This window comes from Humulus lupulus, chromosome 4, assembly GCF_963169125.1.
Source record: "Humulus lupulus chromosome 4, drHumLupu1.1, whole genome shotgun sequence".
NCBI classification, from domain to species: Eukaryota; Viridiplantae; Streptophyta; class Magnoliopsida; order Rosales; family Cannabaceae; genus Humulus; species Humulus lupulus.
The window spans coordinates 214,155,095-214,227,183 of record NC_084796.1 but is presented as its reverse complement, the minus strand read 5'-3'; the positions used below and the strand labels follow the sequence as shown (position 1 = coordinate 214,227,183).

Genomic DNA, 72,089 nt, shown 5'->3' with positions numbered 1-72,089 from the left:
AATTGTATGTAAACCTGATTGTATTAGAATTATCTAATTTTGATGTAATTCTGGGAGTGGATTTTCTTTCCAAATATGGAGCTTCTATTGACTGCAAATGCAAGAAAGTGGTCTTTGCACCGGAAGGCAGAGATCCATTTGTGTTCGAAGGCATAAGCAAGAAACCCAGAACTCCTATCATCTTAGCAATGAAAGCCATATAAATGTTGCAACACAGATGTTTGGGGTATCTCGTGAATATGGTCAATGAGGCTGAAGAGACAGAAAGGAGACTTGAAGAGACAAAAGTTGTAGCTGAGTTCCTCAATGTCTTTCTGAAGAACTGCCAGGTTTACCTTCGCACAGGGAGATAGAATTTGTAATCGATCTGATGCCCATAACAATGCCAATATCTCTTGAGAACCATACAGAATGGCACCAGTGGAACTCAAAGAGCTCAAAACTTAATTGGAGGAATTACTTAAGTTGGAGTTCATCAGACCGAGCTATTCTCTTTGTGGCGCACCAATTCTTTTTGTTAAGAAGAAAGACGGGTCTATGAGGATGTGTATTGATTATTGGGAGTTGCATAAGGTCATAATAATGAACAAATATCCTTTGCCAAGAATCGATGATTTGCTCGACCAGCTTTAGGGGACCAAGGTGTTTTCAAAAATTGATCTTCGGCAGGGATACCATCAGCTGAGGATCAAGAATGATGATATACCGAAGACACACTTCAAAACCAGGTACGGGCATTATGAATTTCTGGTGATGTCATTTGGACTCACAAATGCCCCAACAACTTTTATGGACCTCATGAAGAGGGTTTTCAAGAAGTACTTGGATCAGTTTGTCATCGTGTTCATAGATGATATATTGGTTTCCTCCAAGATAGAAGAAGAACATGAGGAGCATTTACATCTAACCTTGCAATGATTAAGAGAGCATCAACTGTATGCCAAATACAAGAAGTATGAGTTATGGTTATCTGAGGTTGGTTTTCTGGGTCATATTGTCACCAATGGAGGAGTGAAAGTAAATCATGCAAATATTGTTGCTGTGAAAGAATGGTCAAGACCAAAGAATGCCTCGGAAGTTAGAAGTTTACTGGGTTTGGCAGGCTATTAACGGAGGTTTTCTGAAGATAACCGCACCGATGACAGAATTGACAAGAAAGAATCTGAAGTTCACCCAGTCAGATAAATGCGAGCAGAGCTTCCAAGAATTGAATTGTCGACTTATATTAGCACCTGTACTCAGCTTACGCTCAGAGGATGGGCAGTTCGTGGTTTACTGTGATGTGTCAAAACAGGGGTTGGGATGTGTACTGATGCAGTCTAGTAAGGTCATAGCCTATGCTTCTAGGCAACTGAAAGATTATGAACAGAGATATCCGACGCACAACTTGGAATTGGCAGCGGTTGTCTTTGCACTGAAGATTTGGCATCACTATCTCTACGGGGTGAAATGTGAGATTTACACCGATCACAAGAGCCCCAAATACTTCTTCACCAAGAAGGAGTTAAATATGAGACAGAGGAGGTGGTTGGAGTTAGTATAGGATTATGACTACAACATACTATACCACTGCGATAAAGTCAATGTTGTGGCAGATTCACTTAGCCGCAGAGGGCCGAGAATGGTTTCTTCTTTACAAGGAGTATCAAGGAAGATCTTGGAAGACATGGAACGAGCTAGTATAGAACTAATCACAGGATAGCTTGCAAAGTTTACACTTCAGTCCACGTTGTTAGAAAGGATCAGGGAAAGGCAGAATGCAGACAAGAAGTTGAGTGACCTAAAGCAAGAGATGCAGAATGGGAATGCCAAGGATTTCACAATGTCAGATACCAGATTGATTAAATTCAAGGGGCGTATTTGTGTGCCAGACAGTATTGAGCTAAGGAAAGAGATTCTGGCAGAAGCTCATACTACCCCATATTCAGTCCACCCCAGGACCACTAAAATGTACCATGAGCTTAAGGTATTGTATTGGTCTTCGAGAATGAAGAAGGATGTAGTGGAATATGTGGAAAAATGCTTAACCTGTCAGCAGGTTAAGGCAAAACATCAAAGACTGGCGGGGCTACTACAACCGTTGAATATTCCTGAGTGGAAGTCAGAGGAGATATCTATGGATTTTGTGATGGGGTTACCTAGGACCACAAAACAGCACAATGCAATTCGGGTAATCATGGATAGGTATACCAAGTCGGCTTACTTCCTACTGGTACGCATGACTTATTCTATGGATCAGTTCCCTGAGTTGTACATGAATGAGATAGTGCGTCTACATGGGAAGTTACAATCAACATTTTGTGTGTGACCGGGATGCTCAGTTAACATCAACATTTTGAGAGAGTTTACAGAGAGCAATGGGAACTCGGTTGAAGTTCAGTATATCTTATCACCCAAAAATGAATGGTCAGACCGAGAGGACAAATCAGATATTAGAAGATATACTCAGAGCGTGTGTCATTGACTTTTAGGGATCCTGTAGTAGATACTTGCCATTGACTGAGTTTTCGTACAACAAAAGCTACCAATATACCATCAGGGTAGCACCATATGAAATGTTGTATGGAAGAAAGTGTAGGTCCCCACTTCATTGGGATGAACTGGTAGAGAGAAAACTACTTGGGCCAGATGCAATACAACACACCAATGAGGCTATTTAGAAAATCAAGGCTAGAATGGTCACAGCTCAGAGCAAGCAGAAGTCTTATGCATACCTAAAGCGTAGGCATGTTGAGTTTAAAGTTGGCGATCATGTATTTCTGTGTGTGACTCCAAGGAAAGGAATCTCGGTGAAGAGGTTTCGCAAGAAGGAAAAGCTAAGTCTCAGATATGTCAGACCTTTGAGATTTTGGATAGAGTGGGCAATGTGGCTTACATGGTAGCTTTATCGCCATCATTTTCCGGGGTGCATAACGTATTTCATGTGTCACAACTTCGAAAATATGTGTCTGATCTATCGCATGTGCTGAGCTACGAGACCTTAGGTTTGCAGGAGGATTTGTCGTTCGATGAGTGTCCAGTGAAAATACTTGATCGAAAAGGCAAGGTGCTAAGGAATAAGACCAATTCCTTGGTAAATGTATTGTGGAGGAACAGTGTTGTTAAGGAGGGAAGCTGGGAATTAGAGTATGATATGAAACAACAGCATCCCGAGTTGTTTGAGTAGAATTTTGGGACAAAATTTCTTTTTAGGGGGGATAATAGTAAAATCTGTTTTCCTGAAAGGGTAATTTTGTAATTTTGCCACTGAGGGCATTTTTGTTTTTTTTCATATCTTTTTAAATTTGAGATGCTTGAACTTTTGATGTTAATAAAATTTACAAGTTCTTCATTGAAACATTTTTTTACGGTAATTAAATCCCGACATGTGTTTATGCCAAATAAATAGTTAATCATTTGAATTAAATTAATTATTCATTTAAAAGAATATTATTATTAATATTAGCATATTAATGGGAAATTTTTGGGATTTATTTTATCATATAGTTTTATTTAATTTTTTTTTTTACATAGTTGGAATATTATTATTTAAATGATTAAACAATAATAATTCTACATTTTACGTGAAATGACCATTTTACCCCCTTGTTTTGGGTTTGATAAAATAGCACATTGGTAAAAATTATCTTTATGAATATTTGTATTAAAGTGCTATTTTTCTGATCATTTTTTAATTATTAAACAAAAATAAAATGATAATATTTGGTCATTATTGTTTTTTATTAAATTTGAAATAAAATTCCTATTTTTGAGGGGAGGGATCAGGTAAGTGATATTTCCAGCCATATTGTTTCTTTTGTTTTGATTTCTCTCATTCAAGAAACGATTTTGGGATCCCTTAAAGAGTGGAGGAACCTCTAAACCGAGCACACACATCCATTATCATTTTTTTTTCGAAAAAAAGAGAGAGCATTAGATTGGAGTGTATACGGGTTCTGGGCAGTTTTGGGTGTTTGGGATTGATTTTTAAGGGCCTAGGGATCGTCTTGGATGTGGGGAAATGAAGAGAAGACATTCAGAAACGAAAATCATAGTCCAAGCACCATTAAAATTGGTGTACCGGACTTGAGAGACAACTTTGAACGGAGAGCTTCCAACCATTTTCTTGGGTTGGGGATTGTTGCTTTGAGGTGCTGGACACGAGGGGATCACTTTGCAAGCGAAAGAAGGAGATGAAACGTAGCCAAAACGAAGCCCTAGGCTCGCCGACGCCGGAGAAGAAGGAACACCGACGTGAACTCTGACGAACTTGATCTGGGTGTTTCCGGAAGTGTTTTCTTTGATTTTTCAATCTTAAAAATTAGTACATTAATTTTAGAGCATTTTTCAACTAGTTTGGTCTTTTTCTTATTTTTCCTTGAATTACTATGATTTATTGAAGATTAAATAGAGATTAATTATGAAAAATATTTTTATTGTTCAGAAAAATATGAGTTTATGTTTGAATGATCTCTGGATGAAAGACCTGCGGAAGGGCCTTAGTCGCTGAGGTGGATTTGTATGTTTAGATTTAAGTTTTGATCATGTTTGATAATTTTCTTCAATTATTTGCTTTTAAAGATGTGATTTAAGGAAATAAATGTGGAAAAACTATTTAAAGTATTCTAAAAATTCTGGGAATTTTTTTATAAGTTTAAAATGAGATTCTAAGGCTCTCTATAATTTTTATTTTGAATTTGTATCATTTATGTAATTTCCATGATTTATTTGGCTTATTTTAGATTTTAATTATGAAAAATATTAATGCTATTGTCCAGAACCCTAGGTAATTTTTGTGTGTTACTGTAGAGTGCAGAAACTGAACTGTACAGTTGTTAGTCGTACCAAATTTAATTATATTTAATTTCTTAATTTTCCAACAACTTCAGTATTGTGGCAAATAAAATTTGAACCCACGAGGACTATTATTCAACTTATTATTCAAAATTAGAAACAATAATGAAAAGGGAGATTTCAAAGTTAAGAATGAAAAATAACATAAAACAATGAATAAAACAATTGGACTAATAACAACGATTTTAAGAAATAGTTAAGAGTTAATTCTCCACCTTCAACAATCATTTAAGAATAACAACGATTACAATTATTTCCTATTCCAAATTAAATTATTAACCCCACAGATAACACATAAGCAGTTATTATTCCAAATCTCCCTGATGTACTTTATTAAAGTGAAACGCTCTTAAACAATTCTTTTTACTAAACAACCTAATGGAAAAGCACCCTAGATTTAATCTAGCAAAAGCATTGATTTCTATGGAGATGAGTTAATCTAAACAACAAATCCAATAAGTGTGCGATTTATTTAACCTAGGTTATATTCTTCATCATAATAAAATGCACCTTTGACATTACCCTTAATTGCAAATTATCACAAAAACCTAGAGTTCTAAACGATTAGGTGAATAGAAACCCTAAGATGATAATAGAACAATGCAAAATCCTAATTAGTGGCCATCTAAGCAAGATTTCACATTAATCATAAAAGTAAGCATAGAATAATATAAGCAATTCAATATCAAGGAATAAGAAAAATAATAATCATCATTGAAATCAAGAATTCATGTCTAGGATTTTGAAATAGCCTTTAACCTAGAAAGAAACTACTCCATAATCAACATCATAATTCAAAATAATAGAGTTTAAGAAGAAAGAAAAACTAGAATATTGATGTAGATGTTGACCACTTCTCCTTCTCTCTCAAGTTTTCTCTGAGATTTAGTCTTTCTAAAACGCAATTAAAAGTTATTTTAGAAATTCCCTTCAAACGCTTTTTATATCCCTCTTTAATTACATTTAAATTCAAAAATCAAAATCTCGAAATTTTGTCGCAGGCCACGACTTGGGATGTTCACCGTCGCGCCCTCAGCATCCGAATGGCATAACCAGGGGCTCAGGTCGTGGCATGCAATATCCATCGTTGCGACCTCAGAGTCTGGAAACTTCCTAGGCTGCAGCCTAGAATGTGTCTGTCGTAGCCTCACACATCTTTTTATTTTTCTTTAATTTCTAGACTGCTGCCTCAATTTCTTCCACTCTAGCATCGAGTCTCAGGTTGAGGGACGTCCAAAACACTTGAAACTTCTTCTATACTTCATTTTCTTGAGTCTTCTTTTCTCCCATCATTTATCTACCACTAATTGCACAAATTTCCTCTCATAAAATGTAATGTGGCCTAAAAATAAAAGACTCGAAAAAAAAATTAAAAACACATGAAACACTAAAAATCAACATTATCTAAGCGAGAAAGAGCCAAAAATATATAGTCCAAAATATCCTTATCAATACCATTGATATTTTGTATTTGAAAGTGAAAATCCATGATGTTTGTATTTGGTTCCTCATTTGCTAATGAAAGTTTTGTATTTGATATTGAATATGTGAACTTTGTCTAAGATAGATCTAATTTTTTTTTGGCTATTTAGGATTTTTACCCCCCGAACTATTACCACTACCGTATCGTGCCCCCTAATTTTTTCAGACCGTTAAAAATTCCCCCCGAAATATTCACAGTAATGTAAATAAGGACTTCCGTTAACTTTCAACATATGTGGCTAACAGAAGGCTGACATGACTCTTTATATGCTGATGTGTATTGGCCATGTCAGCGTCATGTGTGTAATTTTAAAATTAAAAAATCTATAATCATATTAAAAATTAATGAATTAAACACTAAAATATAGAATTAATAAATTAAACCATTTTTTATACATTAAAAAAATAAAATCCATATTTAAAAACAATAAAATTACACACATGGCGCTGACATGGCCAAGACACATCAGCATGTAAAGAGCCATGTCAGCATTCTGTGTTGAAAGTTAACAGAAGTCCTTCTTTACATTACTGTGAATATTTCGGGGGGAATTTTTAACGGCCTGAAAAAATTAGGGGGCACGATATGGTAGTGGTAATAGTTCGGGGGTAAAAATCCTAAATAGCCTTTTTTTTTTCTCTTATGCATTCTAAGTTTTTTGGTTGGATTTGGTATGCTTTGATTAACATTAAGCTGAGTTTGAGATTTTGATGAACATGAAGATGATGAATATTAAGAACAATATTGCTATGTGATTTAATATGGGTTTTTTGTTCTAGATTTTTATTAAAAAAAAAATATTCTAGGATTTAATCTTCCTTTATTCTTGCTTTAATCGTATTTGTGCTTTTGCCTTCTTTTTTTTTATGTCAATTGTTGTTAATTTAATTAATTAAAAATGAGTTTTCATAAATTTAATTATTTGATTTTTTTTATTAATTTTTATTTTTAAATTGAATTTAACTCATTCTTTTTTTAAGTTTTATATGAATTTTTAAAATAAATGATATGGAACAATCATAGGCAGTCACGTAAGTAATTATTTGGCAATCATAGGCAGCTGCGTAGACAATTACTTGCTAAAAAATATTGACGGAAGGTATTTAATATGCAAAAAAATTGGTATTAAAATGTAATTTTGTGTGAAACTCAGGTATTTTCAGTGCAAATTACTCTTATAATATATATAATGCAATATTATATATTTAATAATTATATTAATATAAATTCAAATGTTATAAAATATTGTTATTATTATGATAATATATAATACATAATCTTAATTTTTATAAAATTTTGGTAGAATAAATATTTAGTAATTATATTAATATAAATTTAAATATTATAAAATATCATTATTATAATAATATATAATACATAATTTGAATTTGAATTTTTATTAAAAAAATTTATCATTTATATTTAAAAAGGAAAAATATTGATTTTTTTATTACTTAATTCAACTTATATAAATATATATTCATATTAAATAAAAACAAACATTATAAATACATTATATATAAATATTGTCTGTACAAATAGTATAACTGTGTAACTATATAAATAATTAGAATAACATTATCTTCTATCAAGAATAAACAAACTTTTTCTCCAATAATTTGAGGTGTGATTTGAATAATATCATGAATGTTTTATAAATTAAATAAGGTATTTATGATCTAAAAGGTTATCACATTAATTTTTTTTTTAAGAAAACCTTAGAAAATGTTTTCATTTAATTTTTCTTTTAATATGTTTATGTTCTTCTTTTATATATAACATTGTTTATTTATTTAAAAATTTATATGACAATCATATAAACATAATAAAAATAATTAATAGATTTTCTAAATAAAACTAAACAAACCTGTGCTTGCACCTAATATATAATTAGAAGACTTTTCAACGATTACTATGTATAAATGTATAAGTATCAATTGAGAAATTGGTGAGAATAGACCACTTTTATAGTGCATTCTGCACAATAACCTACTTTCAAAATATTTTAGCTAAATGGGCTCTTTTTTAAATGAGTGGGTATAATTTTACCCATTTACCCTTTCATTTACTTTGACAGAAAAAAATAAAAAAGAAATTAATAACATCAAAAATCACTAAAAACCATAAATCCCTAAATCGCAAAAGTCTCTTCTGGTCTTCTCCTTCACGCACGGCTCATGGCGCTGTCGCTCACGGTGACGCACATCCTGGTCTTCTCCTTCACGCACGGCTCAAGGCATCATCACTCACGGAGACGCAGGTATGCGACCCATCCCTCCACCTTGTCTCTTTGTTCTCTCATTGACCGGAGCAACCCATCCCTCCCTCTCGTCACTCACGGCAAGCCACCCTTCCTCTTCTCCTTCAGTCACTCTTCTCCCTCCCTCCCTCCCGTCTCTTTGTTACTCTCTCTCTCTATATATATATGTGTGTTTATGTATTTATTTTTTAATTTGTGTTTTGTTATACTGATTTTTAAGAATGTTATTGTTTACTGTGTTGTAGTAATTTTATTTATGTTATTGTTTTGGTGTTGTAGATTGTTATTTTTAATTTATGTTTTATTTATGACAGATTCTTTTAACTTAGCTAATATAATTATAGGGTTTCAAAATGAATAGAGTATTACCAAGTACTTTTCGTTTATCATTTATTTGTATTCTTGTGATGCAGATTCTTACTCTTTTGCAATTTGGAAGATATACACTTGTGAGGAACTCAAGTGACCTATCCCGGAGTTTCAGGTTTGATACACAGCCAGTACTTATTGGACTTATAATATTTTAGGTACTTGCGTATAAAAGAGTAGCTACTGTAGTCTGTGAATGAAGCAAGGAAAAAAAAAATTCCTACCTTGAAGGATTATGACTTATATGCATAACTCATTGATTTTTAGATTTCTTGTCCTTTACTGTTAATTTATGGTATGCATATATACTGTACTAGTTTGGTGTAGTTTTTATGTACTTGTGTGAGAATAGATCTTACTATGCAATTTGTAATGCCTTAACAGAGAAGATGTTTTATTTATCTACCTTTTGTTGATATGCCATTGCCATTCCATATTAAATTTATGCCATCGCTGAACTCAGAAGTATTAACAATTGCTCACTCCAGTAAAGATTAAATGGCTTGTAACACAGGTGGGGATTATATTTATATTTCTGGCCTTGATGCTTCAGAGTGTTACAACCAGCTATTCTGTTGCAGAAGTTTCAGGTGTCTTACCGCAAGCTGACCCTCCTTACAATTTTGATTGGTTTCCTGCATTGAATTGTGATTTCTGAACAAATCAATTGGGTTATTTGCTAAAATAGGCACAATGCATGACTGAATTTATTAGGATAGATTATATGTTTGTATGTTTTTCATTAGGAATATATGGTAGTGACAATAAGCTTTTGAGCATGGTTTGTGAACGGGTTAAATTGGTTGACTCAGTTTTTGTAATAGGTACTTCATTTTGGACAGGTTAGTTGTAAATTGTTTGTCTCATTCTTTGTAATAGGTATTTAGTTTTGGATTGTCAAATTGTAAATTACTTGTCTCAGGTCTTGCTGAATATTTTTACAGGTAGTATTATTACAAGAAAAATGGTGTCTGGATGTTCAAGCACTTCATTAGTGGCATCTCCTAAAAAAAAATCAATAAAAGAAGTAACAGAAAAGTCTCCAATGACATCGGCCTCTCCTCCAACTCAAGCAATAGAAGAAGCAATTAGAAAGTCTCCACAAAAATCATCTTCTCTTCCAATACATGCAAGAGAAGAGACAAATGAAAAATATTCATTGAAACCATCACCGCTATTGTCTAAGGTATATAAATAAATAATAGAATGATATCATTGTTGGATAAGTAAGAATAAGAATATAATTGATTCATAATGTTATAATTTTATAGGTGAAATCTTTAGACATACCATCACTAAGACCGATATTGATGGAGAATGAACATTTTACAAGTCGTGTATCTGTAGCCTATAGGATACAAGTGTTGAGGAATATACGATCACTACTTAGTTATGAAGATTTGGAAGCATTCACAGCTTCTTGCTTTGGTCATCTTCTTAAACTAATCGATCTAGCGAAGAGTAGTGGGCAGTTGATACATTTTCTTTTACAGAGGCGGGTACAAACTAATAAAGAAAATGAGTTATGGTTTGATATTGATAGTCAGCCTGTTAGGTTTTCAATGCACGAGTTTGCATTGATTAGTGGCTTTAATTGCAGAAAATCCAATGACCCAAACTTGAGTAGTCTAAGAAAGGGTAATAGGCTTAAAAAAGAGTATTTTAGGGACATAGAAGGACACATTACTCTTAAAGATTTGGAAACTATGTTTGTGGTTATGAGTGAAGAAAATCTAGTAGGGGAGTTGAAAAAAAAGAAGAAATATATAAAGAAAAATCAGGATCATTTGAGACTTGCTTTGCTTTATTGTTTGGAAGAAGTAGTGCTTGCACATGAGCTTGCACAACCTATAGGGGAGGAAAACATGGGTATTGTTGAGGACTTTGATGTCTTTAACAAATACCCATGGGGTAGGTTATGTTATAATCTCACATTAGATGTTTTGAAGACGAATTTGAAGAAAAAGTCTGTTAAGTACAAAAATAAGGTTGGTAGGAAAAAAAGCAAAGAATCATACAAATTATATGGTTTTCCTTATATTTTTCAGGTTAGTTGTTTAATATATTTGAATGAATTTAAACATCAGTATCTTGTCTTTAGTTTGTCTAATTTATCTCTTTTGATTTTTGGTTTTTTAGGTTTGGATTTATGAAGAAATATTTTTACTTGGAAATTTATTTGCAAACCAAAAAGAAGGAAATGCGACTCCTCGTTGCTTACATTGGGAAGAAAAAGAGTTCGAATACAAAGAGATTAGTCAGGCATTGAAACTCACCCATGGAAAAGTAAGTCAAAATTACCATTTTGGTGATGCGTGAATTTAATTTTAATATGGGTAAGGTAAATTTAAGTCGTTATATGTTTGTTTGACAGATTGACGTACATAATATCCTCCATGCTTCTAAGTTAGAGAAGTGCCAACCATACATGAAGGATTTTGAGTTATTGAATGATAAAGTCGATGACTTGATTGATACCTTTGTTAAAAAACTTAAGGTTTGCAGTCCTGTTTTGAGTGAATACAATAAGGAAGAAGATAAGGTTGATGTTTCAGATGATAAAAAAATGTGCCCTTCAGCTTCAAATGTCAATCCAAATCAGAATTCGGGCAATGTGATAAAGTTATGGGTTAATTTGGAGAAGAAAATGAACACTCGTTTTGATGAGTTGATGAAGCGACAAGATGAAATGGACTCCAAATTGGACTTGGTGTTATCAATGATGGTTCGTAGTTCTGGTTGTAAATCTAATCAACCTGAGTTTGAGTTGGAGGCTAAACATAATGGCATAAAAGTTGGTGGTGAGTGCGGAGATGCATATAGCTATGTCACTCCACCTACTTTTAATGGTGATGATGTTGTTTGCAATAACGAAAATGAAGTTGAGGTCACATCTCCTCATCCTAGGCCAATGAGAAAAAGGAAACATGCTCCTACCCTGATGACACCATATACAGACCCAACGAAAAGGAGAAAATTTAGAAAAGGTGAAGGGTTCAAAGTTGATCCATTTCGCAAGATTGACAAGCACAAGGAAGAGGCTTTTAAGAACTGGTTCAATGAGAACAACACAAGGTACTTTAATTTAATATTTTTCCTTGCATTATGATTGTCTTTACAGGCCTAACACAATTTAAAAATTGATGTGTGTAGCATGTTAATTAACTGTGGAACCGACAGCTACCAAAGGAAATACTTCAAACAGTTATTTACCCCAGCAACATGGCTGTCTACTGATGTTAGTATAATTGTCTTTTAATTTTACTTGTTCAAATATTATAAATGAAAGTTTGCTTACGCTACCCTTTAAAATGATATTACTAATGCAGCATATAGATGAGGCTTTATGGGGCATGAGAAAAAGGTCACAAAAGTATCATGACCTCTTTTATTAGAATGTCGCCATTCTTGATGAATTCTTTTCTCAGTGGCTTTGCGGACATTGGGAGAAGTTCAATTTAGGTAACAATTACAAGGACTTTGTATTTGATGATGCTTTTATTAAGTATGTTAATGGTGAGAAACCACTTAGAGGAAAGGCTTGGGAGAATATTCACACACTTTACACACCACTAAATATCAAAGGCAAACATTGGGTATCTTTGGCAGTCAAGTTGAAGAAGTGGGAGATTATAGTGTTCGATAGTAATATAAACCTCACACCTGATCGAAAATTGGCCAAACACTTGGAGCCTTTCTGGTGCATACTACCGTACTTGCTTCGTCAAAGTGGTAAGTTTATGGGTCGTCTTCACAAAATTCCTGAGCCATTTACATGTCGAAGGTTGTGTGACATTCCTCAAGACCAATCAAGGTACTTCATCCGAACATCTGTATGTGATTTGATTAATTTTGAACGAGTTATATAATTGTAATTGCTTTATGCAGCGGAGATTGTGGAATATTTGCCATAAAGCATATCGTGTTTGACATGTGCGGGCTAAACGTGAATTATGTTCACGATGACAATATTGTCTTCTTTCGAAAAAAAAATGTCATGTGAAATCTACAATAAAGATTGGGATCCATAGTGTAAATGTGGAAATTTCTCCTTGTGAATTCTATTCACGGGTGAAGCTCTATACTACGAGACATCCTAAAAGGGCGTCGCATGATGGTGAGGAAGTTGGGATAAGAGAGACACCCTCACTAGGCGAGGGCCCTCGGCCACTTGCCCATCTGAACTTCACCCTCGCTATGCGAGGGTCCCCAACTGGTCTTCCGCGTGCGCCCCGTTCCATCAGGCATCAAGCCTCGCCTACACTCGGAGGAAGGATGTCAGCCTCGCTATGCGAGGGACCCTCGCTATGCGAGGGTGAGGGCTTTGTTTTGGCATCCGTGCTCCTAGCCTCGCGACGTTGCACCGGGAAGGAGAAGAGGCAGCCTCGCTATGCGAGGGACCCTTGCCATGCGAGGGTGCTACCTTGTTGCGACGCCCGAGCCATGCCCATACCGGAGGGAAAAAGACTAGCCTCGCTATGCGAGGGTGTAGTCTTGCCACAGCGCTCTTGCTGCTAGCCTCGTGTCCATGCGATCCGCATAAGCCGGCCCTGACCCTTGGCACCTTGACTTCTCAGGACATGCATAGATTGAAGTCTCCTTGACATAAGGCACGGGGTCACTTGGGGGAACCTTGTTGATATGCCAAACGAACATGGAACATTGAACGGGAATGGATGAGGACGACCGGGTACGGAACACGTGCGCTGACACGAGGTGTACGGTTATGGAAAGAATAGAGGCACGACCCTATGATCTGCGTCTAAGGAGTAGTGGCGGTACGGACCTGTACGAAGAGTAGTGTTACCACTTGGACACCCCCGACCACACGCCAGAGCCGACAGTACTGTGTCCTAGGCCACGACTCTGACACCATCAGGGTAGACACCACTACGCCCTGAGCCACTACATTATCAGAGTACCTACGTACGTCCCTGTGGTCTGGGACTTGTTTGTATCTAGGGCCAATAGAGCCCCCCCCCCCCCCCCCCCCATATAAATAGACTCCAACCCCTCAGGCTAAGGGGTTGGAAAACTGAGTGTATGAGGGGACGTTTTAGAAATACATGATCTTTGTTCCATTGTTGCTCTGGTTTTTTCTATTGATTGAAGTTCTTTCCTCTTGATTCTAAGCTACCCTTGCTATAAAAATCTTAGTTTTCTAACCTTTAATCGTTGACGAGATTTCACCGTCAACACATAGTAAAGGAAAATCTGGAATTGTATTTTGTTTATGTATCAAACTCTTATAGTATGACTTGTATTGGATATTTATTAGCAAAGACAATTGAATGGTATTTTGTTTATGTATAAAACAGTTCTAGTATACCATAAACTGATATAGACTACTTGTGTTGGATGTTTCTGTTTCAAACCTCTTTATGTTATATTTCAACATCCTATCTAAAACTTTCGACAGCTAGTCTAAAATTTTGATGATCTGTCTAAAACTTTCGACAACTAGTCTAAAATTTTGACTGCCTGTCTAAAACTTTCGACAGCTAGTTTGAAATTTCGACTGCTTGTCTAAAAATTTCGACAGCTAGTCTAAAATTTTGACTACCTGTCTAAATCTTTCAATGACTAGTCTAAAATTTCGACTGCCTGTCTGTAGAGTCCAAGAATTTTACTTAGCTAATATTTAGTAGTATTATAGTATGTATAGTATTATCTTTGTTACTGTGGATTTTTGGTTCACACCGGGAATTATTTGGACACTCATAGTAGTACTTATAGATTTTCTAAGTTTAACCTATAGTTTAAGAATATTAAGTATAACCTAAGGTTTGATTATATGACTGATAATTAAGGATTATATTTATTATACTATAAGGTTTAGATATCAACCAATAGGATTTTAAGCACATGTTATGAATGGGTAATTAAGGATTAAGTATTTTTTAGGATTAAATTAAATAAGGGTAAAGTTTGAATGTTATAGGGTCAGTCAGCAGCTTTGAATACGTTGAAGGCTTAGTCAAGGCTGTTTACTCCATGCAAACTTAGCTAAAAATATGTAATTTCGTGTTTAAATATTCAGCGTGTGCCGATATATCGCAGCTATAGGGGGCGATATATCGCTGCACGTAGATACGGAAAACACGAGACGATGCACGGTCGCCTCGGGCATACTGGCCCAGGCGATATATCGCCTACAGGGGGCGATATATCGCCTCCTCCAGCATAAATTCAAACATTTTTGAATTCTTTTCCTTTCAGCCATTCAAACTTTTTCAAAAGTCCAGCATCTTTTGATCGAGTCTTCAGCCTCTGCTGAACGATTATTCAAATGATTTTCACCTAAAAAGCCATTATTTTTATTCAAGTAAAATCAAGATACTTTCATTCCCAAACTCTATAAATAGGACCTAGTACCCAGCCATTATTCACCTTTTGCTCTAAGTTCAGAAGCTGCTAGTGTTAAGTGAGTGTGAGAGTGTAAACACCTGGTTTGGGAAAATCATAAGCTTAAACATCATAAGCTTATCAAACACTTTGGGAAGTGAGGTTCTATAGTATTTTGGTTGTGGTGTAATTTGATCTTACAAGTCTTTGAGGTAACCAAAACTCTAGTTCATTTGTTTTAAGTTATTTTCCCTTCTCTTAATCTTCTACTCAGTCTCCTAACCCCATTTTATTTTGGTTAGGAAATCTAAGCTCTTGAGCACATAAGTTTTGGTAAGTGTAACTTTCAATGGTTTAGTCTTTCCATCCCTTTCATTTCATCTCTTTTATTCTTTAGACTCACTCTTTTTAATGGTTATTAGGAGTGTTCCAAAAAGTCCCAACTCAGTCCACATATCCCGGTAACTTTGGTAAGGAAAATAGGCTAGAATCAATATGTTATATGCTTATGTTATCTTATGTTTTATGTTATTAAATGTGTTATGAATATGTATGTTTGTAGGCTTGGGCTTATGCCCTATTTGACTAACAAGACCCTAAAAAGATTATGGGCATATGCCTACTTAGCTAGTAGGACCCCACTAATCTCATGGGCATAAGCTTGTTTAGTCTATGGGACCCCAAGTAATGATGGCCATTATAATAAGTGTATGTATTAAATGTTATGATATGTCTTTACGTTTATCATGAAATTTATGTTTATGACTATGTGTTAGATTTTTCCTTGCTGGGCATTAGGCTCATTCCTTTTTGTTTTATGTGCAGAAAAATAGCTTTAGAGGCGGTAAGATTCGTGCCGCTTAGAGGATATGTATCGATGGTGAATGGAGTCAAGGGGCCGAGCGTTATTCGATTTCGAGGATATAGTCTCATTTTATCTTTTATGGTTTTACATGTATTTTCTATGTAACTCTTTTCACTTTAAGTTATTTTTGTTTTAAAGACAATGGGTACCCATATCCTACTTATTTTTATGAAAGTAACCTTTGTTTCTACAAATTTATAATAAATTATGGTATTTTCGCAAATGTATGTTTTAGTAAGAATTTGTATGTATAGTTTGATAATGGTCCAAGAGTCTAGATTAGTGGGTCACTATACTGTCTAAAGCTTTCGACAACTTATCTAAAATTTTGACTGCCTGTCTAAAGCTTTCGACAACTTGTCTAAAATTTTGATTGCCTGTCTAAAGCTTTCGACAGCTTGTCTAAAATTTTGACTGCCTGTCTAAAATGTTTGAAATGTCTAAAAAGGCTCCAATAACACAATAAAAGAACATATATCTCAATTAACATTTTTATAAAGTTAAACAAAACTTAATCTTTATGAGATTATGATGATTACAGATTGAGTGGTACATATTTCAATCAAACTACTATGATGATCAAGGATTGAGTGGTAGATAATTGTTCGAAAAACTTATACAGGATCTTTATTTATTTTCATGTATATCTAATATTAAACAAATTAATACGAGATAGCCTAAAACATGTTTCTAAAATTGAATTCAAAGAGAAACAAATAATATAATACTTACAGTATACGCAGCGGAATTAAGAGTCCTTCCTTCAGTTTCTCTAACTCTTGTATCCTCTCTGTCGCAGAGTATTATCAAGGAACTGAACCGATCTTCTATTTTCTTCACGATCTTCCAATGTATCCTTAGAACCACCTAGACTAGTGTGGGCAATTCTCAACACATGAGATAGATATAGAGAGAAGAAGAGAAAATAACAAAGTGGCTTAGAAAATGACTTGTGTTTAGAGAGAATATAAAACTATCAGAAAATCTGACTTGTGACTTATCTGTCGTCTCTAAAATCTTCTCTCTAAGCACTCCTTTTATAGACTCAATTAGGCCATTTAATTTAATTAAAAAATCAATAAAATAACAGCCATTTTGAAGCCCTAGGTCGAAATTATCATGGGCTATAGGCCCGTGAAATTTCCCATTTGATTATAAGCCCATTGGACTTAAAATCAAGGCCTGTATTATTTTCTATTGATTTAATTAATTAAATAATTATTTAAATCATTTGTCAAATTAATTATTTATAATTTGAACCTTTATTTAAATTTATTTATTAATTTAGATACCAATTTATCTTAATTAATAAATCTGCCATAATTTCTCTTTTCTTATCAAAATTACACAACTCTGTGAAACTATCCAAAATTGACCTAGTCAACTTTGATAATTCTAATTGATGATTAAATCAATTAATTGAGACTATCTAGATGATTTTATCCAAGGTACAATGGGGACCATGGGCCTATGAAATCAAGCTCCAATAAGTTATCATAAATCTAACAAATAAATTTACTAACTTATTAATTCCTCGTGACTCCACTATAGACTTGGAATTGCACTCTTGAATTCATAGAACGCTCTATAACAAATATAGATACGCTATTTATTATCCATTGTTACAACCATAATTGTCACTCAATCCTCTATAGACGGTCTACAATGAGAGAGGACTAAAATACCGTTTTACCCCTCATTGTATTTTATCCTTAAAACACTTAGTTCCTTGTAAATGATATTTCAGTAAACTAATTTAATTACTGAAATGAGATCTCTATCATTTATCACCTTAAACCAAACTAAAAGGAAACCATCGTTTCACTTCTTCATCAGAAGCTATAGATGTTCATATCTACGATTAACACTCCCACTCAATTATACTACCGAGTTCCCAAGATGTAAGTATGGGCTAGTCCGTAGGGTAAGCTGGTAATGAACAAGTCAAAGAACTCAAATAATACAATCAGTTAGAATACTAACCACTCAGAATTGAGATTGAATTGACCTATGGTCAACTATGTGATATGACTAGAATAGATAATAACGGTATGTTTACTTATCTTATCAACTGTCAATATCGATCCTGTCCGATGTAACAAATACATCCGATCTTATCTACTTTGCTAATGTTCTGGAAAGAACATAACACTGTAATGTGTAAGTAGATCATATCGTAGATTGGCAAGTCAGTGTAAATCCGGTGCACTAACTAATCTTAGGACTAACTTATTTTTGAACATATAATCATATTTATATTCCACTGTGATTACGTCACTATAAATAAGATTAGCTATATGCTCGGGATTTAATAGAAGTTTATATTAAACAAATAATCATGAAAATAAAACATGTGAGCAAAGTGATTGACCAAGTCAAAAAAGGATTTCTATTCTTTTATTGATAATAAAATGAGATTACAAAGAATTTGGGTTTTAATTAGGGCATAAAACCCCAACAATAATCTATTGAGGTACTATTATGATGATTGTGTTTATAGTATTAGAACAACACTTTATCATGCAGAATTGGATCTTAATTCATTATACCTTTTTGATAATTAGCCATGACTTTCGACAGCTAGTCTGAAATTTCGACTGCTTGTCTAAAAATTTAGACAGCTAGTCTAAAATTTCGACTGCCTGTCTAAAGCTTTCAACGGCTAGTCTAAAATTTCGACTGCCTGTCTAAAGCTTTCGACAGCTTGTCTAAAATTTCGACTGCCTATCTAAAATGTTTGAAATGTCTAAAAAGGCTCCAATAACACAATAAAATAACATATATCTCAATTAAAAGTTTATAAAGTTAAACAAAACTTAATCTTTATGAGATTATGATGATTACAGATTGAGTGGTACATATTTCAATCAAACTACTATGATGATCAAGGATTGAGTGGTAGATAATCTATTGAGGTACTATTATGATGATTGTGTCTATAGTATTAGAACAACACTTTATCATGTAGAATTGGATCTTAATTCATTATACCTTTTTGACAATTAGCTATGACTTTCGAAAACTTGTCTAACATTTTATAAAGTTAAACAAAAGTTAATCTTTATGAGATTATTATTATATTTTAATATAATGTTTTGATTGATTAAATAAGTGTTACAAAAAATGATTATTTAATCTAAGTGGGGGAATGTTATATTATTTTAAATAATATAATGTTAGATTAAATAATGTGACATAATGTGATTTGTCACACCTTGTAACATATTATTGAGAGTCACAAAATTGGACACATGTATGTGCCCAAATGTGATATATTTTGGAGTTACAAACTTGTAACTCCCAAATATTACCCAATAATGTGTAGATTTAATATTACACATTTTGATTTGAATTTCTTAAAGCCATATGTTAAATATGGTTGTTAGAGATGTGATTTTAACTCCCATAATGTGTATGGAAGTTACAAAATCAAGTGGGAATGAATTTGGAACGTTTTGGAAAAATTGGAAAATTGGTTGCTGAAAAAACGACTTTGGGCGCTGCCTATGTTTTTCAGGCAGCAGCCCAAGAGGCAAAAAACACACCGTGGGCCGCAGCCTGAGCGGTTGACAGCATTTTCCAACTTCTGTTTTATCCAATTTTGAATGTTTTCAACAACCAAGTAACTCCCAAATCTCTATTTTAATTCCATAAACATCCAATTAATCATTGGTAACAACCATGGGGGTTGGTGGAATTTGAAATTCAAAGGGTGTCTCAAAACTCTATAAATAGGAGCCTAATGCTCACTTGCAAGACACACCATTTTCCATCCACAAAGCACTTGGCTGGAAAATAAACCTTGAGGCTTGATTATTCCAGAAAGCATTTCCAAAATCTGTGAGATATCCCTTAGTGCTTGAGTTAGGGGGAAATAAGCTTTTGGACAAAGGTTTTAAACCTTGTTCAAGTTGGTGATCCTCACTACTCTACACTTTGGTAGTTTGAGAGTTTGTTTGTGTTTTTCATTCTTTTGTTCCTCTTGTTCTTCTTATTTACTTGTATTATTATAGTATTGAGTTTGTAATCTTCTTCTCCTAAATCTTTCTAGTTACTTGTATTTTGAGCAATTGAGTTGTAATATTTATTTAATCAATTACCTTGTCTATTGTACTTTTGCATAGAGTTGTATTTTGTGTTTTTCCACTTTTCCATTGAGCAATAAAATATATTTTCTAACAATCAAAAGCTTATATTTCCTTTTTAATGGAAGGAGAAACCATAGAGATGTTGTGAGGATCCAAAGATGGTAAGATAAGGTAATGTTCTTCTTTGGTTTTCTTAGAAGTTCTAATGGTTTTCTTATAGTGATAGAAATGAGAAGAAGAAAATTTTATAAAGGAGGTTCATTGTTTTCTAATCTCCTTTGTTTTTTCAAATATAGTGGTTAGATTAGAAGATAATTTAATATCTTGAGTTTTATGATATGTGATCAATATGTAAATAATCTAGTAGATTATTGGGTAATATGCTAGCATGTCATATAACTGTGTTAATGGGAAATTATTGCAATGTGATGAGTTACCATTTATTTGGTAAATAAAAGGAATTATTTGAGAAATGAAATTTCCCATTTAAGTGTTTATCATCTCACTTTATGAGATAAGAAAAGATGAACCTAAGGGGGTTACCTCTTTTAATGGTTGTGTCTTGCCATTGCAAGAAAATAGATCAAAGTGGATTAAAAAATTATGGGATGACATATTGACTCAATAGACTTATAGTCTAAAGAATGGTCAAAAGAGAAAATATTTGAGAATTATTTAGTGACAATAATTCTTAAATATTGAATATCTCAATGAGGAGACATTACAAAATTGGAGAAGCAATTTTGAATCTTTACACCAATGGTGAATAAAAGAGAACTTTATTCATTTTGGTTAAAGATGGTGATATGTTTAAATTAATCTCAATAAGGAGATGATTTTAAACAAAACATAAGAAATCAAAGTGTTTAAATAAATCAATGAGGGTTTATTTTCTTTGATTTAAAGTATTTAAAAAATTGACATCTTCATTTTGATTTTAATGAGAAAATCAATGGATGTCAAATTGATGTTTTCAAAAGAATCTCAAAGAGACTCTTAAGAAATACACAAAAGTTGTTTAAGTGATTTTGAGATTATTTAGACAACTAAAAATGAAAAATTTGTGATTATTTGTTTGAGAAATTCTCACATTACATTTGTGTTCACATTTAATTTTGTGAAATATATAAAAGAAAGCAACCAAGTGAAAGTTACTTTCAAATAAGTGTTTCTTGCTTTAGCAAGTAAATAAATCAAGATAAACATCGATGTTTTATCTTGAGAGTTTATCATGTGGCATAGAGGACTCATGATGAACTTTGAGAATCATAGGTCTAGATTTATCTTGAAGGATAAATGACTTAATAGAAATGAAGAGATTTCTATTTTAAAGTGATATTTTATTATCACTATGTGAGAAATGTGGGGGTGATGCTCCAAAGTTAATCAATTTATTTTGTTGTTAATCAACTATCAAATAGATGATTTGGAATTCCACATTCTAAATCACATTGGCTATATGTGTATAGAACGGACAAATATAGACATGCTTGGTGTCTAAAGTTACTGTTTGTAATATTTTGATTCAAGAAGGAATCAATTTAAAACATAAAGGAGAATTTTAGAAACAAAGAGATTTCTAGAATTAATATTCAAATGTTTATCTTGGATATTAAACTATAAAATAGTGGGAGTGTGGACTATGTTCAAAATCACTATTTTAAAGGTGTAACTATTTTAATCAAACTATGGCTAGCAACAAAGTTTGAATAAAATAATGAGTGTCTAAGTATGCATACATGAGAAAAGAAATGAGTCAAATGGAATCAATTTTACATCTCAAGAGATGGGACTTAGACTCCCTAAAGAGATTCACGGTTGATGGTAACCTATCTTAATACTAGTACCCAAACTAGTATTAGGTTCAATAGGTAATAACAAGTCAATCAAGTGAATAGATAGTAGTACTCAAATTTTTTCCCATCTGAGATATGAGTACTAGTGTGTTACCAAAATGAGGGTTAAAACCGAAAGGTTTTTTAGTAGAACGTAGTCTTGAGAAGACAAGTATTTTAGGGTAACAAAATACTATAAGAGTTCTACCTATATAGACCTAGGGGTGGTGCCGCCCCTCATGAGAATTGGGAGTCATTCTCAAGAAAAGTCAATGAATGGAATGTGCACATGGCCATTAACGGTGCAAAAGCGAGACATTGAGGTCTCAAGTGAACACAGCAAATGTGTGTGTGTTATCACCGGTTTGTTATCAAGGGATAGTGGTTCAATATTTCGGCAACCAAAATTTCAACAAACTTTGTGATAATTACACTAAGGTAAAATTCAAGTCAAAAGACATTTTACTTTATGCACCAATGCAAAGGTTTCTATAGAGATTCATTATTTAATCAAGTGGGGGAATATTATATTTTAATATAATGTTTTGATTGATTAAATAAGTGTTACAAAAAATGATTATTTAATCTAAGTGGGGGAATGTTATATTATTTTAAATAATATAATGTTAGATTAAATAATGTGACATAATGTGATTTGTCACACCTTGTAACATATTATTGAGAGTCACAAAATTGGACACATGTATGCGCCCAAATGTGACATATTTTGGAGTTACAAACTTGTAACTCCCAAATATTACTCAATAATGTGTAGATTTAATATTACACATTTTGATTTGAATTTCTTAAAGCTATATGTGAAATATGGCTGTTAGAGATGTGATTTTAACTCCCATAATGTGTATGGAAGTTACAAAATCAAGTGGGAATGAATTTGGAACGTTTTGGCAAAATTGGAAAATTGGTTGCTGAAAAAACGACTTTGGCCGCTACCTATGTTTTTCAGGCAGCGGCCCAAGAGGTAAAAATAGGCAAAAAACACACCGTGGGCCGCGGCTCGTATTTTTCAGGCCGCGGCCTGGCGGCTGACAACATTTTCCAACTTCGGTTTTATCCAATTTTGAACGTTTCCAACAACCAAGTAACTCCAAAATCTCTATTTTAATTCCATAAACATCCAATTAATCATTGGTAACAGCCATGGGGGTTGGTGGAATTTGAAATTCAAAGGGTGTCTCAAAACTCTATAAATAGGAGCCTAATGCTCACTTGCAAGACACACCATTTTCCATCCACAAAGCACTTGGCTGGAAAATACACCTTGAGGCTTGATTATTCCAGAAAGCATTTCCAAAATCTGTGAGAGATCCCTTAGTGCTTGAGTTAGGGGGAAATAAGCTTTTGGACAAAGGTTTTAAACCTTGTTCAAGTTGGTGATCCCCACTACTCTACACTTTGGTAGTGGGAGAATTTGTTTGTGTTTTTCATTCTTTTGTTCCTCTTGTTCTTCTTATTTACTTGTATTATTATAGTATTGATTTTGTAATCTTCTTCTCCTACATCTTTCTAGTTACTTGTATTTTGAGCAATTGAGTTGTAATATTTATTTAATCAATTATCTTGTCTATTGTACTTTTTCATAGAGTTGTATTTTTTATTTTTCCACTTTTCCATTGAGCAATAAAATATATTCTCTAACAATTATGATGATTATAGATTGAGTGGTACATATTTCAATCAAACTACTATTATGATCAAGGATTGAGTGGTAGATAATCTATTGAGGTACTATTATGATGATTGTGTTTATAGTATTAGAACAACACTTTATCATGTAGAATTGGATCTTAATTCATTATACCCTTTTGGCAATTAGCCATGACTTTGGACAACTTGTTTAACATTTTATAAAGTTAAACAAAACTTAATCTTTATGAGATTATGATGATTATAGATTGAGCGGTACATATTTCAATCAAACTACTATGATGATTAATGATTGAGTGGTAGATAATCTATTGAGGTACTATTATGATGATTGTGTTTATAGTATTAGAACAACACTTTATCATGTAGAATTGGATCTTAATTCATTGTACCTTTTTGACAATTAGCCATGACTTTCGACAACTAGTCTAAAATTTCGACTGCCTGTCTAAAAATTTCGACATCTAGTCTGAAATTTTGACTGCTTGTCTAAAACTTTCGACAGCTAGTCTAAAATTTCGACTGCCTGTCTAAAGCTTTCAACGGCTAGTCTAAAATTTCGACTTCCTGTCTAAATCTTTCGACAACTTGTCTAAAATTTTGACTGCTTGTCTAAAGCTTTCAATACTCGGACAACCTAGTTAAAACATTACATATCAAACCAAGTCCAAAATATGAAATCACACAACATTATCAAAACATTAAACATCAAACCAAGTCCAAAATAAATCGAAAAATAATCACTTCTTGCATGTGGTTTTGTTGTGCCCATAACATCCACAATTGGAACACTTCCGTTTCTTTTTCCCCCATCAACATCAGAAACCTTACCCTTTACTTTCTTTGATGACGATTCAGGTGCAGAATTACTCTTCTTCTTTGGAAACTCTCCTCTCGAAGGAATTCGTTTATTCTTTGGTCTCCTTGGGGGAATTAACTTAACTAGTTTGATAACGACTTGAGACTTAACCTCTTCTAGAAGAAGCCATTCTATTTCAGGTGGTAAAGGGTAAATAGATTCTGCATAAGCCATCCTTCAAAATTCAGTCGTGTAGAATTTTGAGCATAGACTATAAACATCTACTCCACGATGCATTGCTACAGCGACGCCATGAATACATGGAATCTTATCAATGTCAAACTCTCGACATGTACAAGAATGTTCCTCAATATTAACAAGACCATCTAGTGGCTCAATGTCAAAAGATGCATTCTTTAGGTATGTTTCCATGCTTGGTTTTTTTGTAGAAATCTCAGCAAATAACTTTGTGAATTCTGAAACTCTGTACGCTTTTGTCATCTTCTCAAACAACTTTTTCAAACCTTTACCACTAAATTTTGTCTTTATATTTTGTCCAAGATGCCACATACAAGCTCCATGGTAAGCATTTTTATATACATTTCGAACTCCCTTTATAATTCTTTTGTGTCTATCAGATATAAACACTAAATCAGTAGTATCATGCACTTGATCTCGTAAGCATGTCAAAAACCAATTCCAAGATGCATCATTCTTAGAATCAACAATACCAAAAGCAAGAAGATAAATTTGAAAATTTCCATCTTGTGCAGTTGCAATGAGTAAATTTCCTCCAAATTGGTTTTTCAAATGAGTTCCATCAATAGATATAACTTTTCTCATGTAACGAAAACCTCTAATGGATACTCCCAAAGAAAAAAATAAATATTTGAATTTCTATTCTTCATCAACAATTAATCTAGTGTATGTACCAGGATTAGACTTTTGGACCATGTACAAGTAAGAGGGGAGTTTTGGATAACTGTTTGCCGCTGAACCCCCTATAAGTTCACGTGCGCACTTTCTTGCCTTCCATGCCTTCCAATAACTACATTTTACACCAAGATTCTTGTTCATCTCATTAACTACTTGTGCTGGATTTGGACCTTTTTTCACACCTTCATATCTCGCTTTCAAGTGTTCTCCAATAATTGAACAAGTTGCTTGCCGATGATGATTTTGTCGCATTTCTAAAGAACAAGTGTGTTCATTACAATGCTTGCGAATAACTAACAAACCTGTTGCATATGCCTTTGTCGCACGAATTCTCCACTTACAATTGGGGTCAACGCAAACCAAAACCACTAATTTCTTATTTGATTTTTTCACTTTGAATTCAAAGTTTCGTCGTATAGCAAGCATGTGTACTTTCATCTTCAACTCTTTCTTATCCACAAAATATTGACCAATACAAAAAAACATCTTCATCAATACTTGTTGCATTTGAGCTTGGTGTACTACTAACATGACTTCTTTCATTACAATGATCACTAGGGGATACACGAGGAAGTGATAAATGGTTATCTTCAAGAGTGTGAGGTGCAGAACTAGCATCAGGAACATTACATATGTATGCATCGTCAAAGTAATCATCAAAAGTTCTATTTTCAGGACATGGGACATTCAAATTTACCTCAACAAAACCATCATCAATATTGTTTCTTTCCCCTTCATCATCATCATCATCTTCATTGTCATCGTCGTTGTCATCATTGTCATCATCTAAATCAACATTGTCATCATCGTTTAAACCAGCATCATCAAAATCATCATCAGTAGAAATGTTTGCAGTAGAATCAATATATGTAGTAGAATCAATATTAGTAACAAGTTTATCCTTAATGAGCATATTTTCCATCTTCTTGATCAAACCCACACATAAGGGAACCAAATCGCGCTCTTGCCATGTAAAGAAACTAACAATGTCTCTACTATTTTTTATTGCAATTGGTTCAATCTCCACCATTGTCGTTATCTTGTAAGTTAATTCTATATCGAAGAGGTTGCGATCGATTTCTGTAACTTCATAAATATGTTCAACTAACTCCTCATAAGTTAGGTTAGTTTGTACCAAACTTGATCTTGATTGTGAGCCATTTGAAATCCATTTCCACGAGTCCTCATTCTTTTTCCACATTCCATCACATAATATTACAATATTTTTGAAAGACAACTAAAAATAATAATACAATAAACAAATATAAATTATTGATATTACTTTGATTAAAAATTTATATAAAAAATGAAAATCAAGTTGAAAAATTTAGAAATTCGACGATTTGTCTGAAAATTAAATATCCTGTCTGATAATTCGACATCCCGTCTAAAAATTAGACTACCTGTCTAAATTTTAGACAGGTGGTCGAAAAAATACGACTCCTGGTCTAAAATTTAGACAATTGGTCTAAAATTTAGACTCCTTGTCGAAAAATTAGACAAGCTATCAAAAAATTCTGGATTTTTCTATCTCGAAAATAACCAAAACCACTATTAATTTTTCAGATTTTCAAGCTTTAACCTCCATAAAACTCCAGAAATAAACCTAAATCCTTACTTATACTTTCAACATACTAAAACAATCATTTTGCATTTTAAATCTACAAAAACAATATCAAAAATCTCATATTTTATAAAAATAAAAAAAGCTTTATAAACCAACCTTTTGAATGAGTGGTGGCCGGATTTGTGGAGAAATGGTGGCAGCCGGTGATGAGCAGTGTTCGCCGGTGGTAGGGGGCGGTGGTCGCCGGTGGTGGTGGTGGCGGCGGGAGATGATAGTGGGTGGTTGTGGATGGGTGTGGGTGGATGGGTGAGAGGAAGAAGATGATAGTTATTATTAGGGTTTTTGTTTTAATTTATTATTATTTTATTTTAAGGGTAAAATAGATAATATAAAAAGTTCATTAATAAAAGATGTCATTTAGCTAAAAACTATTGAAACTAAACCATAGTGCAAATTGCACTATAAAAAGAAGCCATTTTACCAAGAACCCCATATAAATTATATACTTTATAAATATGATATACAGAAAACCCCTCTCTTCACTTAATGATGATGGCCTTTTAGGTCCCTGATTCGCAATGCATGATGCATTGTGGCGTGGTTTATAAACAATGGTTAAATGTAATTCAGTCAAAATATTTCAAATAAATCACCCAACATCATCTCAAAAAAGGATGACTCCCTTATACCTTTTTGATGAGAAATTGTAGACATGAAGATTATATGGGAGTAGTCAAAAGAATAGTATATAATTCTTGCGACATATTTTCCCAAAAATCAAAGATTATTCTTTACGAAATTGACCATCAACATTGTCAAAGACAGTTTTTCGGTACTAGTAATCTTACACATTTTATTTGTTTTTTCTGTGAGATAAAGTCGTCTGGTCAGGATTTGTTAGTCATTCAACAAGTTCATCATGATGAAAGACAATCGGTTGCTCTTTCCGCCATTCCTATTCCCTTCAAAACATTAAAAATTTAACATGCATACTAGTTTTCGACCCCAAGTCAGATTATTATAGGGTGGTGTGATCAAACCATATAAACGAGTGTTCTCTATGACCATATTTCCTTCAACACTGGAAATGGACAATTACAAACATTAGTTTCCCAGCATCACATGAACTCGGATTTTATGCGGATCTTATGTTCGTTAGACCAGCTATTGATAAACTTGATCACTCTCTCAATACTCTCTATAACCTTTCTCTTTCTAGCTTTCAAGATCATAGGATTTCTCCAAGAAATTTATAGAAAAATGTGTTTGTCTTTGTGAATTTCAAGGCTTGTTCAATCCCAATTCTCTTTCCCACTAGTTTAAAGCCTCAAGCATCCATTAAATGTTAGGAAATAGATAATTTTCACAGTGATACATCTCGTGTATAAGCCTTGGTTTTGATTCTCATTGAAGAAGAAGAAGTTTCAAGTGGTGTTCTAATAAGGGTTTGAAGCTTGCATGAAGATCCAAAAGTTTTGTTCCAAAAACTAGGGTTTGCATCTTTGTATCTCATTCTTTATTGCACTCTGTCAATGATAATTGTGTGTAGATTCTTATTATTGTGGTGGTGTATTCTCACTCTCTCCCAACAAAATATTCACCGCCTCTATCACTTCTAAGAACTTTTATTTTCCTTTCCATTGATTTTCAACTTTTTTTTTATATGCTTTAAACACATTAAATGCTTCATCTTTGCTCTTGAGCAAATAAACATATGTGAATCCAAAGTAATAAAATATCTACTTTCTCCTATTGTCAACATACCATTTAGTTCACATAAATCACTATATATATTAAATCTAACAAGTTAGAATTTCTATCAACACTAGGAAATTGTTTCTTAATCATTTTAGATTTTACACATAGTTCACACTTATCATGCTCAACATTATCAAGATTAATAACTCCACATTTAATTGTTCTTTTAATTGTGCTAAAACCTATCTGTGCAAGTCTAACATGTCATAAAATAATAGAATTTGAGTCTAGCCTATAACAAGAAGAAGTAGAAACTTTGTTATTCACATCATCAATAGAGGTACAAATTTTAAACATCTCATCACAAGCAGATCTTTTACACCCAAATTTTGAGAATAAATAAGTAGTCTCAAAATTTAGGCTCGTAAAGAGTAAGCTTAGGATTTTCAAGTGTTAGCATTATGCTTGTATTGTCACGGGGTTCTAGATCTGCCATCAGTGTTCGAGCATGAATTGTAACCTCAAGGCATTAACCTTCTCTAATGGATGAGCTCGGCAGACTGATCAACTAAAGAGGAGGCGACGACTGGAATGGTGAGCTTAAAGCTACGAGTGATCTCGAAAGCATGTTGAAGCAATGTTCAAGCTCGATGATGCATTAAACACACACGAAAAAGATGTTGGGAAATTCCTATTTTTTTGGGATCAGTTAAGATCGTGTGTTAAATCCCTATTTTTATGGAATCTTCGTTTAAATAATGCATTTATGTTGTATTATTATTATAATAATTATTATCATTATTATTATTCAGAGATTCATTTGAATTTAAATACGTGATTGTAACTTCCCTAAATTGAGGGGAAGATATTCTTGTAACTGTAACGTCCCAAAATTACTAATAAGGCTTAAGGGCCTTTATTAGTGTGCCGGGAGGACATAATTGGTTTATGTGTGATTTAAATGGTTAAATGCATGATTATGAGATGAACATGCTTATATGATTATATGGATATATGAGATGCATGATTACGAGTATTAGTATGCATGTAGGCCTTGCATAGCTTATAGGGGCATATTTGTAATTTTAGCCCATTGAGGGCATAAGCATGATTATTTGTGATAAATTGTTGAGATCACATTATTATGTGGATATATTTTTAGCCGGTGACTCAAGGCGATCCTAGTGAGCGGTTTAGCGAAATTGTCACGGTGATGATTTATACCCGGCTTGGGGGAGCCTGGGGGTATTTATGGGAATTTGGGAAATATATTGGAGACTATTTGACATTGGGAAAAATAATTGGTCATTAGTTAGGTGACGGGATTTAAGAGGTAATTATTAGGGACACTTGAGGAATTATCTGGGAATTGGGAACAAATGACCAAAATGCCCTTAAAATGTTTAAAGGCATAAGGGTTTAATGGGAAGGCAAAATGGTCATTTGATAGTTAGAAAAAGGATAAGGGTTATACTGCTTTTTATACAGAGTACATGACCTCTCTCTTTCTCTCTCACGAATGGTTGTCTTCCTCACCATTTCTTGTGGAATTTGAAGCTGTAAACTCAGAGATAGTCTAAGTTAAGTCTTGGAACTTTGATCCTTGAATTAATTGAAGAGGGTTGGCTGGAATTAACTATCAAATTAAGGTAAGGCTTGAGGTTGTTTTTGAGATTTCTGAGTTTTGATGAGATTGATTTCTAAACTTGAGCTTTGGATGGAAGTTAAGGGATTTGAGCTTTGGGAACTGAGGAGCTAAAGGCTGGAAGGGAATAGAGGGCAACCTAGGGTCGAATTCTCCATTAAAGGTAACAATTCTGGACTTAATCATTTGAGTTTCTGGGTTGTTTCTGGTTTTTCTGATGAGTTCTTGGGTTTCAAACTCAATTCTTATTTTTTTGTGTTTAATGATGCATGTGGCCAAGTTTGATGTTGTTGGGCCATGTGGGATGAGATGTAGTGGATGGTAGGCTTAATTTGAAGTGTGGTTGAGGTTTGGAGGGGTTTAGGGAGTTTTGGCTTGGGGAAATTCGAAGGAAAAACTCAAGGGATTTTGGTGTTGTCTGTAGCGCTGTAGCGCTAGTAGTAGAGCACTACAACGCTATGCTTGGGTTTTCTGGGGGATTTTGCCTCTGATTGTAGCACTGTAGCGCTACCCTGCCTTCAGAAATGGATTTTTGGGTATTTTCTTAGGGTTTTCGCTCGGAGGCTCGGGGTTTGATTCCACCACCCCGTTTGGTGGAATTGGGGCTTCCCGAGGGCTCGGGATTGGTCCTAAGGTTAGGTTACAGAATTGAATGTTAATGAGGGTTCTATGTTACGTTTGTGACTAGGTGTACGCTAGGGCTCGGACGGGATCGTGCTCGAGGATCATTTCAATTAACCAAAGCGCTCAAAATCAAAGGTAAGAAACTGCACCCAGTTATGTGATTATGTTAGGACTAAGAGTTCCCTATATTTGTATGTGATGTCATGAGATGGTATTATTCCATGGGGACATGTGATAAACGGTCTAAGAGTGCCGGAATCAATATTTGCGCACAGGGCGCGACTCGGCCACTGGTAGCTGAGGTTAAGTACATAATCATTGAGCTCGGCCTAAGCGATCCGGAGACAATGGGATAATCAGAGGGTGCGACCTAAGGGCGTCGACCCTGGATTTTGGTGTGATATGTTTATTGTTGTTTAAACTGATGATTGTGACGAGTTTGTTATCTGAATAACTGATTATTGTCTTGTAGGTTGGTATCATTGTTTATGGGAGCAATATGACCTGTTGTATATCTGATTGATGATTTGTGAATTATCTGTCTGTTGGTTGTCGCTTATGCTATGCATTATAGTTTTCTTGCTGGGCCTTGGCTCATGGGTGCTACGTGGTGTAGGTAAAGGCAAGGGCAAGGTGGACCAGTCTTGAGTTGGAGAGCTCTGGGGCTGAATGTACATAGTCAGCTGATCGGCCACCACGGCCAAGGATTGGTGTAGGGACAAGAGAACCTAAAATGTCTATTTTGCCCTTAGAGTGGCCAGTAGTTGTATATTTCCTGGAATTTTGTAAACTGTCCTTAAACTCTATTTCTTTTGGGATCCCATGTATGAAATGTTTATTTAAATGAAATGTAAATTTTATGACCAAAATCTTTTAACCCTAGTTCAATTATAGCTTCAGTAACACATTTCTAACTAAATGACTTGATTAGCAAGTCTTGCACCTTTATAAACACACAGTGTAACGACCTTGGCTACCCAGAGCGTTACAGTAACCATATCTATAAATAGACTGGATATAGTCATTTGTACTCACGCACAATCATGTACTAAAAAAGACTCTACAAAATTGCTCTCGCTTGAAGCAGAGTTCATAATAAAAGTGACTCATGGACGTATGCAAATTTTAACTGCTGAACCACGTAAAAAATCTCTTTCTTTTCTTTTCTTCCCAATTAATTGTTTATTGTTCTACATAATTAAGTTGACGAAAAACAGTGTCAATAGTTTGGTGTTTTCATTGAGACCATTAAGCAATTCTTCCTACTGTTTAGTATAAAACCTCATGCATAGCGACAATGGCTGCCCTAAACATTCCTGGAACTAGTTGGTGACCTCTACCCCAAGTCCTCGAGGAGCGTACTCCACCGATGGAAGACCATCCTTGAAGGCTTGGTAAACAACCTATTGTGGACTAGAACCTCGATGAGGAGAGTGCCTCATCATCTCCTAGAGGACAACCTGGTCAAATTTCTAGACCTAATGAGGATTTCTACTATATTCCTGAAAGATACGTGCCAGTGGTTGAGCTAAAAAATTGTAGGTTGCGTGAACAGCTAGCCGAAGCTACACAGCTAAATGAAGAGATGGAAAGGCAAGCTATTGAAGTCCAGGCACCACCGTGGAGGACCAGGGGTGACCTCGTGGGAGTACGGCTGCCAGGATGGCTGAACAAAGGGCCCATCAGGCTCAACCAAGGCCTAGGGAAAATATTGGGAAAAACTGACATGGGGGGTCTTCTCGGAACCCAGCTTGAACAACCCAATAGGGAATGTTCCTGCAGAACTTGGGAATAACCGAGCTCCTTCGATAGCTGAGAGAAATAACCCAGAGCTTGCTAGGAATAACCCAGGGCCTACTAGGAACAATCCAGAGCCTGTCCGAAGTAACCCTAAGACTGTCAGGCCAAACAATGATAGGCTACCACCCTCGCCAATTAGGCACCCACCTTCACCGATTAGGCATCCCTCTCTAGCACGGGGGGTACCTCAGCAAGTTCCCAGTGGGAATCGAGCCAGAGATAGGGCACCACAAAGGCCTTCATGAAGTGCTAGAAGTGGAAGCCGAGATAGGAGCCTTCAGGCTCGGCCCAAGCATAGGGGTGAGCACGGGGCCCCACATGGAGCACGTCAGGAACATAGACAACCCCAACCATCAAGGAGTCATATGTCAAGGTCACGAATGACAGAAATGAAAGTACATGTGGAAAACCCACCTCGTAATCGAGCCACATAGCAACAACAACCTGTGAGAAATGTCAGCTTCAGGTCGGTGAGTGTGTATAACACCGAGCTTAGAAATTACGAGAATTATCCGAATGAGTATCCTGATCTTTGAGATCACCTAAATCAGAACCGAGGGCAATCTAATCAACCAAATCCAGACCAGTGAACACACTTAAATACCCGGAGAGATCCCCTACAACCAGTATATGGAAATCAATATAACCCTATGTTGAAACAAGGAGCTGGAGTTCTTACGAACAATAACCAGCTGCCAATAGTGCAAGCTCCCCCTCCAGTGGATTTGGTCTAAGAGAGAATCAACCAACTTGAGGAGGCGTTTAGGCTCTTTCAAGAAGGGAAAAATAAAGAAAAGGCTTACGATTTCGATGAGGAGCTCGAGCCTTTTTCCCCCCATATCTCAAGTACACCATTTCCTAATGATTTCAAAATACCCCATGTGGCACCTTACGATGAGACTAGACCACACTCACTGGACCAGCAACGAATTGGTTCAACAAATTCCGAAGACATTCAATCTCATCTAGGGGACAATTTTCCAAAGAATTCAAGAAACAACTCCAAGATGTAAAGAGCATCAAATTTGTGGAGTCCACATTGACCAATGTCAGGCAGCAGCTAGGTGAATCACTGAAGGGCTACCTGGCAAGATTCAATATAAAAGTAGCACAAGATTGCAATGTCAATGACAGTGGTCATCTCATGACAATATGAGCTGGAGTACTACCAAGGAGTCCTCTTTGGGATGACATGCAGAGAAAGCTTGTGAAGATGATAGTCGAGTTCAACACTCGGGCTAAGAGGTTTATCATTGTAGAAGAGGCGAGGTTGGCACTTAAACTGACTCCTCTGCCCGTAATAAATATAGTGACAAATGTTAACTCAGCCACCACCTCGTTTACACCCTCCACAGTGCGATCTTTGGGAGATAACCCTTTTAAAAGAAAGAAGAATGAAGGGAGTAACTCATAGGCTGATGGGGGTAAGAAAAACAAAGGAGATAAATACTTCTCCATTTATACAGTTTATATCGAGCTCACAAATACTCGGGAGGATATATTTGTCGCAAATGAAAATCAAGTCCTTTTCAGGCGACCTGATGCGATGCGACACCAGAAATCCAAGAGGGATTCAAAAAAATTCTGCAGATTTCACAGGGATGTAGGTCACTAATGAATGCAGACAGTTAAAAGATGAGATAGAATGATTGATCTCGAGAAGTTACCTTAGGTGGTATGTCCAAAACCGAAATCCAGCTCAGGCTTCGCTTGGACAAAAGGCTGCTCCAACTCAACATGCCCAGCAATCTGCGACCTTACATGCGAGGGAGGATAATTGACCTTTCCCAATCAATGGAGAAGATGTAATAACCATTGCAAGAGGACCACACATTGGAGGGTCGGGCAGGAATGCCCAAAAGAGGTATGTCCAAGAGCTCAAAACAGGGGATGGATCTCCCTATGAGCCCAAACCACAAGCTCTGAAACAACAAAGGGCTGAGTCCCAACCCATTACCTTCACTGAAGAGGACATTTTGCACGTCCAGTTTCCTCATAATGACCCTCTAGTCATAACCTTCCAACTTGCCAATAAGAGGGTGCATCGAGTCCTGGTCGATAACGAGAGCTCGGTCAACATCCTCTATAGGGCAACCTTGGAAAAAATGGGACTGTCAGTTTGAGACCTGAAGGCCTGTGCAAAAACGTTGTATGGATTTTTAGGAGAGGGAATCGCCAGTGCGGGGTCTATCGAGCTCCCAATGACCTTGGGAGACTATCCGATCTCGATAACCAAAATAATGGAGTTCATCGTAGCAGACACCCTGTCGGCCTAAAATGTACTGCTCGGGAGACCAGCCCTGATTGGACTGGGGGCAGTTACATTTGTTAGGCACTTGGACATAAAATTCCCAATGCCCAGCAGTATTGGGACACTGAAAGGAGATCAATTAGCCACTTGAGAATGCTATAACATCTTGATGATGGGGAAGGGTCAAACTAGTGTGCATGCACTAGTAGTAATTGAGGAAACAAGTGACGCGATATACGAGGTCAAAGAGGAGATTGACCCAAGGGTAAATGAGGACAGGGCCGATCTTGGACCAATCGAAGAGCTCGAAGATATTCAACTCGATGAGAAGAACACCACTAAGATGGTGAAGATTGGAAAGAATCTCCTAAAGGAAGCGAGATAGCAATTAATTCGCTTCCTAAGGGAAAATTAAGATGTATTCGCATGCTCACACTCAGACATGATTGGGATCAGTCCCAATATTATAATCCATGCGTTGAACATTGACCAAAACTTCGCTCCAAAGCAACAAAAAAGAAGACTCCTCGACGATGAGAGGAAGAAGGCATTGAAAGAAGAGGTCGAAAGGCTAAAAGAAAATTAGTTTATCCGAGATGCTTTCTACCCATAATGGATAGCCAACCCAGTTTTGGTCTCGAAGCCCAATGGCAAGTGGCGAACTTGCATTGACTAGTCAGACCTCAACAAGGCATGTCCAAAAGACTGTTTTCCCCTACCTCGAATTGATCAACTCGTGGATGCAACCACGACTCACGACATCATGTCGTTCATGGATGCATATTCTGGATATAATCAGATAGCTATGCATGCACTCGACTAGGAGCACACGAGCTTCATGACTGATAAAGGGTTGTATTGTTACAACGTGATGCCCTTCGGGCTCAAGAATGTCGAGGCTACGTATCAGGAGACTGGTAAATAGAATGTTTGTCGAGCAGATATGAAACAACATGGAAGTGTACGTGGACGATATGCTGGTCAAGTCCAAACACAATTGTAACCATGTTGATGATCTCATTGAGTGTTTCACTATACTTTGAAAGTACAACATGAGAATCAACCCATAAAAATGCTCATTTGGAGTATCCTCAGGAAAGTTTCTCGGATTTATAGTAAACACTCGGGGCATAGAGGCAAACCCGGATAAGATAAATGCTTTAATTGACATGCCTTCACCTCAAAAGCATAAATATGTTCAAATTCTAACTGGCCGAATGTCGACTTTAAGTAGATTCATCTCAAAATCTATAGACAAATGCCTACCATTCAATAATCTTTTGAGAGGGGGCAAAAAGTTTGAATGGCCAGACGAGTGCGAGCTCGCTTTTCAAGCTCTTACAAAACATCTCGCTGAGCCACCTATCTTATCCAAACCATTCATAGGGGAAATACTGTACGTATACCTCGCTATGACCGAGCATGCAATTAGTGCAGTACTTGTTTGGGAGGAAAAGAAAGTACAAAAGCCTGTCTATTATTTCATAAAAAGGTTACTAGGGGCAGAATCAAGGTATCCATTGATGGAAAAACTCACATTGTGCTTAATAGACGCATCCCAAAAACTTTGACCTTACTTCCAAGCACACCCCGTACACATGCTGCTAATCAACCCTTCAAGTATTGTCGAAACCTGAAGCAACCGGAAGACTATTAAAAGGTTTTCAAACTAGAAACTTAAAAACATAAAAAAAAAAATCTACCATTAAAATTTAAGCATTCATCAAACAAGTCAAGCTCGAGTTATAATTTTCTTTGCCTAAAGGGCGTAAAAAATTATAATTACAATAGAAATAAAAACTATGGGTTGCAGCCCATGTGTTGGTCTTCATGGATTGACAACTCCGGCATTCACTGATCCACCTTGTTCCATAGCCTTCGCTGCCTCCTGAGCTTCGAGCTAGCTTCTTCCTCTTCCAATCGAGCTTGCCACTTATTGACGTACTCGGTCTCCTTGATGGACAAGAAGCTGGTATCAAGGTCGGGATTTGTGGCCCAAATGCGATACATCACCATGTCGACGACGTTCTCCTTCTTGGACTTGTATTCCTCAAGAATACGAGCTTTCTTGCTCTCTTTGAACTCGAAAGTTGTCTTCTTGTCCTCCTCAAGCTTGGCATTCTGTTCTTGGACCCTCTTAAGCTCCATGTCATTAGCCTTAAGCTCTTGCCGAGCCTTCTTTAGGTCATCTTCAGCCCTGAGCTGTGCCTCCTTGGCATTTTAAGCATGCACCTTGCTCATCGCGGCCTCGCGATTTAGGACATAGTTGTGCTGGACGAAGGCTAGGAAGGCTTGCAATAAAAAATAGATGTTAAAAATGAAGAAATAAAGAATTGGTGTTAAAACACGGAGTTTATCAATTCTCAAGGAAAAACTTACCAAAGAAAGCAACTCCTCGCTTTTGTCGAAAAGAGTGTTGGCACTCTTGCAGATCATTAAGAACTCCCACTGGGGAGCCCCAAGGTTGCTGAGGCATTGGCCCACGTCGGTCAAGACAACAGACCGAGTTGAACTCCGAGAGTGCCGACGGCATTATCAACCACAAACTCGGGGACATAGGTCGAGAGAGTGAGTTTGCAGTCTCAGATTGGAGAGTGGGAGGGGAAAATTTTCTTCGGCTGGCTCAAAGGAGGAAGAGCTGCAGCCTCCGGGTGCATCGGAGGAACAGTGACAAGGCCTAACTCTGCCTGCTTCGAGGCCAATGGAGATTCCTCGGATCTTTTGGTGACCTTGGAAGAACGGGTTCCCTTCAAGGACACCCGATTGCGCTTCCCCCCCCCCCTGGATGCGGTGGGCTGACTAAGGATATTGTCGAGATCTGAATCCATCTTGCCTGAAAAAGGAAAAAGCAAACATTAAAGGTTGATTATGTTTGAAATACATATATATATACATAAATGTTGAAACTTCTAAGTAAGAGAAACCTAACTGGAAGACTCATTTGATCTTGAGCTCGGGGACCATTAAATCCCAGTTTCTTCGAACAATTCTAAAGGGGTTCCCTCTGTATAAGTGGGGGACATCCTCGATAAGTCCCTGTAATCGTTAGTCCCGTATTAGACTGCTATCCCATCCCAAACTTCATTTAAGCTATACATGGTTTGGGATCCCCCTAACCAACTATTGAACCTATGCACCTTAAGATCTACCCCCGACCAGACCACAAAATTGTTCCGGGGATCTTTAAAAATGACTATGACGTTGGGCTCTTGTTTAAGAAGGGTTGGAGACCACATGGATAGGTCTAACACAACTTTACCTCTGACAGACGAGCTCGGCGAGGCCTCGTCTTGGGCTTCAGTTCCCGAGCATGAAGGTTTGACTAAGTGGGGAATGAAGGCCCGAGAGTGTGAGCTCATGTGCTTCTTTCAAGAGGGAAGCTTGGCAGTTGGTACAGGGATGTCCTCACATCTCACAAACTTGCGAATCCCAGTATCATCTATAGACTCACCTTCGCCCAGGAGACCACATTGTCGGAGCTTGTCCTCATCGTGAAGGAGATAGTTGAGGGACCGTCTGTAGCGTCCCAAATTCGTTAATAAGGCATAGGGCCTTTATTAGCGTGCCTGGAAGGCAATAATTGATTTAATATGTTAATTTATGAGTTTGATGAGTATATGATTAGAAATGCATGTTTAGGTGAATTAAATATGCATGTGGACCCCATTTGGTTAGTAGGGGCATGTATGTAATTTTTGCCCGTTGAGGGCATAAATGCAATATTTGTGTGTATTGTGAGTGTTACCACGTATGAGTGGTGATATAATTGAGATGCACGACCCGAGACAGTTCTAGGGAGCGGTTTAGCTAGAAAGTCACAACGGGGTCAAATACCCGGCTCGGGAGGAGCCTAGGGGTATTTTGGGAACGTAAAATGAGTTCGGGATTTATGGAGAAACGAGTAGTAGTTTGGTAATGATTTGGACTTGTCGAGATTAATGGGGATTTAAAATATTACTAGGGACTTAACAGGGTATGGCAAATGACTGGAATGCCCTTGGGTTACTTAAGGATTAAGGATAAGTTAAAGGGCTATTTTGGTCATTTTGGTTAAAGGCAACAGGGGGGTTACCCTTGGTCTCTAGCATATTCTGTAAGGGAAAGAAGTAAGTAAAATTAGATAGTTCTCTTAGCTCTCTCTCAAATTCGGTTCACACTTTTCTCTTGGAAGCTAGGGAATTTTGGGGAAAATCTTGAGGAGTTGGGCTGAGAATTGATGGAGTGCAAGTTTGAGGAGTAGAGGAATTAGTCCAGGCCGAAATTATCTCAAAGGTAAGAATCAAAACTGGTTTTTCTGTTGAGTTTTCTTTGTTTGTTAGAGTTTTGGGGGTTGGACCCTTAGGTGATGGAATTTGAGTTATAATATGATTTTGGTTGGTTTCTCTAAGTTTATGCGCTGCTTAAAGTGTATTAGGATGATTATGGGATTCAATTATGTTGCTGGGGTGTGTTTAGAATGATTTCAGGGAAGTTAGCTCATAAAGTTTTCATGGAAATTCTGGGTTTCGGGCCCGCACCACGGCTCTGTTCTTCAACGCCGCGGCATGCTTAAGTTTATAGGCTAGTGGGGCTTCGAGGAATTTCCCAAGCGCCACGACGCAAGGTTTGGGTGCCGCGGCCCTAGGCTGTCAAATGTGAGGCATTTTGCCTCTGTTTTGGGGCGCGCCGCGACGCTTAAGGGAGGCTGAGTCGCGTCCCAAAATCATGATTTTGGCTTTTTGAGGGTTTTTAGCTCGAGAACCTGAACGTTGGGGCTCGGGAAGGTTTCTACTACCCGGTTTGGTAGAAACCAAGGTCCCGGAGACTAGAGTTATGTCTCAAAGTTAATTAATGGATGGATGTTATTGGTACGTTGTGACTAGGTTTTCAGCGAGGCTCGGACTAGGGGACTGTGCTCAGGACATCGGTGCTTGGAAAGCTCGGGACATAAGTAAGAAAATAGTTGTACCCATAGAGCAGGGCGATGCCCTATAGTTTGTGTTGTAAGGCACAACCCTATATGATTGTGTTGCAGGGCGTAGCCCCATTGATTGTGTTTATATGTGTTTAAGTACTTATTTAATTATGCTATGTGTGAATATATGTAAATGAAAGACAAGAGTCAGGAACGACAAAGGACGAGAACGGCGAGGGTCGGGAATGGTGAAGGCCGATAACGGCGAGGCCGAGTACGGCAAGGGGTCGGGAACAGCGATAAGCACGTGGAGTGCGAGATGCTAGGGTGAGACCCTATAGGATACCTGGGATATCCTTACGGTGTAGACCGCGAACCCAGGGCCTGGTAAAGCACCTGGGACGGCATGGCCATATGTGTTTAGCCTGTTGGCGATTTGTTTATATGTTGATTGATGATTATGCATATGTTATTTACTTGTGTGGGGTTTTCTTGCTGGGCTTTGGCTCACGGGTGCTCTATGGTGCAGGTAAGGGCAAGGGGAAAGTCGACCAACCATGAGTACGGAGAGCGTGAAGCGACGCGTACATGTTTGGCCTGCCTAGCTGCCTCGGCCAAGGGTATTTTTGGGAGATGCTTGTGTTAAACCTAATTTTGTCGTGTAGTCGACTTTAATTATATTTTTGAGTTGTAAATATTTCTAAAACAGTATTTTGGGTTATAAATGTTGCTGAAGAGGTTGCTTAACATTTCTTTTATTTGCTTGCATGTTGCTTATAGGTTGTTAAAGTAATAGTAAAGATTTTTTTTATATGTTGCTTATATTGATACGTGGGCTGAATAGGTTGCTTAAAGGTTTCTTTATATGTTGCTTATGGGAACTATGGGTTTCTTTAAGGGTTACTAATAATTAGGTTATAATAATGATGGTTGGTTGCTGCATAGGTTGCTTTATAGCTGATGAGGTTATTGTATATGCTCATTATAAAAGGATGTGGTTTTTCAATTAGGTTGCTTACTAGTTGTTGAAGGGGTTATAAATGTTGCTGAAGAGGTTGCTTAACAATTATTTTATTTTCTATGCATGTTGCTTACGGGTTGCTAAAGTAATAGTAAAGATTGTTGTATATGTTGCTTATATTGATACACAGTTGCTGAATAGGTTGCTTAAAAGTTTCTTTATATGTTGCTTATGGGGATTATGGGTTTCTTTAAGGGTTACTAATAATTAGGTTATAAAAATGTTGGTTGGTTGCTGCATAGGTTGTTTTATAGTTGTTGAGGTTGTTGTATATGCTCATTATAAAAGGAAGTGATTTTTCGATTAGGTTGCTTACTAGTGGTTGAAGGGGTTATAAATGTTGCTGAAGAGGTTGCATAACAGTTCTTTTATTTGTTGTGCATGTTGCTTATGGGTTGCTAAAGTAATAGTAAAGATTTTTGTATATGTTGCTTATATTGATACGCGGTTGCTGAATAGGTTGCTTAAAGGGTTCTTTATAGTCAAAAGTGTAACTTCAAGGGTTGCTTAATAAGTTGCTTATATGTTGCTTATAAGGTTTATCTTGTTTGTAGGAAATGGATGGCATTGCAGTCAAAGTGGACATAACAGAAAGACTTGCAAAATCATACAGTATTGCTTCCTTTGTATCAAAACAATATGAAAAGTTCAATTGTTTGATCTATACAAGGGTTTTGCTTTATTTCCCTTATGTTTTACATCAAAATTATTGATAATTTATTTAATATACAAAGGTTATTTGCTCAATAACTTTATTGTTAATTAATTTCATTAACATGTTACTTAGGTTGTTTTTGGGTTGCCGTACATGTAGGCTTATAAAGTTGCTCAAAAGGAAACATTATATGTTACTTTGGGGGATTATGGGTTTCCTTAAGGGTTGCTAATTTTATTTTTATAATAAAGATTATGGGTTGTTGAATAGGTTGCTTAAGGACTGCTTAAATTATAAAGGTTGTTGTATATGCTGATATAAATATTATGGTTGCTGAATGCTTAATAGTTGCTTAAAAAGGTTGATTTATATGTTGTTTTTGGGGATTATAAGCTGCAGGTTGCTAAATAGGCTGCTTAAGAGTTGCTTAAAAATGTTGTTTTATATATTTGCATATAAAGTTGCTTAGGAATTTTAAGGGTTGCATATCAAGTTACTTCATAGGTTATTTAAGAGTTTCCGTAGTTTTTTGACATGTTACTTTTATGTTGTTTATGATAATTGTGGGTTACTTAAGAGTTGAATGGGTTGCTTACAAGGGGTTGCTTAATGGTTGTTTAAGGGTTGCTGAGTAGGTTGATTAATGGTTGTTTTATATGTTCATTTTAAATTTTCATTTGGAAATTATCAAAGAAATACATTAAATTATTAAACAATTATAATTTGAAAAGTAAATCTTAAGTACAGCAAATAAACATTTTGTCTTGGCAACAACAACTACATTAATAAAAATTTCCCATTGTCTTATTGGTTGTGCCTTGCTAGCAACCTAATCACAACAAGCATACTCTCTTGCACTCTTATATCCTCATTCTTGCTTTCCCATTGCATATGAGTACAACAAATAAGCAAGCCTAGATCTATGACATTCGACATCAAAATAAGATCTTGGAATCTTTTTCCTGCCAATGAAATACTCAGCAAAAGAGAACATATATATCACACTATCTCTGCACAAACACAAAGAAAAAAATAACTTAAGTTATATCCTAAAAACAACATATTAAAATATAATAAAATATTTAAGATTTCTAAAAATTAGAAAGAAATAAAAACTCACATAGACGACCCAGAAGGAATGTCATCATCCATAACTACTTTAAAAGAAGCAACTTGAGGTCTCCCAACATAAGGCTCTGAAGAGAAGTCTATATCGATACGCTCATAAAATCCAATGAAAGACACATAAGTAGGCAGCAACACACGAAATTACTCTATAGCTAGCAAGTCAACATGACCCTTATGATCACAACTCAAAGTATTGTAAACATGAATCAACCTGTCTTTGAAATACAATATAGTAAGGAGCCAATGCTTTTCAGTCTTAACTAAAATAGGAAAAATAACATGATCTACTTGTAGCCAAGATTTGTTGCAACTCAATGCAAAGCCCATCATAACCTTAGCAACAACATGGTTGCGATTCATTACCCCATGATCATGATTCTTCTTTAAAAAAGAATCATAAATGACTTCAATTCTCTTTTGAAATGTAGTATCAGTTGTAGTGAACTTCAAAACAGTCGAGTTACAATTCATACCTTTCTTCCTCAAATAATAAAAGACTACATCAACATGATGCAAAGAAAATCAAATTTATAATACATTTTAGTAACTAAATAAAGAAAGTAAACTAAAAAAAATTAAATTAAATTAAATAACACAATATATAAAAAATAAAAAAAAGCACATATTGATTTTAGTAATAACATCAACCCCAAGTTGCAACCCAGTAATGATAATGTTGTCCTCTTTAGAGTACAATCTTTATCTATTAAAAATCAACTAAATAACATACGATGTGAAAACAAAAAGAAATAACTAAAACAAAGATAAGAAGAAACTAAATAAAAAACATCAGTTACTTGTTGTTCCTTTTCATTCATTTATCAAGCCATACGTAGAATTCTTGAACAGCAACAAAGTCAGGCAATTCACCAATTTTGTCATCTAATGGGCAAAGTCCTTTGAAAACCTTGATCCCTCTTGTAGATGGAATCACACTGCTTTGCCCAGAAGAAGAACAAAAAGTTTGCAAAAAAAGTTGATTGCAAGCATGGTGAAAGCTTAATTGTCCTTTTTGGTAGAGCAGGAGTAACATATCCCAAGTTACGCTCACTACTACTAACTTAAGGGACAATAGTTGTGCAAGGAATATGAGATACCTATAAAATAACATAATTGAAAAGAAAGTAAACATAAGAAACAAAAGATAAAATTGAATAAAAAAAAGTGTAGTTTGAACAAAATCCCATAAAAATGCATCATTACAGCAGCCAAAACAACTACAACAACCATAAACCATAACAATACAATTCATTTAAATAACCCAAAAGACCATAAACTGTGTAATACATAACTTTAAATAAAAATAAATAAATAAGGAAACAATGACTAAAACTATACCCTAGTTTCCTTCATCGCATCTACAACTTTATAAGCATTTTGTATAGCCTTATCTAATTCGATGTCTGATAAAGAATCCAAAAAAGACACTTTTGGATTTTCAGCAACTGCCTCAGCAACCTCACCAACAACCTCAGTGACAACCTGAGTTACAACTCCAACAACTTGAAAAGCAACTTCAAAAACCTTAGCAAGTGGGGCTACAACTTCAACAACCTTTAACACAACATCAACAACCTCACCAACAACTCCATCAACTTTAGCAACCTGGGCAACTTGAGATGGAACTTTACAAATATCATGACAATCATCAACCTATAGAATAAACATACAAATAAGAAAGCAAAAACAAACAAATGATATAAATATATTTATAAGTTATTTTGCAAAATAAAATAAACTCAACCTTAGAATCTTCATCCTTCTTTCCTCCACTTTATTTTTCATCATTATCATCTTTCTCTTCTTCTTTACCATCATTGTCTTCTCCAACACACTTTTCATTGTCTTCATTATCATCATCATCATCATCACCCTCACTTTCATCCTTATCTTCATCAGATTGGTGCACCTCTTCTTCCTCTTCCTCTTCAAACTCATCCTCCTCTTATTCATCTTCTTCTTTCGAATTATTTTCAACCATTTCATCATCAACAATGTTGGTATTGCCCTCCTCCTCAATATCATTTTCTTCAACACTGTTCAACTCAACAATCTTTTCTTCATGTCGTCTCTTGGTTCTTGTCTCATTAAGACAACTATCATCACTACCATGAGAATCCTATTAAACAATAAAAATACAAAACAAAAATAAAAAAAAATAAGGAACAATAAATAATAATAGGACAAAGCACAAAAAGTTCAAAAAAGATCCATAAAACAATACATACATGTTTCCCTAAAAAATGGTAACTAAATTGATTATAAAGCTTCAAAAAGCCTTCCTGAACATCACTCTTCAATGAAGATAATTCATAAACGACAACCTTGTTGTTTTCCTCCAATTTGTTGTTGCTTGCTTCTAATCTTATGTTGCTTTCTTCTAATCTCTTGTTGCGTGCTTCTAAAGCTAGCAACTGTGCATGCATGCTGCTAAGAGAAACCTAAGGCATATCAGACATAGGAGATGAACAACCGTCAGGAGCTGATTGAGGACGAATAGCAAATGTTTACCGAGATTTTCGGAAACTACACTAATGAATATTAGATAAGACTAATGATATGGACTTTAGAAGGTAAAAACAGGATTTTTACGTGGTTGGGGCGTTAATGAGCCTTAGTCCACGAGTCAGTTGTATTAGAGCTTAGAAAGTCTTTTACAATGGAGTTTTTCTCTATGTTTTGACAGAGTAATTGTATACAAGTCGAAGAGAGATCATTTTCTCAGTACTCTAACGCCTGTATTTATAAGCTCATAGGAACACTGGATCTGGGCCGGGTATGACCCCGGGCCATCAAAGATGTGGATACTCTTGGCTTCTCTGGCGGAAGCCCAATATGAAAGACAAAAATACATAGGTCCAAGAATAATTAAGGCCCAATAGGGCAGCCCAAGAACTATATTTCGCCCGACAAAATGGTGCTTTTGGTCTGGGCACTTCGAGTTACGAGGAAAATTCAGGGGACAAAGCCAGTCAAAGTACTTGGCAGCGCAAGTCTGAAACAGCGACATGCAATCCCGAGGAGGCCTTTTCCGTAGGTGAAAAGTGAGGACAACCCCCACGCGTCGTGGGACGGCTTCAGGGTCACGGATGCTTTTCCTTGCCAAACCAGGAGGACCTGATCCGGGTTCGTTTACCTCTGTCCCTCTTCGTTTACCATAGGCCCGGACCGTTTACCAGGCTCCAGGATTGTTTTTATGTATACTTCAACTGTAATCCCAACTGTCCATACGTCTCCTAGACGACTGTCCTGGATCACCATCCCGGACACCTTCCGGGTCCAGAGTCACACTTGGGCCGGCCCATATCTGAACGCCCAGACCATGGGCCTGGACCATCGTCTCGGGCCCACGACAGGAAATAGGGATAACATTTACCCCCCAAGCCTTCGCCTGGGGCCGCCAGGTGAAGGCTTGCCTTGTTCCCGGACAATCCACGGTTGCCTTCCCAGTTCCTGCTTGGAATTGTGGGTATGTGACAAAGGCAGTGATGCTGGCCGCATACTGGGCCTGGACCATTTACCAGTGTCCAGGTACGTTTACCTAAGTCCTGCTCCGTGGCAGGGGTACACGTGTCGCCAGGCAACTGCTGCATGGATAGATCTTGACCTCGAAAGGTCACCTAACCACCTCAAGGGTCGCTAGGCCTAGGCTAGTGCGTCAGCACAGATTCCGAAGCATCCCATCCGCACGGGGGTCCTTCATTAATGCTCCTGTGCTGATGTGGACCATCAGATGGGGAGACCTTCAACATTCGCCTCTACTGGGCTGTTAGATCTGAGATGGCGAGGATCTAGCTTTAGAGTGCTCATAAATGCCCCTGCACGATCTTGGACCGTTCGATGGGGAGATTTCTATCCGTTGGATCAGAGGCCAGGATTCGGGCCTTTATAAATACTCCTCAGACATTCATTTGACATTTTTACACTCTCGAGCCATTTCAAGAACTGGAGCTTTGCATGTCCAATATCGCCGATGACATCCTTCATCGCTTGCTTACACTACGCCGTCGATTGTTTCTGACAGTCCCATTGTCTGCCCATCCGCCTGAGAGCACGTCCTGGGTCTGACCTATCGACGAGTTGCTGAACCAGCTTCACCAGTTCAAGAACGAAGTTCTGCCACTCTTACCGTCGGACAACCACCATCCTCTATGGCCAACAACTCACAGTAAGTCCTTCTGACCTTCTTGATGAATATACGAACTTAGGCTGTTCTTTTAATTCGTATGCTTAGGCTGCTAGAATCTGATTACACTTAGGAACTGTTAGGAAGGCCGCCTGGTTCGGGTTGCTCCGGGTCCAAATGCTTCCCGGGCAGATGGTGGAGCCATACTAAGTAGCCCTTTTTCCATTCCCGATCTGAGTCTCGCGGTTCCCTGGTGATCCCGGACCCAATTTGGAGGGGACTCCAAGCAGTCCTTAGGAGACCCCCCGTACCTTAACCGACTTTCTTGGGTTTAGGTATTGACTGCTTGGCTTCTTTTCTTTGTTCCCAGATCATCAACTATGGCAACGGGCGTCACCCTTCACTCATGGAAGAAGTCAACAGGGCCCCCGTCGTCCTCTCCGGGTCCCAGACCCCCAAGGGCAACCGATGGGAGATGGATGTACTCACCAACCTGTTCCGGAACTACCGAATGATGTACATCCTGGAGAAGCGCCTGGGCATAGAGTCCACCCCCGGACTCTTCCACAACCGCTTGGCCAGGATCGAGGAACGGGTGCACACGCTGTAGAAGGGTTCGGAGCATGGAGCGCCGACCATATTAGTGCAGGAGCCACACTCCCGCTTCACGATTACTTCATGCGGTTCTTGACATACGTGGGGATCGCACCGTTCCAGCCTCTGCCACAAGCATACCGGATGCTCGCGGGATGGCGAGTGTTCTGCGCTGCAAAGGAGATCGCGGAGCCAACCCCTACCGAAATCTTGTATTTCTACAAGATGGAGCCGCAGGTCAACGCCAAGGACAAAACCTTGGATGACTTCTACAGACTGAAGTCGCGAGGTAACTACCACGCTCCCACCAGCTCTTGGAAGCATCCCCTGGACGTCCGTCACTAATGGTTCATGACGTCCGGGTTCCTCGTGGAGAAGAACCCCACGCTGCTGCTGGACTTCCAGCGAGTGGGTAAGTGCTTCCCCGATCCTTTTCCTCTTTTTTCTTTTATTTTTTCTTTCTTTTTCTCCGTTCCTCATCATGTTCCTCCAGGTGGCAGGACCCTTCGCCCAAACTCCCCTCACCCAGTTCATCCTAGAACGGAGGAGGTACTATTCTGAGCTGAGCGCGGATGACCTGGATGTAGGAGGCTATGTCACCACGGAAAACCTCCGACTGGTCGGGATGCTCGCGGCCCACCAAACTATTGTCATCCCGAACCTTCGGGGGATCCAGTGCGAGAAGAATGTCGCCATCAGGGAACAGCTGGTCCTGAACCACATCGCGGAGGTGGAGAAGGCAGCGCGAGCCGATGCGGCCAATCGAAAAAGGGACCAGGCCCAAACAGAGGCGGCCACTTCGAAGGAGCTGGAAGAGCTCTTCGAGGATGCCCTACCGAACACGGGGACCCCCGGGGCTAGCGTATCGGGGTGAGGTAACTCCCCTTTAATCTTAACTTATGCTCCCCAAGTCAGGGACTTAGCTAGGGATAGGCTAGCACTTCGAGGCCCCGCATTCAGGGCTGACGGGGAGACGAGACCTTCGTCTCCCATCCCCGTAGGCTCGGAGGTTCTTATGTTCTTGTTCGGGTTCCTTCAGTACGGGAATTTCTTGAACCCGGACGACATAGGGGACCGAGTCCACTCCTTCGCTTTAGATGAGTTGAGTCGCGCCCGGGGCATAGATGAGGGTTCGTCCTGGGTCACTATTAGTTTTGATGTTGATTCTTTTGGTTAGTCGTCTGACTCTTTTTGGTGTTCTTACAGGAGACTCTGGCATGTCTACCCCCACAAGCGAACTGAGGCACCTCATCAAGGACAGGGCAGCCAGGAAAGCTGCCAGAAAGGCAAACGAGGCGGCGGGCCCGGACCCAAACCTCAACAAGGAGGCGCCCGGGGCGGAACTTTGACCCGGCGGGGAAGCCTTTGCCATCGTCCCCATTCAGGGCGTGGACCCGGATGCAGTCTCCGCCTTTGCCCAACACCCGGTGATTGACTTGGAGACGAGTGCAGCAGCTAGCCAAAGTTTCGGGAAAAAGAGCCTGAACACTGGTGCTGAGGAGGCCAACACCGGGAATAAGAGGCCCTAGACGAGGCGAGCTGGCTCGGCCGACGAGTCGGCTCGCCGCGAAAGAGATTCCCACACCGCCGGTTCTCCCCATACGTCCGACACTACTCGAGGAGGGGGAAGTCGTTGTACGGGATGAACAGTTCCGGCTGATTAACCAGACCTGGGAGAATGGTCGGGGCTGGAGAGACGAAACATACAAGGCCCTGACGATCCGCCGTCAGGTCGAGTTCGCGGAGCGTCCGGCAGTGTTCAGCGCCCCTCAGTCGATCGTGGATTGGCCAGCAGCCGAGACAGGCTTCTGCCCTAAGCTTGGGTAGGACACGCCCCCCTGGCGGCGGACCTGTTGGACCAGGTGGGGAACACCATGTCTAACCTCTAACTCAAACAGTATGCCATAATAGACAATCCGGACGTGATGTTTATCTCCCAGGCACTCCGCCATCAGGCCACTGCGGTTAGTTCATTTCGTATCTTTTCTTTCCCTCTTCTTATTTATTTATAAGGATTCCTCCTAACTTTGCTTTGTTCCAAGTTGATCTATTGTCTCATCAGAGTGCCAATCTGGTGGCCGAGTTGGCCATGAAGATGGAGACAATCCAGTTGGAGCTGGAGGCGGCTGTGAACCAGAGGGAGGCCGCCAAGGAGGCCCTTGCCAGGGAGACAGCCCAGGCTCAGGCAGACCGTGAGGAGTTCGACCGTGTCAAGGCTGGGCTGGAAGAGGCTTTATCCCGGAAGGGAAGCGAGGCCAATGACAGGGCAACCCTTCTGGAGGCAGCCGCGGCTCAATCTGCCTGGGACAAGGAGGAGATCCTGACCTTGACGGCTCGGGTCCGTGAACTGGACAGCTCTCTCCGCGAGGAGAAGATGGCGCACGAGGAGGCCCACCGCGAGAAGGAGGAGGCGGACGTCATGCTGGAAGTCACTTTCGAGGAGGCCATTTGCATGGCTTGGCGCAAGGACAAGAGCATGAACCTCCTGGTCTTCCCCGACTCGGAATCGAAGAGGGCCGAATTCGAGGCCAAGGAGAAGGAAGACGCGGAGCTCCTCGAGGATGAAGCCTAGGTCCGGACCCTCACCTTGCCTTTTTTATATCTTTTTGTTGTAATTTTGCAATACCTCTTTCGGACGCGTACGCGTCCAAGACACTTTATATTGCTTTCTCCGGTATATATATTTTTCTTTTGTTATTCCTTGAGTAGAAATTTCATTTTATTACCGTGTCTGACTGATTCAGAGGGTTTGGTCCCGGTTCCAACGACCTGGACTAGACCAACTTACTAGCTTATCGAGTTTTCAGACCTAACCGCCTATTTTCCATTCCCGGCTCCAACGGCCTGGGCCAACGTGGCTTAAATAGTTTATTTTGGAACCTTGTTCTCCCTTTACCAGTTGTAGGCCACGGCTTTGCCCTGGGGCATACCGAATGCTTCTCTCTCCCGGACATCGCTCGTCCGGAGTGGTACCAGCCTTGGGCTCGGTCCTCTTACTTTATACCCCCGGACATCGCTCGTCCGGGGTAGGACCAGCCTAGGGCTCGGTCCTCTTTAATGTATACCCTCGGACATCACTCGTCCGGGGTAGGACCAGCCTTGGGCTTGGTCCTTCTAACTTTATACCCCCAGACATCGTTCGTCCGGGGTGGGACTGGCCTTGGGCTCGGTCGTCTTTAATTTATACCCCTGGAACTCGCTCATCCGGGGTGGGACAGGCATTAGGCTCGGTCTGCATTGATTTATACCCCCGGACATCGCTCGTCCGGGGTGGACTGGCCTTAGGCCCGGTCCTTTTTAATGTATACCCCCGGACCTCGCTTGTCCGAGGTGGGACCGGCCTTAGGCTCGGTCCTTTTTAATGTATACCCTCGGACATCGCTTGTCCGAGGTAGGACCAGCCTTGGGCTTGGTCCTTTTAACTTTATACCCCTGGACATCGTTCGTCCGGGGTGGGACCAGCCTTGGGCTCGGTCCTTTTCAATGTATACCCTCGGACATCGCTCGTCCGGGGTAGGACCAGCCTTGGGTTTGGTCCTTTAAACTTTATACCCCCGGACATCGTTCGTCCAGGGTGGGACCAGCCTTGGGCTCGATCCTCTTTACTTTATACCCCCGGAACTCGTTCGTCCGGGGTGGGACCGACATTAGGCTTGGTCCGCATTGATTTATACCCCCGGACATCGCTCGTCCGAGGTGGACCGGCCTTAGGCCCGGTCCTTTTTAATTTTATACCCCCGGACATCGTTCGTCCGGGGTGGGACCGACCTTAGGCTCAGTCCCGCGGGGCTTGTGTCACCCGGACATCGCAGGTCTGGGTCGGGACTAGCCTGAGCTTGCGCCCCGCCGGGTATTTGCTCATACCCGGGATACCCCCCGCAAGTGAGCGGAGACTAGTCTGGGGTCACTTGACTAAGATTTTCATTGTGTGATAACATTTCTTTATGATGTTTTGTACATGCCATTTTTATTATTCAAGGGGGTCTCCCTGAGGCGTACATTATTTACAACGAAAATGCAAAATTGGAACACGTTTTCCTGACTACTGATAGTATTTATGGAGATGTTCTGCATTCCAGGCTCGCGGGACTTCCGAGCCATCGAGCCGCTTTAAGCAGTATGTCCCGGGGCACACTTCATGTTGGATCTCGTACGACCCTTCCCAATTCGGGCCCAGAACCCCCACTCCCGAATCTTGAGTAGCACGGAAGACTCTTCGCAAGACTAAGTCGCCGGTTCCGAACTTTCGGCTTTTGACTTTCAAGTTGAAATGACGTGCTTTCTTGCCTTGGTACATCTTCAGCTGCACCTGCGACTCCTCCCGGATCTCCTCGATGAGATCTAGTGATTCCTGGAGTAAGGCATGGTTCTGGGCAGGATCATATGTGTCTCTTTGGTGAGACGGGATGGTCGTTTTGATGAGGATGATGGCTTCGCAAGGAGTGTGGCCAGTTGATGTCCTCTCGGTCGTCTGGTAAGCCCACAACACGGGGGGCAGTTTTTTGGGCCATTTTCTCTTGTAGGCTTGGAGCTTTTTCTTCAGCGTCCCTTTTAAGATTTTGTTCACAGCTTCTGCCTGTCCATTCGCTTAGGGCCTGGCGACCGCGGAGAAGCTTTTGACGATGCCATGCCTCTCACAAAAATCTGTGAAGTGGGCGTTGTCGAACTGCTTCCCGTTATCAGATACAATTTTGTAGGGGAGGCCATACCGACACACTATGTTGTTGATGACGAAATCCAAGGCCTTCTTTGAAGTGATTGTGTTCATGGGCTCCGCCTCAACCCACTTGGTGTAGTAGTCCACGGCGACGATGGCATACTTCACTCCTCCTTTCCCGGTTGGGAGCGATCCTACTAGATCGATCCCCCACACTGCGAAGGGCCAGGGGCAAGTCATCAAAGTTATTTCTGTCGGGGGGGCCCGTGGGACCTTCGCGTATCTCTGGCACTGTTCGCACTTGCGGACGTAATCGACACAATATTTTTTCATGGTCGGCCAGAAGTATCCTTGGCACAAGATCATTTTGGATAGACTAGGCCCCGCTGTATGATCTCCGCAAAAGCCTTCATGCACTTCATGCATGATGGCGCTTAGCTCTATCCCGGACACACACCTGAGGTAAGGCACAACCCCCGACGATAGAGTTCTCCGTCCATCATGACATATCGGTGGAACTGGTACTGAAGCTTCCTGGCTGCGGCCCTGTCGGCTGGTACTTTCCCGGCTGTCAGATAGCGGATAAGCGGTCCCATCCAAGATGCGGAGTGGTCGACGGTGTGGACCGCGGGGGCTCTGATGCTTGGGAGGGGGAGATGATTGACGGGGACTAGCCCGACCAGTTCTTCTTTGGCGTCGGTGGCCAGCTTTGCTACTGTGTCTGCGAAGACATTTTGCTCTCTGGGGATCTGGCGGATTGAGTGCTTTTCGAACGCCTACAACATCTCCCACGTCTAGGTCACATAAGTCTCCATTCTCTCTCCTTTAGTTTGATATTCCCCCGAGATTTTCCTGACAACCAACTGGGAATCGCTGTAGATTTCCAGGTTTGCGGCTCCTACTTCCCGGGCTAAACGCAGCCCGGCTAAGACAACTTCGTGCTCAGCTTCGTTGTTCGATGCCTTGAATTAGAAACGAAGGAATTTTGTAGCTGGTGCCCCTGTGGGGATACCAAGATGATCCCGGCCCCGTTCTCATTCGAGGCCCCGTCCACGAAGACCTTCCACACGGGCGCCGCAGGGACCTCGGGATCGTCTTCCTGAGAAATCCCAGAACACTCAACGATGAAATCAGCCAGGGCTTGCCCCTTGATGGACACTCTAGGGACGTAGGATATATTGAACTGACTTAGTTCCATGGCCCACTTGAGGAGTCTTCCCGATGACTCGGGCTTCTGTAACACCTGCCGCAGGGGGTGGTTGGTCAGGACCTTTATGGCGTGGGCCTGGAAGTAAGGCTGGAGCTTTCGGGATGCCATTAGCAGGAAAAAGGTCATCTTTTTTATTAATGGATATCGAGACTCAGCATCCAACAATCGCTTACTCACATAGTACACCGGGAGCTGCGTCCTTTCCTCCTCCCGTACCAGCACGATGCTAATCGCGTGCTCGGTCACTGCCAGATAGAGGTACCGAGGCTCCCCGTCCACCGGTTTCACCAGGATCGGAGCTTGGGCCAGGTGTTCTTTTAGTTTTCGAAAGGCTTCTTCGCACTCGACTGACCATTCGAACCGCTGGCTTCCCCGAAGGACATTAAAGAACAGGATGCACTTATTCGTGGCTTTGGAAACGAAACGGCTTAAGGCGGCTATCCGCCCGGTCAGGCTTTGCACGTCCTTATGCTTCTGGGGAGAGGGCATATCAATCAGTGCCTTGATCTTATCCGAATTGGCCTCTATTCCCCAGAAGCTCACTATGAATCCCAGGAACTTCCCGGAGGCCACGCCAAAAGTGCACTTTTTGGGATTCAGCTTCATCCCGTACTTCCGAATGACTGGGAAAGCTTCAGCCAGGTCGTCCGAATGCTTCCCGGATGACTTGGACTTGACCAACATGTCATTGATATAGACTTCCATGTTTCGCCCTAGCTGGGCCCAGAACATTCGATTGACAAGCCTTTGATAGGTTGCCCCGACGTTTTTCAGTCCGAAAGGCATGACTATGTAGTAGTATATCCCCTTGTCAGTTTGGAAACTAGTGTGCTCCTGATCGAAGACAGCTTCTCTACTTCCAGCTTAAGGGCCTCGACCCTCTCCGTCCCTAAAGGCCTGCGTTTCTGGCGGACCGGGGTCGCGTTCGAGTCGATACTCAACGCGTGGCAGATGATGTTGCGGTCGATCCCCGTCATATCTGAGTGAGACCAAGCTAGAATGTCCTGGTTCTCTTTGACTTGGGCGATGATGGCGGCCTGGACATCCGCCGGTAGGTTCTTCCCGACTTGGATGATCCTGGCCGGATCGGTGTCCCTGATGCACACCTCCTCAATCTCATCCATTGGCTCCAGGACGCGGTCGTCCCTTATCCTTGGGTCTAGGTCATCTTCTTCCTAGATAATTCTCTCAGTAGGTGGGGGAGGGATCGGGTCAATGAAGTCCCCAATGGGATCGACCTGGACCATATATATCGATCGGGTGGACACATGGTAGCACTTCCGAGCGCTCTTCTGATCTCCCCGGACAGTCCCTACCCCTCCGTTGTCGCAGGGGAACTTCATGCAAAGATGACGGATAGAGGTGATGGCCCCGAATTCAACTAATGCAGGCCGGCCGAAAATGACGTTGTAAGTGGTGGGGCAGTCCACCACTATGAAGGTGCAGAACTTGAACGAGTGCTGCAACTCACTTCCCAACGTTACGGGCAATTGGATCTTCCCCATGGGGAGTAGTGCATCTCCGTTGAAGCCGTAAATCTGGGTCGGGCACGATGCCAGATCCACTTCAGTCAAGCCAATAGAGGTGAAGGCGGGCTTGAATAAGAGTTTGATGGAGCTCCCATCATCCACCAACACGCGGGACACCAACTTATTGGCGATTTGTGCATCTATGACCAGCGGGTCACGGTGCGGGAAATGGACGTTGCGGGCGCCGTCCTCCGTGAAGATGATGGGGAGGTTCATCAGCTTCGGGCACTGAGCCAGGGCCTGGACAAGGGCGCATACCTCCTGATCATGGTCCAGTTTGCTCAGGTAGCGCTTTTGGTCGTTCCTGGACGGTCCTCCCAGGTGAGGTCTGCCCGAGATGGTGGCCACATGCCCGTCCACTCGAGGGGGTGCGGCCCCAGATGGGTAAGGCATTCCAGGGCTGGGAGCTTGCACGACGGGGGGCCCCTGAGGGGTCTGTGTCGTCGATCCCTGTGCATACCCTCCCTAAGGTGGGTATGCCTTGGGTGCTCCCGGGACCGCAGGCTGTCCGGGGCATGCTAACAGGCCCGGGACTCCCACGGGCATCCTGACCCACTGGTGGAGATGCCCCAGCTTGATGAGATTTTCAATCTCGTCCTTGAGCTGCCGGCATTCTTCGGTAGTGTGGCCTACATCCTTATGATAGGCGCACCTCTTGCTGGTATCCCTCAAATTTCTTCCCCCCTTGAACATGGGGCTAGGCTTCCGATAGTGAACCGCCCTTTCTGTGGCCAGGTAGATGTTCTCCCTGGTGTCCACCAAATTGGTGTATTCTGAATATTGGGGCTCGTAGCCCCTTTTTCCCTTCTTGGCCGGCTCAGGCCGGTTTTGGCCTTTGCTAGATCGCTTCCCCCGGGAGGGGTTCACACTCGCTTCTGTTGCTCCCGCCTGTGACTGTTGGGCCCCGATGGGGGCGACGCTGTGACCCACCGGCGCAGCCCCATATTCGGAGAAGTGGGCGGATTGGGCCGGGGCATATCCCGAAGAGGCAGGACCGTACACCGTAGGGGTGTAGTTGATTCCAGGAGTAACGGTCGGTCCCGGGGAAATTGGGGGCGCGACATAGGACTACGCTGGGAACTGCACCCCGTACCCCGGGAACGCTTAAACGATGGGCTGTGGTGTCAGAGGCCATCCGAAAGCCTGGATCTGGGCCTCTTCCCAATTGATAAATCCTTGGGCCCTCCTGATGAACTCTTCCAGGGTAGCCGCCTTGTTATGCTACATGTCATCCCAGAGAGGGGACCCAGCCCGGATTCCGGACTGCAAAGCCACCAGGTGCTGTCCATCGTCCACCTTTGTTTTGGAGGCTTCTTTAGTGAAGTGTTGGATGTAGGCCCTCAGCGTCTCTGTGGGGAGTTGTTTGATATTTGCGAGGGCGCTAATATTCATGTCCATCCTCATGGCGGCCACGAACTGCTTGCGAAATGCTGACTGCAATTCAGACCAGGACTGGATGGACCCTGGCTTAAGTCTTTTCCACCACTCCTTGGCGGGACCACCTAGAGTGATCGAGAAGCAGAGGCACTTTCCGTCGTCACTGACGTGGGCCACCATCATAAGCCGGTTGTATCAGAATAGATGGTCTCTGGGGTCGGTGTTTCCGGTATAGGCGGTGAGGCTTGGCATATTGAACCCCTTAGGGAGTACAGCGTCCAGGATATGCCTCACGCAGGGCTCTTTATCCTCTTCATCGAAGTCGGTGTCCGCACCTTCCTGCTTGCGGACCAAACGGTCCGTGACCTTTTTCAAAGCGGCTAGCTGCCCCATGAGCTGCCTAGCCATGCCATCCTCCAGGGGGATCCTTTCGTTCCTCCTGTCATTGATGTTGTTCCTAAGGTCGCCACCTCGGGGGAGGATCTTTTCCTTACGGACCCGCTCTTTCCGAGCGTTCAGTCCGTCGCGTAGGTCTATCTGGGAAGTGTCGTCCCCTGAACTAAGGGCATGACACTCCTCACTATGCGGCCGTTCCCGACGGTTTTTGTTTACCGAGGCACTTGGGTACAAAGACCTTTCCCGTTCGTCTCGTCCTGGGGCGTGCCGGGGCTGTGCATTCCGCGGCCGCATCCCTTGCGGATCGATCGGGTGGCCCCATCCTGGGACGAGGTGCACCTTTTCTTTCCTAGGGAGCGGCCGGGAATAGGTCCCGGTTTTCGTGACGGGGGTGCTCTTTTCTCGGGTCTTTCCACCGGCCTTATTTTTCTCCCTCTCTGGGTTTCCTGGGGCTGGCTCAGGAAACTACTCTGGGGGAGGGGTCGGCCTCGCTTCTTCGGGGACCCCGGCTCGGGCTTGCGGAGCAGGCTGTTGCGCTCTGGGAAGTGGGTCAGCTGGAGGATTGGCCGCCGGACCCTGCGCGACTATGAGTGCCTGCAGGGCTTGGAGAGACTCTTGCATCCGCCGATGCGCCTCCGCTTGCTCAGCAATCATGGCCTCCTGGTCCAGGACTTGCTGCCTCAGTCTAGCCACCTCTAGGTCCTGCTGGCTGGGCTCTCCTTCTGGGATCCCGGGATCCACAGCTTCATTGTGGTACTCCCCCTCATTTTCCTCCTCATAATATTCCTCCTCGTTCTCCTCTTCATACTCTGTCCCACCCTCATAGTCTTGTGACTCATCATGGTGAGATGTTTCAGGAGGAGCGTTCTCAGGCGGATTCTGAGGAAGATGCTGGGAAGGCAACGAATCTCCATTGCCTTGCTCTGGGTTACTAGGGTCGAAAGTGGTGTGTCGTGTGTTCACCATTGTAGTAAAGGCTTGGCGTTAGCACTAGCTTTCTCAGGCTCTCAATGAAAGCACCAAAATGTTTACCGAGATTTTCGGAAACTACACTAATGAATATTAGATAAGACTAATGATATGGACTTTAGAAGGTAAAAACAGGATTTTTACGTGGTTGGGGCGTTAATGAGCCTTAGTCCACGAGTTAGTTGTATTAGAGCTTAGAAAGTCTTTTACAATGGAGTTTTTCTCTATGTTTTGACAGAGTAACTGTATACAAGTCGAAGAGAGATCCTTTTCTTAGTGCTCTAACGCCTGTATTTATAAGCTCATAAGAACACTGGATCTGGGCCGGGTATGACCCGGGCCCATCAAAGATGTGGATACTCTTGGCTTCTCTGGCGGAAGCCCAATATGAAAGACAAAAATACATAGGTCCAAGAATAATTAAGGCCCAATAGGGCGGCCCAAGAACTAAATTTCGCCCGACAAAATGGTGCTTTTGGTCTGGGCACTTCGAGTTACGAGGCAGATTCAGGGGACAAAGCCAATCAGAGTACTTGGCAGCGCAGGTCTGAAACAGCGGCGTGCAATCCCGAGGTGGCCTTTTCCGTAGGTGAAAAGTGGGGACAATCCCCACGCGTCGTGGGACGGCTTCAGGGTCACGGATGCTTTTCCTTGCCAAACCGGAAGGACCTGATCCGGGTTCGTTTACCTCTGTCCCTCTTCGTTTACCATAGGCCCGGACCGTTTACCAGGCTTCGGGATCGTTTTTACGTATACTTCAACTGTAATCCCAACTGTCCATACGTCTCCTGGACGACTATCCTGGATCACCATCCCGAACACCATCCGGGTCAAGAGTCACACTTGGGTCGTAGCCCTTGGTTACTCCTGTACCAAGCGGGCTTGGGCCGGGCCCATATCCGAATGCCCAGACCATGGGCCTGGACCATCGTCCCGGGCCCACGACAGGAAATGGGGATAACAACAAACAAAGAAGGTGAAGAACCACTAGCAACAGACCGAGGATGAGTCTCCACAAAGTCATCATCTCCTAATGCAGGAACTCTATAATTAGTTGTTGCAATTCCATGAGAAACTCTAGCATTTTTAGGAACATCACTGTCAACCTCAAGAGCCTCCTTTTCTTTTGGAAACAAAGTCTTCATTTGTGAGTTTTTTCTCTCCTCGGAAGTAGGATATATATTCCTCAATTTCAACTGCAAATAAAAAAAGTCAAATATATATAATATAACATTAAAACCATATTATTAAAAATAAAAATACTTCTGCAACATTCAAAGATAACACCTCGGTCACCTCTGAGAATGAAGGCTGAATTTTGCTTGACTATTCGATAATGCGTGAGATTGATCCATGAGAGAGACGACAATATCTCCCATTCAAGTATGGACAACACTCAAAAAACCATACTTGAAAGGCATATGGAAACCCAAGAAACCTATAATAATGCTTGTCTTTTCTCTTTTCATCTTTGTTGCTCTCTTTTTACTTTTCTTTCCAACAATTTGTTTTTCAAAGATTCAACAGTGGCCTTGAAAACTTCCTTACCCCAAGAAAATTCATAAAACTCACCACTATCTATAATATTGAAGTCTTCTCTTGGGACAATATTAGCATCAGAAGAACTAAATAAGAAATTGTGCAAAAAATGCATTAATGAAATCTTCAAAGCATTCTCATCATTTTGTCAGTGTTCCCTATCAAAGCATTCCTTAAGATTTTTTATTGATATTCGAATGGTCCTTAAAATATGTAGAATAAAGACCATCATCCTTCGTAACATATTTCATCTTATCTATTGATCCCAAACAACGTAAATCTGTAACCAATGCAAACTCCCTCATCCCAAAACGAGGCTTCATTCCATTTATATCAGCTTAAATCTCAAGGTTGTCGAGCTGTTGCAACTCTCTGAGCAATAGGCTATGGATAAGTTGATGTTGCATTGTGAACTCCGACAGAGTTAAGAAATGACCAAAACAAGAATTATCAAATTCACTAACTTGCTTCGGCAAAAGCTTTTGGAGGATAGCTTGAATCTGTGAATGTTTGATTGTATAAGAAATTTTTGAAGAACATTGATTATTCGGATGAATTGGGAAATCCATACCCTACAAAATATAACAAAAGAACACACCAAATTAAATAGAAAAATATAAATATTAATAAATTAAGCCACAATCAACAACCCATAAAGAAACATGTTAATTAACCATTGAAACTATAAAACAAACCCACAACAACCTATTAAGCACCACATGACAACCTATTAAGCAACTCACACAACAACCAATTAAGCAACCATTGAAACTTCTAATCAACCCATAATATGCATTAACAACATTTAAAATAATCTGGTAAGCAACCCTATTAACTACTAAACAACCAATAAAGCAACATTGTAAGAAACTCATACAAAAACCAATTAAGCAACTCTTGAACAATATAACAAACCTAGGTAGCAATATATAAAAAAAAACCCTATAAACTCTTAACCAACCTATAAACATGGTAAGAAACTCACACAACAACCTCTTAAGCAACACATGAAACAATACAACAACCCTCTATAACAACATAGAAAACAACCCACACAATAACCAGCTAAGCAGCCCTTGAAACAATACAACAACCCTCTATAGCAACTAATTCTAGCAACAAATAAAGCAACCCTATAAACTTCAAAGCAACACATAAACAACATATAAAACAACCCTATAAACTCATAAGCAACCCATAAGCAACATGGTAAGAAACCCACACAACAACCTGTTAAGCAACACTTGAAATATTACAACAACCCTCTATAGCAACCAGTTAAGCAACCCACACAGCAACTAGTTAAGCAAACCTTGAAACACAACCACCCTTTATAGAAACCATTTCTAGCAACAAATAAAGCAACCCTATAAACTTTGAAGCAAACCATAAACAACATAGTAAGAAACCACACAACAACCTCTTAAGCAATCATTGAAACAATACAACAACCATTCATAACAACATAGAAAACAATCTACAGAACAACCAATTAAGCAACTCACACAACAACCAGTTAGAAAACCTTCGAAAGTCCTAAGCAACCCATAATGCTCATTAACAACATATAAAACAAACTATTAAGCAATCCTATAAACTCCTAAGAAACTCATAGACAACATGAAAACCATAACCAAACACAACAACCTATTCAGAAACACTTGCAACCATATAGGAACATAGAAAACAATTTTTAAGAAAATATAACAACCCATATAGCAACCTAAAAGCAACAAAGCACCAAAATAGATAATAAACAACCAACCTAAGCAGCCTAGTAATAAGAACCTTAAAACATAGGGACCTTAATAACCATTGCTAAAGTGAAAGAAATTGAAAATGTACCTCAAGAGGGGATTCACAAGGTTCTTCAATAGTTAATTGGCTCTTTTTGGTTCTTTTTGCTTTCCTAGCTTCATGTTTGTTGTTATAGAGCCTTTTCTTCACTCTTGCTTCACTAGAAGAAGTAACTGCATATTTTATATTAGATTTAGAAGTTGGAGTATTTGTTTGGGAAGGAGGAGATGAGGATGAAAACCGTGTATGAACCATGAGTCCTTAAAGCTACTACAACCTACAATTAAAGATACAAACCAAATAAAAAGAAATTATGACAACTACACAAAATTGTTATTTCCAATTGAGCAACAATGAATTTGAGACAAATTTACCACAGAAAGCAATGGTCCATGTTTAAACTTGTCATGAATATCACCACAACATATTAACACCAAGAACTCTCAACGAATTTGTGTAAATTAACATTCTAATAAAAGGAAATGTTAATTTACACCAAGAAATCTCAACAAATTTCTCACCAACATTCACTTTAGCAAGTCATAAAAAATATCACTACTATTGGAACAATTACATTAACTGTCATTGTGCTTTAATACTCTAGCAGGTCCATGAAATTACTAGCACCTTAAATATATAATGCCATTATGATTAAAGACATAATCTCTTTTAAGACAAAAATGCTAGTATATCATCCTATGAGAACAATTAAACAACAACAACTTTCACTTTACGCCTTTCAACTGCAGACATTTATTTCTCAATTCTCATGACACAAGTAAGGTAAGCTATGCTCTAGAACTGAATTCCAGGGAAGAAACAAACATATTTCAAAATAAATTTTATTCATTAGCATTAGATAATGGCATAAGTAGAAACTTCCTACCCAACTGAATTAGGAAACAATTATCTTAAAGTCATCCCAAAATTTTCACATGTTGAACAACAAGAAGTTCAGCTTGAGCCCTCTAAATTCCAATCGCAACTTGGCTTAATTCCACTTTTGAAAAATTGAATACAACAAAACTAAATGTCTAGCATCTTTTCATTTCACCCATGATATCCTAAGATTTAAGATAAACTACTACATTTCAAGATCAACACAGCTCAGAATAAGGACCCAATCAATACAGGCGTTCCAAAATCCCTAAATTTCTTTTAAAAAATCAATCTCAAAATCATTCACACTATTTTCAATTAAATAGAAAAAATGGAAACATCAAGCTTAGAAAATCACTTGAGGAACGGTGCGGTGTGTGGAACGGTGAGGGAACGGTGAGGGAAGCCGACTAAAATGGCATGTGGAACAGTGAGGGAAGGCGACTGAAATGGCAAAAGAACTCCGGTGGCGTTTGGACAGTGCTGAGTGAGAAGGAATCGGAGAAGCAGGAGAAAGAGGTGGTTTTTGTCGTTGCTTTTTGTCTATAGAGAGGGACACGGTTCGGACGGTGGTGAGCAAGGAGTTTGGTTTTGGTTGTTGAATAAGACAATAGAAAAAAGGACAAAGATAGACGTGTTTAGAGATAACACTAAAAGCAAAAAAAAATGGTATATAAAAGTGGGTATAAAAAAAATTACCGTGAAAATGAAAAAAAATATAAAAAAACCAAAATATGGGTGATTTCTCTAAAAGTAATTAAGGGTCTAATTGGTAATAAATTTGGATACAATTTTATCAACTTGAAAACTTAAAGTAGACAGGGCCCACAAAAATCTTTGATTGGTAGGTTATTTTTGGAAACAAAATCCAAATCAAGATTCTAATTTTGTGTTGTAAGATAGAAAACAAGGATTTCACGTTTTCTTCCTTTTCTGAAATTTTCTTCCAAAATCTTAAAATCAATATCCTAATCTTCACTTTCTCTCTGCTCTCCTCCTCTCCACCATTTGTGAAAGTAGATGCCCAATACCATCTCCATTTTCTCGTCATTGGTGTGGTTGTTCTACCTCGACAGGGCGATTTCTTGGTCAACTCTAACTCCAGATCTCTCTCACTGGTGTTCGTTACCATCAGCCGCAAGGTATCACTGAGTTTTGAGATTGAAGTTTGAATCGATTGTCCTTAATATGATTTGAGAGTTTTTTTAGTCTTGCAAATCTTTGGTTTCACTCTGAATATTCTGTTGGAGAGCTCTGCTTTGATCATTTAAATTGCTAACTTCCCTTGATATTAATTCATTTAAATAACTCTCTAATGAGATTGTGGTTGTTGGCATATAAAATTGGAGGGAAATAGAACAATTATATATTTCCATTTACAAATTAGAACTGGGATGCAATACTAAAAGTGAAACCATGTTTAAATTTTAGAGGTTTGACTGGTGCAAGTTTTTTTTAATTTAGGACATAATTGCATGTTTACAAAGGCACTTTGTCTTTCTTGTATTATTATAATTGATAATGTACAGAGATAGTTTAGAAAAAGAAAAATTGAAGTAGAAGAGGTTCAATTTAATTTTGGGGCTATTGCTTGATAATGTATGTATATATATTTATATATTATATTTTGATGAAAGCCTACACTTGTAATTTTTTATTCACAGACTCAACAATGGAAATTTGGAAGCAATGTTGCAATGTCTTATTGTCATTAATTAACTTTAAGCAATGTTGCTTTGTTGTTGTTATGTGGTAGTTTAGTCTATTTTTATTTTGCACTTGTAGTTTTCTTTGGTTTCTGTAGTTCAATCTTTCTGGTGTTGTATCTCTTGTATCTTTCTTCGTATCAATATGTTACTAAGTATATAAATATATAGCTAATTATTAACTCATATGTGCTATATACATATTTGTAAATAAAGTTTTGAATTTCATTGTTTATAATACTTCAATTGATTAAATCATCATAATTACATCTGGGTTTGTAGTGTTTTGTGGGTTATGAGGGTTTTTATATATATAAAGAGATTTGTCACTCATTTTTGTGTATATGTTCTCAGTTTTTCTTAGAATCTTGCTTCTAAATATACTTAATGTTATGGTACAATAAAACCCACACACTGAGCTGGCTTTAGTTGGACAAAGAGTTAGTTTATGCCTAAATAATTTATTATATTGCTTCATAATATGGTATATATGGTTCTCTCTTTTGTAGTAGTGGTGTGTGTTTCTTTAATTGTATATTTGTCATGAAAATGCTAGATTCTAATTACTTTTGTGATGTCATGGTAGAGGGTTAATCTTTATTTATTGATTCTTACACGATTAAACTAACAGTTGACATCCAATTGATAAAAGCAACTTATCCATTGATCTTCTTTATCCTTTGAAAGAGACCAATAAATTGGTAGAGGTTTGTCTTTGAAATCTATGCCGTGATCATTGAATAAGAATAGAATAGTTTTGTGGTGATTGTATATGTAAGTTGAAAAAAATATAGTGATAGAATTGGTTACCATTTATGAGCTAGAAGCTCCTTTAAGTGAGAATAATTTTGAAGCCATATTAAATAGAAGGATATAATACAATAACAAATGGGCCACTTAAGGAGGTAGAATATTTTAACTTTGTATTGATGTCAGTTTAGTTATTTGCATAGTCAATTTATTTGTTATGTCCATATAGGAGTTTATTTACTTTAGTTCTGTTAATGATTCAAGCAAAAAGATTACACTTAGAGCATTAATGATATATGCACCACTGTTAAAAGAGTTGCAAAAATGCAGAGTAACATTGGACAATTTATATGTATACAAGTGTGTGTGCAAAATCCCATATTACCTAAGTTTCTAAAATAGAGAGTTGTACTTGGATGCTTACAGTAGTATGTACTTGTGTGCAAGTACACTATCTCAAAACGAATACACTCAGTCGTCAACCCAAAACATTTTGGATAGTTCCTTTTTGTATTATTCAAACAAAAGAAAAACATTTTGTTTGTATTTAGCTAGACCTTATGCTTAATTTAAAATTTTCATGCTTGCTGAAATGGATATGGAACTGTTTACTGCTATTCCAGTGAGTACAATGTCCTGCTGCCAATAAACTCTCCTTGCTTAAAAATAAGAACCACTTGAAACCAATTTAGTCTTTCTCTTTTAATTTTCAGAAACTAATTTTGAGTCCTTCTACGGTTGCTTTCTTGTAAAATTGGAATGCCATTGTAGACAGATAAAATGCCAAATTCCACCCAAAACTGGAATGGTATTCCATAGGGTCAAACTTACATGTATTAGAATGGAGGGGTCCCTTTATATGTGTATTTTGTTGTCATTGCAAATATACTTTCTTGATGTACTCTTGCGTTGATGTAATAATCAATAACCATGCATCAACTACTGTTGCTGATATGAACAACTATTCTTTTAATGGACTTTACTAAATATTCTTGTGTGTATACATATATTTATGCACCTATGTCACGCATCACTAAAGCCCTGTAATAAAGAAATAATTCCTAGACATATATGTATATCCAAATAACCAAATTTTACATTGATTATAGATCCACCAAAATTGTGATAAGACATATTCAAGTGTTTGATTCACTTCTTATTGATTTCTAAACAGTATTGCAATCAAAATTGATTATAGATCCACCAAAATTGTGATAAGGCCTCTTCACTTGTAGTATTTACTATTATTGATAAAGTATATTTACAAACAGTATTCGGGTACAGATACCTTGATTTTGACATCTAGGGATGTTCAATGAAGGGTTCACTTCAGAATTTTGGTGGAAACATTTTATAATGTTAATTGTACGCCCTGATATTCAGCCCGGGTCTTTTATGCAGCTTGAGTACAACTGGCTAGATAAGAACAGTCCTAAGGGACCCACAAGTTGATATCTCCTCTGCGAAGGCAGTGCGACCCCCCAGGTAATAACACGAGCTGAGGAATACAAAGCATTAAGGTACAAGCTGGAGATGGATACAAAACACAGCATCCTGGGCACGAGCTGGCGTTATGTTCAGGTCGTGGTACTCTGACAATCTGCCATATCCAGGAGTCTTTATAAACCTGGATACGTTATTTTTAAACGTGCATGGTCAGACATTACATGTCCGTTATCCTTGAATTCTCGGACACGCAACATAAACGTGTGTGATCAAGCATCACATGTCCGTTTATGTCAGACGACCCATGATCAATTTTACCTAATGATTAGACCATACCTTAATATATATTATAATATTCATCATTTGTGGAGGACATGTCACATATAGGATGGATATCCACGTGATGACCCATGGACCTATCCTGGGATGACTCTTCTATAAATACCAAGACCTTGGATAGAAAAGGGGTTGGTTTTTTTTTCTGTGTAATATAAATACTCTGTCGAAATATAGAGAGATATACAGTAATAATATCAACTTGTGGACTAGGGAGATTTTAGCCTCTGAACCACGTAAAAAGGAACGAGTGTTCTTATTATTTCATTCTAAACATCCTTAAGAGTCATTATTCTTACTACAGTTTATCCTTAAGCCCTAGTTTATTCCAGCTAATTACGTAATACATTGTTGGCGAAAAACCGCGTCAACATTAACATTAAATGACATTGTTTCCAAGCCATTGTTTCCATCTTCAAGATAGAAGGAAAGTGCATAAATACTTATATGAATTACCTGTTGAGGAAAATCTCCATTATCCATTTGAGAGTTTATCAAATATCTAGTTGTACGGTGTAAAGGTGCAGCGTCTCTCTCAGCCTGTATACGCACAAACATTACACTTATATACCATTTTTTTTTCTCTATCTATACATAACAACATCAGAAATTTTTTAGAAACAATTCAGATTGTTTTGACTCATTCAATTCTAATATGTACCTGTCCACCATTAATCAGAGCCATCATAGCCCATCCAGTGTTGACCAAATGTGACCTATTTCCCTCAAGATTGTGATTCATTGATTGTGAGCTAACTCAACTCTTGGACTTGTATGAGTTTGTGCCTAGATTTTTATTGCAACACAAAGAAAATATTCTTTGCATAATTATTTCTTTATTAAATATTTATGGTAAAATTGAATTTTTAATGGTTGTACATTATAATGTAGAGAACAAGCTTGGTAGTGAACCATTATAGTCCCTTTGTTCTCAATCTGCAACATCTAAGGCGAGCTCTTTATTTCACTCTCTCTATTTTCTTTACATCTTGGAATTCTTTGATTTGAATGTTTGATTTTGAAAACTTGGGCTAATAAATTTAAAATAAGCATTATTTATGAAGACATAGTTTATGATAGTTAAAATTATGATAATATGGATGCGAAGAATATAGACATTGACGATCATGCTTCTTGGCCTGAGGCTATTGAATCACATTTTATTGGTCTTCTGTATGAAGAGGCCAAAAAAGGATTACAAACAACAACTTTGACAAAAAAGGATGACTAAAAATAGAAAATGACATATTTAGTATTTTTGGAAAGAGATATAAAATGCCTTAATTGAAATCCAAATTCAATCGGTTGAGAAAGGCACATCAAGAGTTTTCTCATCTTTTCGAACAAACTGGTATGGGATGGGATCCTCAAACAAATACTGTTACAACAAGTGATGAAGTATGAGACACTTATCTAAAGGTAATAGACTTATACTATACTTGTGTTGTTGATTACTTGATTATTCTAAATTCATGTTATGTAGTAATGTTGTGTGTTTTTGGATTTTTGTAGAAATATCCAAATGCGAAGAGATTTCAAAAGAAAGGATTGCAACATTATGAGATGTGTGATGCCCCACATCACTATGGCTGCTTTCTGGAATGACGACTGGCCCTACAAACCAAGACAAGTCTTTCCAGCGTGCTTTGTCCTCACTCGCACACTTCTTGGGAAAACTTCCCAGGAGGTCACCCATCCCTAGATTACTCCAAGCCAAGCACGCTTAACCATGGAGTTCTCAAGTGATGGGCTACCAAAAAGAAGATGCACCTTCCTGATATAGGTAGTACCCATCAATCCATTTAAGCCCTCTTCAACTGTGTAGTCCCATACCTACACAGTCTTAGAATCATTACACTTGACATTCCCCAGGCGGTGTGGGATTGCACAGCTTACCCGGTCTTTCCCCTTACGGATCACGAGATTTTGACTATCACAATCACCCCCCCTTACGGGCTCGACGTCCCCGTCGGCCATTGATAACTCTACAAAATAGAGTTATTTTACCACTTTTTATGTGCTAATTGTTGCTTAATTCTTGAGTTCTTAATTGATTTATTGAGTTTTTAAGTAATTTTGAATTTATTAGTCTTATAGATTTTTGTGTATTTTTATAGTTATATTATTGTAAAATATTATAGTTTAATTATTTAAAATTAATATTGTTAAGTTAGTGGTAAAAAAATGTTGTATTATTTAACTTAAATGTAAAATATAAATTAAGTTATAATTAATATTTTCAAAGAATAAAATTGATTTATTTTAGAGTTGAAAATATTGTATTATGATTTATTTTATATTTATTTTGTAGGGAATGTATGCTCTTAAAAAGAAAGAAAAATGAAGGACAACATGGCATTTTCAAGAAAGCAAGACAAAGAGTTGACATTTATAAAAAAAAAAAAGGCTTCATTTGGGCCCAAGCCCAACATCTTCTCCAAGCTTCCTCCACCTCAGGCCCAACACCACTCCCTCATGAAGTCATCCGCCTGGCACACCGAAGCAAGCAATTACTCCAAGAGTCTTCAGCATATACTCCAACCATGCATATACACCCAACATCACCAAATGCACGCCCAGCCACTTCTCTTCAGCAAGCCATCAATGCCCAGCATTTGCTTGTCCAGGCCCACCAGGCCCAATTCAGCTCCATGGCCCAAACCGAACCCACTCTGCCACAGCCACAAAAAGACCCAAAAATCACATTTTCATTCCCAGTATTTTTCACTCAAATATCAATTCACTCTTCCCTATTTTTCTTACCTAAATAAACATTCCTAATTCATTTTTTTACCCTAGCTTTTCACTAATCTTTTACCCAACCAAACATTTCATCTTTCCAATACTCTTACATTTACTCTATTTATCCTACCACTTCCCAACACAATTAAATTAATCAATTTATTTATTTATTTTAATTTGATTAATTTAATCCCCATATTTTGCCTATAAATAGAGTCTTGTAAGACCATTTGGAGGGCTCTTCTTCTTCATCTTTTCAATATCTTTTACACATATTTTTCTCTCTTTTCTCTACCATTTTCATCTTTTGAAGAGCATGTCAAGTATGTTATTTTGTAATTTTTATCTAGTTATGAACTTCTAATCTTTTTCAAAGGTTATTAAGATGATGATGAAGCAAAATGTAACTAGATAGTATTTTTTTTATTGTATGTTGATTTCCCATTTGTGTAACATTGTTTATGGATTTTTCTATCAAAGATATGCATTTTTCATCTATTATTGAGTGTTAAAGCATATTACACTTAGTTCTTCATTATGCAAAAATATGATATTCTTTGATTAAATGTTTTTCATTAAATTGTTCACATCTAATTCTTAGAGCATAAGTATCATATTTTGCCTAAACATAATCTCTTTGATTTTTTGTAGTTTCATTAGATTGTAACACAATTAATGCTTAGAAATTATATCTTATATAAGTGAAGAAAAATCCTACATTTTTGAAAGAGTAACTTGTGCTTGAATAGAAAATATATTTTGAAAAAATATATAGTGTGATTTATTTCAACTATATCAAAACTTGGGAATCAATATACTTATAAATACTATTGAACTTGCATTTTGTGGATTCTAAAATCTTAATAATCTTATTTTACATATATCTTTTGAAAACCATTTTTCTATTTAATCTTAAATCTTTTTATTAATTGTCTTTTATTTTTCTAAAACAAAATCTCATCAAATATTTGGAACTAGGTTAGAATATTATTGCTTTGTTTGAAATAGTTTCTTTTGATGTTAGTCAACTCCCATGGGTTCGACCTCGTACTTACATGAACATTATATTCCGAAACGATTCGTGCACTTGCGAGTTTAAATATTAAAACATACCCGTTTTGGGTCCATCATCCACACTTCATGTGACGCCCCACATCACTATGGCTGCTTTCTGGAATGATGTCTGGCCCTACAAACCAAGACAAGTCTTTCCAGCGTGCTTTGTCCTCACTCGCACACTTCTTGGGAAAACTTCCCAGGAGGTCACCCATCCCTAGATTACTCCAAGCCAAGCACGCTTAACCATGGAGTTCTCAAGTGATGGGCTACCGAAAAGAAGATGCACCTTCCTGATATAGGTAGTACCCATCAATCCATTTAAGCCCTCTTCAACTGTGTAGTCCCATACCTACACAGTCTTAGAATCATTACACTTGACCTTCCCCATGCGATGTGGGATTGCACAGCTTACCCGGTCTTTCCCCTTATGGATCACGGGATTTTGACTATCACAAGATGCTTGGAGAAATATTCAATAATACAATAGCCACTAGTGGTATGAGTTATGCCTCCACTTAACTTCCGCCTTCTTCAGTTGAGAAGCTCCAACAAGAGCGTCATTTTGTTGGCACTGGAGCACATGTTGATGTTGATGTTGGTTTTGAATTTGATGGTGATAATTATGGAGAGGAAGAAGAAGTTACTGGTGTATGTCGTCGAGCTACTTCTGCTCCACTAGATGCACCAAAACCGAAAGAGAAAAAGAACAAAGGGGCTAATTCTGCCTTCGACCAAGTGATGGAAGAACTTGCAGAAAGTATTTCTGCTAAGACTGAGGCATCATTAACACGGAGTGAGGCTATGCGTAAGTATTATGAATCGAGAGAAAGAAGAATTAGTGAGGAAACCAACAATGTCACTAATACTTACAATGTGGAAGATTGTCAAAACATTCTTAATGGTATTCCAGATTTGGATAACAAAATATACCTCAAAGCGTTGCATGAGTTTGTAGAAACCCCATAATGGCGCGGAATATTCATGAGAATGAATGAGGAGCGTCGACGTGCTTATCTTGATTCATTTTTGGAGTGATTTAATATTGTTTATTTATTATGACTTTGTCTGTTATGAACTACTAAACCATGAAGTTTACATTTTCTTAGATAATGTGTAATGAACTTGACTTGGTGTTTATTGTCATGATTGAACTTTTATTATTGTCATAATTAGGTACCTAAGATAGATGATTCAGATGAGGAGTTTGAAATATTATTTGGTGATACTTCTTCTTCATCAAGCGAGGAATTGATTGGTCAAGTTCTCATGGCTAATCGAATACATGAGATGCAAAAATCTCAAAATATTAGACGACCACTACGCACTTCAGATATGTTTGGACGCCAATATTTACTTGAGCTGCTAAATGGACATCCTGATAGATTGTTTTACACAATTAGAATGGACATTAATACTTTTAGATCATTATGTTGTCAATTAGTTGAAATGGAAGTTATAGAACATGACAAGGTAATTAGTGTTGAAGAAGTTGTTGTCATGTTTCTATGGATAGTAACACACAACCAACGAGTTAGGACTATGGCCGAAATATATCAACATTCGGTAGAAACTGTTTGTCGTCAGTTTGGCAGAGTGCTAGATGCATTGTGTTATTTAGGAAATGAAGTAATAAGGCCTCTTCACTTTAACACTGTGCAGTAGAAATTCAAAATAATCTGAAATATTTCCTATGGTTTAAGGTAAATTTTAAATATTAATTTTAATAAAATACTAGTTATAATTCATATCAATTTAATTGAAGTTGGTAATGATTTATCTGATTTGTTCTGTAGGATTGTGTTGGAGCAATTGATGGTACTCATGTAAGTGCAGTTGCACCAGCTCTAAAACAACTTGCATATAGAGGAAGAAAAGTAGATGTAACACAAAATATAATGACTGCATGCTCCTTTAATATGATGTTTACTTATGTCTACGCTGGATGGGAAGGAACATCCAATGACTCTCGAGTGCTTCTTGATGTAATTAGAAAAGATGATAGCTTTCCTATGTCACCACCAGGTCTTAAATTACACTTGTCTTGATGCATTATAATTTTCTTTCACATTCCCTTATTAATAATAAGTGATTTTAATATAGGTAAATACTATGTTGTTGATTCTGGCTATCCAAATATGTCTGGGTAAATACTGCATTATAATTTTCTTTCACATTCCCTTATTAATAATAAGTGATTTTAATATAGGTAAATA

The 72,089-nt window shown here is 38.6% G+C and overlaps 2 protein-coding genes across 3 annotated transcripts; both read right to left on the bottom strand.

The window, feature by feature from the left end:
- Positions 1–44,320: 44,320 nt before the first annotated feature.
- LOC133829397 (uncharacterized) lies at positions 44,321–45,251 on the bottom strand. Its single transcript, XM_062259158.1, has 2 exons — positions 44,509–45,251; positions 44,321–44,417 (listed from the first exon to the last, which is right to left on the bottom strand). Exons 1-2 carry the CDS (start codon positions 44,787–44,789, stop codon positions 44,321–44,323), a joined length of 378 nt encoding a protein of 125 aa, XP_062115142.1. The 5' UTR covers positions 44,790–45,251.
- A 12,532-nt stretch (positions 45,252–57,783) lies between these two features.
- On the bottom strand, positions 57,784–61,236 carry LOC133829396 (uncharacterized). 2 transcript variants are annotated; one of them, XR_009891740.1, is made up of 3 exons: positions 61,007–61,236; positions 58,919–59,733; positions 57,784–58,818 (listed from the first exon to the last, which is right to left on the bottom strand). XR_009891740.1 is itself a non-coding variant. In XM_062259157.1 (2 exons), exons 1-2 carry the CDS (start codon positions 61,211–61,213, stop codon positions 59,500–59,502), a joined length of 441 nt encoding a protein of 146 aa, XP_062115141.1. In that variant the 5' UTR covers positions 61,214–61,236; the 3' UTR covers positions 57,784–59,499. The 2 variants fall into 2 exon arrangements, 1 of the variants encoding a protein (XP_062115141.1); XM_062259157.1 differs by having other exon boundaries at positions 57,784–59,733.
- Between the last annotated feature and the right edge of the window lie 10,853 nt (positions 61,237–72,089).

Coding starts and splice junctions, on each gene's coding strand:
- LOC133829397 (XM_062259158.1), bottom strand. CDS start 44,789: ATGATATTGAGGAGGAGGGCAATACCAACATTGTTGATGATGAAATGG. Junction 44,418..44,508: donor AGAAGGATGAAGATTCTAAG/GTTGAGTTTATT, acceptor TTTATTCTATAG/GTTGATGATTGTCATGATAT.
- LOC133829396 (XM_062259157.1), bottom strand. CDS start 61,213: ATGGTTCATACACGGTTTTCATCCTCATCTCCTCCTTCCCAAACAAAT. Junction 59,734..61,006: donor CTTGTGAATCCCCTCTTGAG/GTACATTTTCAA, acceptor TATATTTTGTAG/GGTATGGATTTCCCAATTCA.